The 72089-nt window shown below is 44.0% G+C and overlaps 3 protein-coding genes across 3 annotated transcripts; 2 read left to right on the top strand and 1 right to left on the bottom strand.

Annotated features, from left to right (window-relative positions):
* Positions 1-10081: 10081 nt before the first annotated feature.
* Positions 10082-13031, bottom strand: LOC119315932 (disease resistance protein RPM1-like). The gene has a single exon (XM_037590366.1). It carries the CDS (start codon positions 13029-13031, stop codon positions 10287-10289), a length of 2745 nt encoding a protein of 914 aa, XP_037446263.1. The 3' UTR covers positions 10082-10286.
* A 34305-nt stretch (positions 13032-47336) lies between these two features.
* Positions 47337-56351, top strand: LOC119349984 (LRR receptor-like serine/threonine-protein kinase ERECTA). The gene is made up of 2 exons (XM_037618052.1): positions 47337-47480; positions 55719-56351. The coding sequence occupies exons 1-2, from the start codon at positions 47337-47339 to the stop codon at positions 56349-56351; spliced, it is 777 nt and encodes a 258-aa protein (XP_037473949.1).
* Positions 56352-60313: 3962 nt separating this feature from the next.
* LOC119299444 (wall-associated receptor kinase 2-like) lies at positions 60314-63190 on the top strand. Its single transcript, XM_037576677.1, has 3 exons — positions 60314-61214; positions 61491-61652; positions 62132-63190. Exons 1-3 carry the CDS (start codon positions 60314-60316, stop codon positions 63115-63117), a joined length of 2049 nt encoding a protein of 682 aa, XP_037432574.1. The 3' UTR covers positions 63118-63190.
* The last annotated feature ends 8899 nt before the right edge of the window (positions 63191-72089 follow it).

Raw genomic sequence — 72089 nt, 5'->3', positions numbered from 1 at the left:
AAGAGGAACTAAAAGTTATATTAACAGAGAACAAATAGGACTCAGATTTGAGTCCACGAGGACTGAACACCGGGTGGGGGAAAGCACACATATCATGTTAATTTATCCTGAGTGGTGGAAAACATAACAAACATTAATACAAGAAAAAAATGAAACTGCATGATCACTTGTTTCATCCACCAATTAGTCTAAACCAAGCCCACTGGGAATGAAAGTACACTGATTAAGGAGGAGGTTCAATAGACAAAAGTTATGTACGCAAACCAATTAGTAGAAGAGACAAGAGTGATTATGTATTACTACCTTGTCAAACTCTGGAAGAAAAGTAGCACACTCCCTCAGAAATACATCTGCATCCTGGAGCAAACATTTCACATGTGAGTGGAAAGTGTGAGGCCCTGTTCAAATCATCACAGCCCTCTCTCTGCATCACACACAATTACTAACTACTCATCAACCACCCACTGCAGGGGCTTCAATGCCAACAACAGTCTGATTCACACAAGCAGAGGGAGGGACCAACTGCAGGTAATTAAGCTGGTTGGTTGGTTCTCAAGCATAGTTAGTAGTACCTGCAAAACAACCACATACAGTGCCCCAAAAATGAGATTTACTATTAATTACTAGGCGATGCAGATTGCAGATCAAAAAGGGAGTTCAGTACAACCTTTTTCAAGACTATTGTTTATAGTGGTCAGTAAGAATCAGGGTGTTCCGCTCATGTGTAAATATATTGCGCAACAAACTCAGTTTTTGTTTAATAACCAGTTTTCAGAGAGCCTTTGGCTAATGTAGATGCTCAAGAAGCAAGTACTTGGGTATTATGCCTGTCCACTAAACAGTAGACGAGGAGGAACATAGCATAGCAGTGAAGAGACTAGCTACCAACCATCCCCTGGTTGTTTTAGAGTTTGAACAAGAAATGATACAAGCAAGAATTACATCAGGAACTTGGCAGTGACAACTCGATCTTGAGCAGTATATTTACATCAGGAATTGAAACCCTTCAGCTCTGACCAATCGGTGAAACCCAGAAAAATAGTTGCATGCAGCACAGAAAATATTCACAACTCTCAGCACTGCAAACTCTTAATCAGTAGACCTGCATCAGGAATTGAAACTATTCAACTCTGAACAGCAATAAAGGATAAGTAATCCCACAAAATGTTCACCTCCGGTATGTACATATGCAGTTATCGGCCCAATTAAGATGAGGAAATGGGGATTTTACCCAACTGAACTGAACTGATCTCAAGGTACAGCACAGTCACAGAGAGAAGGGGCCTCACGCGCGGCCGCGATCAAGTTCTCCTCCAGCGGCAGCGGCAGCGGCAACGGGGGAGGAGGGCCAGACTGAGATTGAAGCGCCATAGTGAGGGGACAGCGCACGCCATGCCGCCAACGAGAGGAGATGTGACGATCCTCCGCTTGAATGCCTGGTGCAGAGATGGGCCTCGTGAATCGGGGTGGAGCGCCGGCGGGCGGTGGCGCCGTCACCATGCTCGGAGGGGAGGGGGATTGAAGGCAGGTGACTCGGAGTGGCTCTGCTATGCATGGTCATCAGATCAGGATCCCACAGACGAGATTAACCCGGAAATAATAAGCTTGAGAAAAAAATGGAAATCCTCCTTTTGAATCAACTATTTAAAACGCCCACAGCTCAAGGAAAAACTTTTAAAAAATGTGGACACCCAAAGGAATTTAGTGATGGAAAATCAAATATCTTTTTTTAGCGTGGTCAGAAAGATCTAATACATTACAATTTCAGCATCAACTACCGAGTATCAATACCGACTTCATTTTTTCTCCCAAATAGCAAACAAACAAAAGGGTTGGACCATCTTTGAAAAAAGGGGTGGACACCTATGACAGTGTGGACACATGATCCACTTTGCAATAGCCTCGCTGACACGACGGAGAATGACCTTGAGGAAAACATTGCGATTAGTTGGTTGCAGTAAGGATGATGGTGCCAAACCTCAGCATCAACCAGAACTTGTTTCACATGTGAGGAATTTTCTTTTTGAAATGAACCTCAATCAGAGAGGGTAGACAATCTAGCTACCTCCTAGGCTTCAGCTATTTCTCTTTTTTCTTTTTGCGCGTAGAGCTTCAACTATTTCAGCATAAGTGTCATCTCTCAGCATAACAACTACTACTATACTCATCATCCATTAGCTAAAGGGGAGTCGATGCCAACCACAGCCTGATTCATCTTCAAATATTGTTTGAGGACAATGTCGCAATGCGGATGATAGACCGTAGGATGGACTTGAGTACAACGTCTAAGCATCAACCAAAACAGTCATCCAGCCTTGTGTAGGAGTGTTGGCACGAGGACAGAGATGAGGCTATCAATGAAGCTTAGTGACCGGTTAACAATGTCACACATGATGTCATGAAGGAAAGCCACGAGAGTGGTATAGCGTGCACTTTGCCAACTCCTCGGGAGGGAAGGGACCTGCGATAGGAAACATGGAAGTATTTAAGCTTCAACTCGATCATGGTTGGCAGCGGCCTGAGATGGAGCTCCAACTCAGACATGGTTATCTTTTTTAAGAACAAAGGCGCAAGAAGCACCCGGCTTTAACTTAAAGTTCCGAACAGACGAGTGGACAGATGAAAGGTTCAAACAAGGGCAGCGCCCAAATATAAAAGGAACCAAACATGGATGTAGGCGGATAACGTATGTGAAGAGTCAAACAGAATATAAAAAGCTACCCGAGAGGCTCATCAATAGGAGATCTAACACGGATATTGATTTGTCTAAGCTTCTGAAGTGCAAACTCAAACATTTGAAAAGAAATGTTAATAAAGCATGTGAAAAATGCTAAATGCACGTAAAAAATATTGACCACGTATTAAAAAAAATTAGTCTTGTATTTTAAAAAAATTAATCAAACAATTAAAAACTGTTAAACATGTGAATAGAAAAACTGTTGATCATGTATTGAAAAAATGTTAACCAAGCATGTGTATAAAGAAAATGTTTCCCATGTATACCAAAAATATACAATGTGTGTAATAAAGTCGGTCATGTATTTAAATTTTTTAATAAATCATTTAAAAATGATAAACTTATACTTGGAATTTTTTAGTCAAGAATTTGAAAAATATTAAAATGCATAGAACAATGTTGATCATGTATTTAAAAATGTTAGTTTTGTATTATAAAAATGTTAACCAAGCATTTGATTTTTTTAAATGTGAATCAAACTGTTGATCATGTAGTAAAAAAATATTAATCGTCTTTTTGAAATATGTTAATTAAGCATTAACTTTTTTTAAATGTGTATAGAAAAAGGTTCATGATGCATTAAAAAATATTAAACTTTTATTTGAAAAAATGTTCAATGTGTATTAAAAAATATTCTTGACTTATACAAAAATGTAGAATTAAAACCGAAAAAACAAAGAAAAGCAAAAAAAATAATTAAATCGAAAAGGAAACAAAAACAAAGAAAAAAGAAAAACAAAAATACCATTGCAAACCAAGAAATAAACAAAAAATAGAAAACATACATAAGAAGGAAAACAAGAATGAAAAAAACCCAATGAAAAGCATAATAAAAACACATAAAAAAGAATCCAAAGAAAACTGGTGAAAAGAAATATAAATAAACAAATCAGAAAAAAATCAAGAAAGAAACAAAGTAAAGAAGAAAATATAAACTAGTGAAAAACTGAGAAAAACAAAGAAAACAAATAAAAAATAAAAAAACCTCATGAAACCAAGAAAAAACAAAGACAACTGATGTTACATCAAAGAATAAAGGAAATAAAAAAATCCAGTGAAAAAGCAAAAAGAATCAAAGAAAAAATAAAAAGCGAAAAAACTAAAAAAACCGGAACAAGAGCGAACATACATCGATTAAACGGCCGGCCTATTGGCGCTGGGCCTATAGTGCGCAGCACGCGCTGCGAAGGAAGCGGGCAAGCACCCCCCGCTACCCTTATGGCACGGCCTGTGTGGGGCCGGGATGCCGCCGGTTTTTTTTTTGCGGACGTTTCCTTTTTCTTCTTTTTTTTCGTTTCTTTTTTTCTTTTTCTCAATATTTCGGGATATCAAAAGGTACTTAATTTCAGACAAGTTGCTAATTTTGAATAAAACAACCATGATTTAAAAAAATCATGATATCCAAAAAAATGCTCAATAATTCAAAAATTGTTCATGAATTTGGCAAAAAATGTTCACAAATTTAAAAAATGTTCATGAATTTAAAACAATGTTCATGATTTCAAAAAAATGTTTCTGAAATTGAAAAATGGTCACAAAATAAGTAAATCATGATTATAGAAAAATGCTCTAGAATTTCAAAAACTGTTCACGAATTTATAAAAAAATGTTCACATAATTATAAAAGTTCATAATTTGAAACAAATGTTCACTAATTCGAAAAATTTTCACGAATTGGGAAAAAATATTCATGATTCTAAAATGTTCATGAATTTGGAAAAAATGTTCACGATCCAAAAAAATGTTCGCTAATTCTAAAAATGTTCATGAATTTGAAAACAGTGTTCATGATTTTGAAAAAGTAGTCTTTAATTTTCAAATGTTCATTATTTCAAAAAAATATTCATGATTTGTAAAACATGTTCATGACTAAAGAGAATGTTTACAAATTTCTAAAAAAATTGTTCATGATATCAAAAAAAAATGTTCGTGAGTTTTTAAAAAATTATCACAGTTTAAAAAATAAATGTTCATGATTTAAGAGTAACAATCTAGTAAAAATAAAACCACGATTTTGGAAAAAAGTTCATCATTCAAAAAAATACAATCTTAGAAACAAATCGCGAATTAATAGATTTTCGGAAATTGAAAAACAAGAATAAAAATGAAAACATAATATAAAAGAAAAAATGTAAAGAAAACAGAAAAACGAAAAGGAAAAACGAAAAAATAAAAAGAAAAAACGAAAGGAAAACATAAAAACCCGGTTCAGGGAAGGTTCTAGAACCTTCCCAAAACTGGTTGGGGTTAAACCCCGAAATGGGCCGGCCCATAGAAACAGCAGCGGACAAGGCGGGGGTACGCGCCACTGCGCTCGCGGGCGCGGTACGCGCCGTATAGGATCCCCGATACACAACACTCGCGGTTAGTATACACATACGCATACACATAATTATTGTCAACAAAATTGCCCGCCAGCCCATTGGCGGTACAAATAACCATTGGCGGCCGATTGTTCAAGCAAGATATTTTTTTAGAAACACATTGCATACACAAATGCTCAAATATATGCACATACTCACCCTATGAATGTGTACACGCCCTAACCTATGAGGACCTCAGAGAGACTCGGCCGACAAATCTTGACGGCACATTTTTTGCGTTGTCCATGTCGGTGTTTTTCCTTTTATATTTGCATTTCTGGTTTCCTACCATTTTTCAAAAAATCTGGTTTTCATTATTGTCTGATTTTTTATTCATTTTCAGTGTTTCTTTTTTTCGTTTACCGTTTCCTCTTTTGTTTCTTTACTTTTCCATTCTTTTTTCCTTCTCCATTGACTTTTCTCTATACATTTTTTTGTTTTAAGAGAAATGTAAATATTTTTATGAAAATCCAGAAATATTTTTGTAAATAGTTGAACACGTTTTGGAATTGCATGTGCACTTCTTTAAATAACAATAACATCCTTTTTAAATGCACCAACATCTTTTATTTCCATTAACTTTTTTTTAAATACACGAACACTTTTATAATAGTAGATAATTTTTTAAAAAGTTGTGACCACTTTATAAAAAGCACACTAACATTTTTCAATGTACATGAACATTGTTTTTAATTGCATTCAAAAAAGTACATGGACATTTATCTTTTTTTTTATTTTATACATCTATAGATTTTTTATAAGAGAAAATATTTTTAATCAGTTTTGTAGATTTTATTATAATTTTATTTTAAAAATCCAAATAATTAAATAAATGTACCTATTTGAATGGACCGCACTTACCTTGACCATAAGTCATGTTGTCGATTGTTTGCCTTCAATCGGTATAAGTGGGATCAACGGTTCTCCATGCTCACTGACATTGAATTTTTGATCGAACACACACATGTGCATCGCTATGAGCCCGGAAAACACTCTCGAGCGACGAGGTGGAGGTCAAGTGCTCCTTGGTGACTGACTGAAGGCGATGACGACAAGGTGGAGGTCGAGTGCTCCACGGTGACTGACCGGAGGCGAGGCGGTGGAGGGTGGATGACGGAGGCGAAAGACAGTCTGAGATTGAGTTGGCAGCGGGTTAGGTATAGGCAAGGACGAAAGTAGGCGGGCGGTGATGTCGACCACAAGTGGCGGGAGACAGCGGTTCGACCTGGGGATTATCTAGTTGGACGACCACACCGAAAATGGCAAGGGGAGGGGGGCAAAGGTGTGTGTGTTTCCTTGGCAATTTAACACCGGAAGCGTAAAATAATAAACACTTTAAAGAGAAGGGAGCAAAGTTGAGTTTTTTTAAAAGCAAAGTTTTTTTAGGGTAGAGAAAAGCAGTTGGATCACGGATTTTAAGCTTTGGTCATGGGCCGGGAAACGAGATGGGCTATAGCAAGTAGACCTAGTTTTTTTCAGGGGTTATTTTTATTTTTATTTTTGAAGTGAGCTAGTAGGTGTTGTTAGAAGTAGGTTTCACACAGGACAAAAGTAGCCATGATGGGCCAGGCACAAGGCCGCCCCCACAGCCTGCTGCTCGCCGGTTCTCCTCCCACCACCGTGATCGACGACGGCGGCCGCCGCGCCCCACGTCCTCCAACCGGCAGCAAGCACGTGTAAGTCACCCCAACGCAGCACCACCAGCGATCGCAACCGGCCGTCGCCCTCTACATCGGTGACTGAATAGGAAGCAAGTAGCAGCGGCCGCGCTTCGATTCCTCTCAAATAAATCCAAAACCAATAGGTGCTCCTGCGTGTGTCGTACCCTTCTTGGAGACGCCGCCTGGGGCGCTTGGGTGCTCGGTTTGAGGAACTGCAGACGGAGGGGACGGGACCAGTGGCAACAAGTGGTGTTTCGCCTCGGAGGAGCGGCGTGGCATCTGACACGTCAACAACGACGGGTCTAAGCGGCATGGAGCAGCGGGGTCGCGTCGGTGGGCGTGGGATGATGGACGAGTGCAGGATGGTGGCGTTGTCTGGCTTCGTGGTGGCGTCGATGGCAGCTAGACCGGGCAAGGTAGATGCAGCAGTACATCACTGAAGATGGGTTGGTGGTAGGTGGCTGCGGCGGCCTCATACCTGGCAGGCGTCCTGGTTGAGATGTGCGCCGGACTGGTGGGACCTCAGGTCATAGATGTTAGGTTTGGCTGCGAGGTCTATTTGGTAAACACTAAATCTCCTTAGATTGGGGGCGACGGCACTGCATGTGTTGTACCCTTCTTGGAGGCCCCGCCTGGGGCGTTTGGGTGCTCGGTTTGAGGAACTGCAGGCGGAGGGGACATGACCAATGGCAACAGGTGATGTTTCGCTTCAGAGGAGCGGCGTGGCATCTGACACGTCGACAACGATGGGTCTCAGCGGCATGGAGGAGCGGGTCTCGCCGGTGGGCGTGTGATGATGGACGAGCGTAGGATGGTGGCGTTGTGCGGCATCGCGGTGGCGTTGACGGCAGCTAAACCGGGCAAGGTAGATGAAGTAGTACAACACTGAAGATGAATTAGTGGTAGGTGACTGCGGCAGCCTCATACCCGACAGGCGTCCTGGTTGAGGAGTGCGCCGGACTGGTGCGTGCCTCATACCCGGCAGGTGTCATGGTTGGGACATTAGGTCTTAGATGTTAGGTTTGGCTGCGAGGTCTGTTTGGTAAACCCTAAATCTCCTCAGATTGGGCGGCGGCGGCACTGCGTGTGTTGTACCCTTCTTGGAGGCGCCGCCTGGGGTGTTTGGGTGCTCGGTTTGAGGAACTGCGGGTGGAGGGGACGGGACCAGTGGCAACAGGTGGTGTTTTGCGTCAGAGGAGCGGCCTGACACCTCGGCGACGACGGGTCTCAGCGGCATGGAGCAGCGGGGTCTCGCCGGTGGGCTTGTGATGATGGACGAGCACAGGATGGTGGCGTTGTCTGGCGTCGTGCTGGCGTCGTCGACAACTAGACCGGGCAAGGTAGATGCAGAAGTACAACACTTAAGATGGATTGGTGGCAGGTGGCTACGGCGGCCTCATACCCGACAGGCGTCCTGGTTGACGAGTGCGCCGGACTGGTGGGTGCCCCATACCCGGCAGGCGCCCTGGTTGGGACCACAGGTCTTAGATGTTAGGTTTGGCTGCAAGGTCTGTTTGGTAAACCCTAAATCTCCTTCGATTGGGTGGTAGCGGCACTGCGTGTGTCGTACCCTTCTTGGAGGCGCCGCCTGGGGCGTTTGGGTGCTCGGTTTGAGGAACTGTAGGCGGAGGGGATGGGACCAGTGGCAACAAGTGGTGTTCGTGTCGGAGGAGCGGCGTGGCATCTGACACGTCGACAACGACGGGTCTCAGCGGCATGGAGCAGCGGGGTCTCGCTGGTAGGCGTGTGATGATGGACGAGCGCAGGATGGTGGCGTTGTCTGGCGTCGATGGCAGCTAGACTGGGTAAGGTAGATGCAACAGTACAACACTGAAGATGGATTGATGGCAGGTGGCTGCAGCAGGCGTCCTAGTTGAGAGTGCGCCGGACTGGTGGGTGCCCCATACCCGGGAGGCGTCCTGGTTGGGACATGAGGTCTTAGATGTTAGGTTTGGCTGCGAGGTTTGTTTAGTATAAGGCCCAGACTATCAGCATCCCTACATCAACTGGATAGGAGTAGCGACAGATGTTGCCTAGACGGTGGCTTTAGTCTTACTGTTGTATGATTTTTGTAAGGTCTTGCGTGAATAATTAATAAAGTGGCCGCATGCATCGTCTAGATGCAGAGGCCGGGGGTTTCCTCCTTTTCTAAAAGAAAGATGCTCCTGCGCCACATCACTGCTTATATATTTTCGGTTCCTCTCACAGTTCGATAAAATGCCATCAATAATTGCAAGACCGCGAATGAAATCTGAAGAAATCCAGTGAGTTTTAGACTATCAGGCACACCATATAGGAATCACAGCAGATACGCTCTGAAGAAATCGTTGATAGACTAATATTGCTCGAACAGTCCAATCGACTGTCCAACATCCATTTTCAACCTCTTTATCAAAACTCAACATATGGAGAAAGGAAGTATGTAGACTAATTAATATCACCACCGAAAAGTGGGCACTATCACAATGATATGTCTAGGTTGTAGTCATATTGCTGTTGGGTTGTTTTGCAAGGATCTATCCGAGTTTTGCCTGGGAAGAAATGGCGTTACTATAAGGGGCTCAAATGGCTTCCATCAACATTTTGCACACAAACCACAACATATAGTAGGATGGGAAGCAGGCGACGCGAGGAGAGGGTGGCAATGGGCACGGAGAGAATGGGTGACGGCACCATGGTGTTGGCGTTGGCAGGCAGTACAACCTTGCCCCGCTAAAAAGTGGTCCGATGGGGAGTTGGATAGAGAATGGCTACATTTCTCTAGTTTTGAGAAGTTGGGATGTTTTGGGACTTTTCCTCATTTTTATAGGGAATTCAGAACTTACAGAAAGTGTTAATTGGGTGTAACTCCCCAAAATTTCAGTTTTTAGGTAGTTATTAGTGACTTTAGGGCAATCAATACATCGGTCGAAATTCTAATGTCAAAAATCTTATATGTTATAGAACTGGAAAATGCGCCTTGATATAAGCTACTTCTACATGCAGTAGACTCAATGTCCCAGCGCTGTGCACAGGAAATTACTGCTACACACTAATTTCTTCTATAAATCATACACGATAAAGATGTTGCGCACGTATTTCCATGGGCCACTTCTGTAACATTTGAACTAGAACGTATGCTCTCATGAGGCCAAGAGGGTACTAAACAAGTACTAATGCATAACTAAATAAGTAGTAATGCAATGCAATATCTAGGAAACAGAGAGATGGGCGTGTGCATGGTATATCAGTTGATGGAGTCAGTATGCATATGACGCCAAGCAAAACCAAGCAGTGATAAACTTATATAATGAAACAAACTCATTCAGTTTAGTTCCAGATGGCAAGGAATGCCTGTGTTTCAGGAATTATTACAGACACAACCAACAATGCATGACAATATACAGTCGGAAATAAATTAAGAGCTGTTGATACTATTACAGTACCGTAGGACTCATCACAAATAATTAAAAGCATGCACACTTAGAGTGCATAAGAAATTCTTATGATTCTTGATTACTGAAGGAGGTAGGTTGCCGTTCTTTGCTAGACACGGAGCTCAGGAACAGCCTTCATCTTGTTGTGCATCTGGTTTAGATTCCACTGAGCCTTGAAGTCCTTGTGCAGATCCAACATCCAGAGCTTCTTGAGGGTTCCAAGGGATTCAATGCCATGAGGGACCATGTTCAGCTTGGAGAGTGACACAATGTAGATCCCATCAATGTCCGGAATGGCGCCCTTTTCAATCTCCAGTTGCTTGACATTAGGCATGCGCTTCAAGACGAGTGTCTTCAGCTTAGGAAAGCACCCTGCAGAAAGAACCAATATACCTGCACTACTCACCCTGTTAAGACTGAGATAAGTGAGATCTGGAAGATGAGATGCCAACAACCGCAGCGGGTCTTCCATCCCAAGATCGCACCAACTTAGAGCCAAGTACTTGAGACTCTTCCCATGGCCCTGAAATATTGGGCAGTTGAGTGTACCATCAGCCCAGCCGCCTCTGATTATTAGCCTGTGGAGATATGTGGAAACTGGCTTGAGTGCTTGGAAACTAAGTGTCTCATTCTCATCACACGCAGAGAGAAGTAAGCTGGAAAGTAGGGGCATATCTGAGAGGGTTTTCAATAGGTCATCACAGTTAGATGCACTGATGTTATCAACCCAAACTGTCTGCAGCTTCATCATTTTCTGCAGCTGTAGTGACAAGTCTTTGCTGGCATGGACGGTCTCAAGAGTTTGCAGCTCTTGAAAGTTGGAAATCATGTGAGGCGCTTCGACTCCAACAAAGTATCGGAACTCCGTCTGCTTCTCATCAGCAAACCTGTCAGCTAAAAGGTGCCGTAGCTTCTCAATATTTACAATTCCTGGTGGTAGCTTTTCCACTTTTGTTTGCTTGATGTCCAGTGTCTCAAGGTTTGAGAGCTTATCAATGGTGTGTGGCAGCGACTGGATATTGGTACGCCTTAAGCCGATGTAGCGAAGATTGAACAAATCCCCGATGGATGCCGGCACTTGGGTTATTCCAGAGTCTTGAAGCTCGAGAACAGTAAGGTAGCTGGATCCAGACAAAACTGAGGAAAGCATGTTAGTACAGGGCGAAGCTGTCGCAAGTGACATGATGGTACGGAGTCGTGGAAATTTCACTCCCACTATTGCTTTACTGTCTATCCAACCACATGTCGAGAACCGACGAACTTCTTTATCCATGCGAATCAGTTCTTTGGGGCCATTTGCAGAGCCAAACCTCTCCTCTTTAGCCACAGCAAGAGCTAGGTCACGGACAAGGTCATGCATCTTACACGTACTAACCCTTAAGAGCTCATCCCTTTCCACGACTTCCAACATGTTCCTCCCAATGAGCTCCATAAGATTTCCCTCAGCCACTTCCTCCGGTGTGCTGTTTTCTCTCTTCACAGCAAACCCTTCGGCAACCCACAACCGCACAAGGCTCTCCCGTGAAATTGCATAGTCTTCAGGGAACAAGCTGCAGTACAGGAAGCAGTTCCTTAGATCACCTGGCAAGTCATGGTAGCTCAGATCAAGTATAGGTTGGACATGGTTATCCCCCCGCAACTCGCTGCGGAGATGATTGAACATGTGATTCCAGGCATGCTCTGTTGGTTGCTTCGTGGACAATAGGCTGCCAGAAGATACAATGGCTAATGGTAGGCCACGACACCTCTCAACAACTTTTGTAGCCACCGTCTTGAGCTCCAGAGGGCACTCGCGGTTCAGGTTGCTGTGGAAAGCCCTTGAGGAAAATAGCTTGAATGACTCTGTGCTACCCAATGGCTGGAGTACAAGGCGACGCTTTGGTTGAGCAAGAGCTGCAACATCTTCCATCCGTGTCGTGATCATAACACGGCTTCCATGGATACCCTGGAAAGCATTGCACATTTGATTATATGCATCTTTACTCCACACATCATCAAGCACAATCAAACACTTCTTGTCTTGTAGTATCTTGTTTATTGCTTCTGTTAAGTCATACACATCAGATTTGGCACCCACGCTAAGAGGAGGTGGTGACTCTTGTCTGTGTTGTATCTTGGTGAGCAATGTCCCCAGCAAATCAATTACATCATATTCCTTTGACACCACAATCCAAGCATGTGCATCAGGGAAGTTGACTTTCTCCCGATCATACACATTCTTGACAAGGGTTGTTTTCCCCAAGCCTCCCATACCAGAAACTGTTATCACTGTGCTTTCTTTATCCTTGCTGGCCAGCCATTCAATCAACTTGCTCCTATTTTCATCAATTCCCACAAGATCCTCGTCACTAAAAAGTTCTGGAAAGCAGCTTCCAGACCGTTGCTTATCAATCTTTGCATGGTCATTTTTGTTGGGTTGGTTTGTGTCTCTCCAATATTTAGGCAGTCCTTTGATTTGCACGATATCCTTTTCTATCTCTTCAACTTCCTCGGCAATTTTACTGAAAACCTTAACATGGCGTGAACCGGTGATGATGTAACGATGTAGGAAGCCTTCGTCCTTGAGCTTAAGAGCCTCATACGAGTACTTATCAATCACATCCTCAACACGGTAGGCCAGCTTCCTTACGTTTCCAATCCAACCCTTGATGACATTGTTGTTGAGATTTGTTGAACCCAAATCTTGGATTATATCATTCATTGTATTAAGTTCTATCTCGATTCTTTGGACCTTTGCTGGCAATTCCTTTAGAGCATCAAGCTTCCTCGATAGCTTCTGTACCACATCCGTGACTACTTCATTCAAAACGATTGTCCCAATCTTCGACACAGCAAGGAGTATGGCCTCCGCCATTTGCTTCTGAAGAAACACAAACACCCAACAAGTTATATATTCGTCATACATGAGTTAGACATCGAGTACAATAAGACTAGCTGATGCATGCGTGGTAATAGTACAATAGATAAATACGATCAGAATATGGCGTAGATGCATGATACTAGTACATATGAACACACATTAACTTGGCAAGAAAACATAAAGTAGATGCATGGTAATAGTACATATTCAATTCAAGCAGGCTTAGTACACTTTCTAGCCATTAGCTAATCAATTTTCTCTAAGCCTGGGCCCATGGGCGCGCGGCCCGGACGACGGTACAGGGCCCCAAATTTTCAGGGCCCCCGAGTTTCCTAGCAGTTTGTTGCAGGCCATAGGATGCATGCCTATTATTCTCGACTGGGCTGAATGATGTGAATGCCTGCAGCAGGCATACAGGTTTGAGTCTCTTACGACATGGTTCGCGCGCTTCCCGATTCCTTCGCTCATATATCCGGTCAGTTTCATTGTTGCCGAGACCGATGTGTCCTCGCCGTCGCTGGAGCCGACCGCATCATTGGAGCCTGAGATGCTACGCAACGAAGATAGGATATGAGGCAGCGCCTCCTTCGTCGTACGCATCTGAACCATTTTCTTGTGTTTGATTTTTTTATTTCATTGTACGCATCTGGACCATTTATTTTGGACTGGATGTCCGTAACGCGGGAGTTGGTTTGGTTCGCCGATTCCTAACACTCAAGTGGGATACCACGACACTGCTGGCAGCCCTTTTAGCTCACCCTCTAGTTTCATAGTGTTGTGAATTGCTATCCAGAAAGTAGCCGTTAACGGTCGGAAGTCTGCCGCGATGTTGCTAAAATTATGAACTCAAAGCCAATTGTTGCAACTGTATGTAAACAAATTAAATGAAAGAAGTGAAAGAATTATCCAAATACGGGTACATGTAATGTTAGTTGTAGTTATGAAAAATTCATGTCCGCAATGCAATCTCAGCAGATGGTAAAGTTAGTTTGGAGCACATATGTGTCAGTATTTCAATCTTTGCAGAATTAGAAGGATGCTTGCTACTTGGACCAAGTTCTTGTTCAGTCACACATTAGTCATTACAGCATCTTGCTAATCATGAAATCTAGCAGTGTTTAGAATGTGGGCTGCTGCTTCCTTTCCTGATCTGTCTAGGTGAATTATGTACATAATCTTTCTTATAGTGCCATAGAATATTTCTTACATACAGTAGTTTTTCTTTTGAGTTGTTACATATAGTAGTTGAAAACCACATGTACAGCCTAACGCAAATTCAGACCAAAATGCACTATTAGTCCAGCTGGTCATATGATCCAAATAAGTGAGCATTTAGATTTTTACCAAGTCATGTCTATTGATTGAGTGATTGACTAAATTCACACCGGAGCACTGATTACTAGAAATCTATGTAGTTGTTCTCAGTTCACAACAACTGGAATTAGAAAAGTTTGACGGCTCAAAATTAGTTCTTCAGTGTAATAAACTGATTTACTGACCACTTATGTTCAGCTGAGGCTTATGGTGGATCAGCTTCCTGCCAAAAACTCGTTGGGAACAACTAGAACCATGTATTGCAATGCTACTTCGCAAAAAAAAAAAGAACCATGTATTGCTAGCTCACATCATTTTCTGGATTTGAAATAATACGGGAACATATCACCAGTAATATAAAAACTTTTTGTTTGACCTGGGTGGGTAATGTTTTTACTGACTTTTCAGCATGATTGTGTTTCTTCAGTTGAGAGATAGGCATTCTTTGTCGTTTAAAAAATGTTATGGATAAATACGCTTTCAACACTGTTTAGATTCCTAACAAGCAAATTATTTCCAATGAATGATGTGCATGCTTGCAGCATCCAGAAAACAACATTCTGATGTGGAATATCATGGCTTCAGGTACGGATTGGCCATCAAGCGACATGCAAAACGACGAAATGGCTGAGGCTACAGATTCTGGAGCAGAAACATGACCATCCTTTTGGTGTTCTACCTGTGACATTAGGAGAATCATTTGTGCTAGCAATTGACATGAGTATATTTCCTAATTGTACTCCCTCTGTAAACTTTTATAAGACGTTTTAGATCACACAGAGGGAGTATTTGATGCATTTTAGGACTACAATATTTAGATGTAAGCACCTAGTCAGTACTGTACTGTAGTCCATGCCGGTGATTAGGAAAATTCATCATGCATGCTGGTGTGGGAAACCTAGAACACATGCTTCTTTTGAGGTGGCAAGATGCAAATGTTAAGGATGCATGCATAAATAGCAGAGTGAATTGATTCAGTCCATCCCTATAGATCCAACACCCCATGCAATCCAGGAACCCTCAACCCATAGCGGAATGAGCATCCAAGCAGCTACTTTCTCTGGTTCCCTGAATTTTTTTATGGCACCAGCTCGGCAATGGAGGACACCGGTGCCAAATGAACCAAAACTGGGTTTGGCATCACTTTTCGCCTCCATAATGGAGGGCCTAAGTTCCTCTACCCATGAGTTTGACCTTCGATTAATCTTTCTAGTTTGCTTGTCTCTAATCCTGTGAAGCATTCTGAGCTTGCAATTGGTCGGGTGTGCCAGTGGAATTCCCATTTCCCAGAGTACCCGTAGGATGACGAGTGTTTAGACTGATAGAGAATGAGTTATCCGACAATCCTGCACACACGCACACTCAACACTCAAGGTTAACTCATATGCATTCTCGGTAGGATTTTTGATAAGTTGTCTTGCCGTGTAAGACATTATGTTCTATATATTATTATAATTTTATTGTTTTAAAGGTAGGCCGATTTTATAGTTTGGCACTGGGTCATGGATTTTGTGGGGCCGGTCCTCGTTCAAGACTTCCTTTAAATAAAAGGATACCTCACTAATATGTGTGCAATTCGTTTCTACTAACCTCCGTTTCATAATATAGTCACTTTTGCTGTTTAACTCGAACTGTGAAAACGTCTTGTATAGGAACAGAGGGAGCACTAAACTGAGGCGCACGCCGAGACAGCCTCGCCGTTGCCGGCTTGCCGCAGGTCTGTTCCACAGGCCACTTAACTCAGCACCTAATCACAATTGTCTATGTATTATGACGAGGAAAGCCAGAACAAAAGAGCGCAGGGACCTAGATCGTCTGCTTATATTGAAGGAGAACTAAACATACCCTTTCTTTTATTTAAAGATTGTACAAATCTATCCTGAAGTACAGTCTTATATGTGTTGCAGCATTATTTGTTTTGTTTAGTAACTAAGTGTGTGCTTTTTTGGTGAAACTTATCTAGCAACATTTCTAGGACAGCATTTAAGAAAGACCATCCCAATCATCGTTCCTTCAAGGAAAATTAATATGCAGGTCTTCCATGGGAAGAAACCATGGCGAGTAAACAAAGGAAGGCCAGACATCTCAACAATTCACATTGACAAAAGGTGACTAATTATACTGGAAAATAGTGACTGAAGTTGCATGTATTTAACAAGATATTAAAGGCGTACCTACTGGAAATAACCCGCAACCCAGCCTGTAGATGTTCTGCAAACTACAAACTAGAACATCTACTGATCAATGTCCAGTGATGTGCTCAATCCCTGCATAAAAATATAATTATACGCAGGCTGCTTTAAGTTCTTTTTAACTAAATTTTGGTATATCTAACCATATAGTTAAAAAAATTCAAAAATTATGATGACCTATGAAAAAAAACAGTTCAACTCACTAGCAGGGACATACTCCAACCAATACAAAAATATATGTTGTATTTTAAGTAAGCATGGCAAAAAGAAAAAAACAGTTCAACTCACTAATGAACTTGCGAGTATTTAACAAGATATTAAAGGCGTACCTCCTGGAGACCTAAGCAGCAACCCTGCAGATGTTCTGCAAATTACAAACTAGTACATCTACTGATCGATGTCCAGTGATGTGCTCAAACCCTGCGTACAAAATAAATACTCAGGTTGCTTTAAGTTGTTGTTTCTAACTAAAGTTTGGTATATGTAACCATATAGTTAGATATATCATCGTAATGATGTACATGCCAGGGGTTTCAACCGCCTTTTTAAAAAGCTAACCAACCATCGGTTTAGTAAAAGTTTTTAAGAATTACGATGACCTAAAGATATTTTTGAATATGATTTTAAGTAATCGGACAAAAACAGAACAAGAAACAAGCAGTTCAACTCATTAGTGACATACTCCAACCAATACCAAAATGTATGTTGTATTTTGTTTCATACAGGCATGCCTGTCTTTGACCAACAATTGGTCTTTTAGCGTATATTTTCTGTTACCAAATTCATGCCATTAGATTTATTTTCAAAATCAACTGCTTGTAGTTATAATTTTGTATCTCAGGAAAAATATAGGGTAATTGCTGCTCAAAGTCTTGCCCCAACAACAAAGAACACCTTAATATATTTTAATTTTAGAAAGAGGACATGTATGAGTTCTACAATTTTTTCCATAATCACATAAAGTTGTATTATTAAAACCACTTTGTTGGAACATCTTATAGTATGTCATGTGATTCCAATAATGTTTTCATAATTTTAAAGAACTAATGTCATAGTTTAATTAGATATACACTCCTTGCCATCTAGAGCAATACTCCCTTCGTCCCAAAATTAGATATACACTTATTTTGGGACAGAGGGAGTACTATATAAACCATAGTTTTAAATAGTGGCGGACCTCTTCTAAACGCTATAGCATGCTATAGCGGTATTTTAGTGAGTTATTTAGAATGTTTGTTCATGTGTTTTGACCAAATCCCTTAGCACAACACCTCTTCTAAACACTATAGCATGTTATTTAAAACCATGATATATACATACTAAGAATGATAAAAGAGCAGAAGGACAACTTCCGAAACATCTTGGTATACCCATGGATTCGCTAATTCCTATTTTGAAGGTTGTACTTTCTTAACCGAAACAGTTTCTACCCATGCCAATAGTTTAGCACACTCTACGTTGCTACTATGGGGGCTGGAAGCGCAAGGAGATTTTACTTGTTGGTGTCAAATATCGGCTATGGACTTTTGTGGCTCTCCGCGGGGCTTTTGCACATGTTACACCAATTTTAACTTGCTCGGTCTATTCAATTCCGCCTCTTATAGGTTAGCGTTACTTCTTGGTGCTCCTCCCCATATGATGATTTGAAGGATAAGAAATGATATATTAGGATAATCTTTTGTGCTGACAAAGTGTGTAATCATTGCTGTGAATGGTAGTTGGTGGGTAATGGTAACCTAAAGTGAGCAAACCCCTAGCAAGTTGAGTGAGTGGTGGAGTGCTCGATGTTGCCAGCTTGTTGGCGCATCAAGGAAAACTTGTAAATTGAATGTTTCTCTATCTTAATACATACACAGTCCTCATGCGTATTCTCAAAAAAAATCTTTCGCGCTGAGTGAGTTGTGCTTCTTTCTTATGCCGAAACCGGATAAGTAAAAAATAATTGTTCTCGAATAAGTAAATAAGGAGAGGACAATCCATCATAGTATCTTATGCAAAGCAAGTGTTAATAGACGATGCCTGCATATTCATTCTCCGACGTATGCATCACAAAAGTAGTCATGGGTTTGAACTTTTCAGATATATATATCTAGTGAGAATGAGCACTTCATATTCAATCTATGTATATTTCAGTTCCGAAAAAAGAAGAAGATTATCACTCCCTCCATCCGGAAATACTTGTCAGAGAAATAGATATTTATAGTATTGATACTAGATACATTGCATGCATCATCCAGATGCAGAGGCCGGGGGTCCTCCTCCTTTTCTAAAAAAAAAACTAGATACATCCATTTATCTGACAAGTATTTCCGGATAGAGGGAGCCTAGATACATCCATTTCTCCGACAAGTATTTCCGGACGAAGGGAGTACATATTAATATTCCCTTAAGGTTAGTAGACTCAGTACACACAAAAATACGTGAATTCCGTAACTTTAAGATTGACAAAAAATCCATAAGTGGCCATGTGTGCATAAAAGAAGTAAACACACACAGAATATATATACATATATAGCTGGATAAACTCCGACGTGCAGAGCTGAGCAAAACTGGGACCGGAAGCAATATTAGAATAAATAAAAGTAGAAATTAGAAAGACAATCTATGTAGAACTCTAGCTACATAGACCAACTATTCACAGATGTTCAGAAGGGGTCGATGGATATTGGAACAATATTCATGGGGAGGAGCAGCAAGAAGAAACGCTAACCTGTAAGAGACGGAGTGCAAGCGCTCGCGAGGGAGAACAATTGGCCGATGTGAGACTTGCTCCATATATATGTGCATGTGCACAGTTGTGACCAATTCTTTCCTGTCGAACCCACCTTCTTTATTTTAGCTTTACTAGCATCTCCCATGTGTGAACTGCTCGACTGGTGTGCACGGTGCACTTGGTCTTGTCTCTTGTGAACTGGTTGATGTGCACCTTTGCTCTTCGATTTTAATCACCACTACTTTGCGCTTGATACCTAACAGCCAGAAATTAATTCTTTAGAATGCAAGTTGCAAATTACTTATGATCGCTTCCGTGTCTTTATATGTGTGTTAGAATTTGATTATACTCTATACTTCACTGTCGAGTAACAACTACTCGTAGGAATCAACTGATTAATTATAAGTAGGGTGTTCGGTAATATATACCTCTCTTTCGGCTAACAACTACTTGTAGAAATCAGTTAATTGTAAGTGCTAGTTGCACAGTAATTGTGGTCACTTCCCCGTCTTTACCTGTGCCTCTAATTAATATATGTCGGAACTGATTAATGTGCATTGTGTCTTTGATTATAATCCATATACCACCTTTGACTAGCATAATTGCTAGTTGCACATTAATTTCCATCGCTTCCTTGTCATTAGGTGTGCCGCTAATTATCCTCTGTGTGAACTGATTGATGCACATTAGGTATTCCATTATAATTTTTACTTTGCTTTCGACTAACAATTACTTGTTCAAATTAATTAATTATAACTGCTAGTTGCAAAATAACTTTGATCTCTTCTATGTCCTTAGGTGAGCCTCTAATAGTCCTATGTGCAAACTGATTGACATGCATTGGGCCTTCGATTGTAATCTATACTTCACATTCTACTAACTACTAATTGTTGACGCAAATAATTATAAGTGATAGTTGCACATTAGTTTTGATCGCTTCTGCGTCTTTAGGCGTGTCTCGAATTATCCTATGTGTGAACTGGTTGACGTGTTTTAGGTCTTTTCGATTATATTCTATGCTTCGCTTTCGACTAACAACTACTTCTAGAAACTAATTTCTTAATTATAAATGTGTGTTCGATTATAATTGGTACTTAAGCTTTGACTAACAACTTACTTGTAGAAACTAGTTAATTATAATTGCTAGTTGCACATTAATTTTGATCGCCTTCTCGTCTTTAGCTGTGCCTAAATATTTCACGTGTGAACTGATTGACGTGCAGTGGGTCTTCGGTTATAATTCGTACTTCGCTTTCGACCAACAACTAACTGTAGAAATTGCTTAATTATATGTGCTAGTTAAACTTTAAATTTGGTCATTTCCGCGTGTTAGGTGTGACTCTAGTTATTCTATGTGTGAACTGATTGACTGACGTGCATTGGGTCCTCTATTATAATTTATGCTTTGCTTTCGACTAACAACTAATTGTAGAAATTATATAATTATATGGGCTAGTTGCACATTAAATTTGGTCGCATCAGCATCTTTAGGTGTGCCTCTAATTATCCTATGTATGAACTGATTGACATGAATTGTGTCTTCAGTTATAATCTATACTTCACTCTCCACCAACAGCTACTTGTTAAAAGAAAATAACTATATGTGATAGTTACACATTAATTTTGTTCTTTAGGTGTGCCTCTAGCTATACTCCAGTTTCTAATAACAACTACTTGCAGAAATTTATTATTTAACTATAAGTGCAAGTCGCTCATTAGTTATGATTGCTTAACGTCTATTAGAAGTTCCTCATTTTCTATCTGGGTATCTTCAATGCTGAAATAAATGAAAAGGCTACTACATGCTATCTAATGTTAAGAAGGAAGACATGTCATTTGAAAATGTAACTTGCATCATGTGCGCAACAACCATAATATTTTGAGCAGTTAAGTGTGTGTGTGTGTGTGTGTGTACGTGTGTAATCACAATGAGCATTTATGTGCCATCTATGATATAATGGCTATTGGTTTTTCATGCAGATGGTGATGGCACATCCTATCCAACCACATACCTTAGCTTGATTCAGAAAATAGATCGTTTGTATTAATGGTGTTTGTGATTTATGAATGATGATGGATAAAAGGACATAACAACTCCTTGACAAGTGCACATGTTGATAAAGAGCTTGATCCAGACGTTGAATTTTTGGTGAGAGTAGCTTCAGAATTTAATTCTGAATAAATACTATGTCTTGAGCTTGTTGAACCTATTGGATGAGTGTTTCCAGCCACAACAAGCAATCTATAGATGGGCTGGTCGCGGTTGTCCCTGGCCAACGTGCAGGATGGCCATGCTATACCTACGTAGACAGATATGGCCTCGGGCAAGATGCATGTGACAAGTGAGGATACAATATGCATTCTACGCTCTCGCACACAATCTGGATCTGGCAGGTTCTTTCCACATTCTAAGGCCCTAGGGTGGGCGGCTAGAGAGGTGCTTGTCCGGCGGCTAGTGGCCCAGAGGAAGCTCGTTAGGATTTGGAATCTCTGGACGTGGGCTGAGGCGCGGATTCATGGGCAACAAGGGTTGATATAGGTTGTTGCGGGCCTGGTGTCGACCCTAGAACCAGTTCGCGTGATGGTTGAGATGCCAAGAACGTGCGGCCCGGAGGTGGTAAGACAGATGGTCTGGCTAGTTCATAGGCTTGGGTGGGTGAGGATGCCGACGAAAGTCATACTTGATTTATGGCTGGATTTGTCGATGGCTGGATCTATGGATGTCGTCCTTGTTGGAGACGTCGATGTAACTCTGTCACATTCCTTCCTAACATGCTTCAGGGTAAACCATAGATCTGGTCTCCCGGATCGGGTGAGGGCGGCTCTATAAGGTTTGTTGGTACCATGTTCCCTCTTGGGGGTATCGTCTTGCAGGTGGATCTGGTTAGTGGGACTCGTGGCTCGTGGAGGTGGTCGATAAGGGATTGTCTGGTGTCGGGGCTGGAGGGCAGCAGGAGCATACTTCACATGTGAGGAGTGTCAGATGGGCCATATTGGTCATTTCTCATACTATTGAAGCCGTATATGTCCGCCTCCTTTCATGTATGTCCCCCTTCTCCAATTTCACCGAGGTTATTCGAATATGGTCATGGCAGATCGAATTGATGTGTTGGATTTTGAGCATACTCTAGTAGCAGCGCACGCTCGAGCGTCCAACTGTGTGCGTCGCATGTTGTTGTCCTTTCGGATGTCTTGTATATCATGTGTGTTTTAGACCTCGTCTAGCTATGTGTGGCTTGACATTGTTTGGATTTTGGCTAGGTTGCCCTTCAATGAACCAAGCAGCTCATTTTCTTTCTTCTTCTATTTGCACTATCCTTTCTTGACCTGCTTTACTTCTTTGGGGTGTTCTTCTAATACACATTTCTAATCAATGTATTTGGAAGTTTTCAACATTAAATAAAAGTTATAAGTGAGGAGATGACTCTCTCCTGGGCCCCAACCCTGTTGCGCGTGATGTGTTTGCAGGGCTGCACTTCCCCAAGTATGATTGATGAGCCCATCATCGGGCATGTTGTGCCGGATCCTACGCGATGGAATTACTTTGACCTAGGGGTTGGGCACAACACGTGATCCCAACTATCAGTGGACCGCTCCGAAGAAACTACGAGGTTGGTTGTACCACATACTCTAAAACCACATTTGAGCCAACGGCTCCATGCATAGTAAAGACGCCCACCACAAAAAAGCTACGGTTCCTCCGTCTCCCGCCGCCGCCGCCAGTCTGCCTCATCTCCGGTGGCCTTAGGGCCATGGGGGGTGGAGTGGATCCAGTCCTTGCTGGTGGGAGTGCTCTGCTGTTAGATCTTTTTTCAAGTTTTGTTAGGGTTTGTGTTCTGCTCAGGAAGGTGAGAAGGTGGCGGCCCTCTGAAGAGGAATAAGGTTCTCCCTGCCTAGCCCTTGTTTCGATGGTACGTTTAGGATTGTCGGTAGGCGCGTGGAGGTGTGTCTCCGGCGGATCTGTCTTTGGTGGATTTGTTCGGATCTAGTCATCGTTCATCTCTGTTCGTGTGTCTTGAGGTTGTATCCTTCTGATCTACACTACTCTGCATCTATCGCGGTTACTGTTCTGGTGCATTGATCCTGTGGGTCCATAGCATAACGACTTCCCGAGAGTTTACTACAAGAAGTTTTGTCCGGCTGCGACGAAGAAGGGGCGATGGCAGTGGCGCGCCTTCGACTCGCTTCTGTGCTTGTAGTCTCACTAGGCATCGTTGTTATGTGTAGTATATACCCGGCTCACCTTTTCATGATGTCGCGAGTACCTTTTGTTATAAGTTTTTTGTGATGTGCATAACATATGCACATTAACGGAGGCGCATGCTAGAGGATCTAAGACCTTCTCCTTTTGGGTAGTGACCCTAAAATGTAATATGTTCCAAAACAAATTTGCAAGAAAGTTATGATTTAAGAAAAAACATCTGCTGGCCAATCCAAGTAAAAGAAATGGAGTGTTTCGATGAAGAATCGGGCAACAGCTGGAATGATGAATCATGCGATGATTAGGATTATTAGTCTAGGGGTTGTACCAACCTACAGGCAACACCGGCGAGACATGTGAAGGCAATAACAACATGAATATGATTGAAATAAATGAAGTATACTTAGAATAATTATACATGCTCCCAGGATCATAGCTACGCTTAGATAAGCACTTGATCAAATGAATCCAGAAGACAACTGTACTGTCCCAAGGACAAACTTATTACTCATGAAGAGAAGATATGTCTTGAGTAGCCGGGGCTTCCTCCTGACGCTTACTCTTCCCTCCAGAATATTTTATGCAACACAACTAAAACATAATTTCATCACCGCCTTGATATTACGGCGACACTTCACAAGACATTTTATTTTCAGAGACAGTGTCTCGAATAGTGAACCAAAATGGCAAAGAGGTTGGTACATGCCTGCTACCTCTTGAGCATGCCTTGGTTTTCCCTTGAAGAGGAAAGGGTGATGCAGCAAAGTAACGTAAGTATTTTCCTCAATTTTTGAGAACCAAGGTATCAATCTAGTAGGAGATAACACGTAAGTCACCTAGTACCTGCACAAACAATCAAGAACCTTGCAACCAACGTGATAAAGGGGTTGTCAATCCCTTCACAGTCACTCGCAAAAGTGAGATCTGATAAAGATAATAAGATAAATATTTTTGGTATTTTTGTTGTATAGATTGGAAAGTAAAGATTGCAAAATAAAATAAATAGGAAACTAGACTTGTAGATCGGAAACTTATATGATCGAAAATAGACCCCAGGGCCATAGGTTTCACTAGTGGATTCTCTCAATATAGCATAAATTACAGTGGATGAACAAATTACTGCCGAGCAATTGATAGAAAAGCACATAGTTACGAGAATATCTAGGCAATGATCATGAATATAGGCATCACGTCCGTGTCAAGTAGACCGAAACGATTCTGCATCTACTACTATTACTCCACACATCGACGACTATCTAGAATGCATCTAGAGTATTAAGTTCATAAGAACAAAGTAACACATTAAGTAAGATGACATGATTTAGAGGGATAAACTCAAGCAATATGATATAAACCCCATCTTTTTATCCTCGATGGCAACAATACAATACATGCCTTGCTGCCCTTGCTGTCACAGGGAAAAGACACCGCAAGATTGAACCCAAAGCTAAGCACTTCTTGTTGGAAATATGCCCTAGAGGCAATAATAAAATGGTTATTATTATATTTCTTTGTTCATGATAATTGTCTATTGTTCATGCTATAATTATGTAATCCGGAAATCGTAATACATGTGTGAATACATACACCACAACACATCCCTAGTGAGCCTCTAGTTGACTAGCTCGTTGATCAACAGATAGTCATGGTATGGACATTGGATGTCATTGATAAAGGGATCACATCATTAGGAGAATGATGTGATGGACAAGACCCAATCCTAAGCATAGCACAAGATCGTGTAGTTCGTTTTGCTAGAGCTTTTCCAAATGTCAAGTATCATTTCCTTAGACCATGAGATTGTGCAACTCCCGGATATCGTAGGAGTGCTTTGGGTGTGCCAAACATCACAACGTAACTGGGTGACTATAAAGGTGCACTACGGGTATCTCTGAAAGTGTCTGTTGGGTCGGCACGAATCAAGACTGGGATTTGTCACTCCATATGACGGAGAGGTATCTCTGGGCCCACTCGGTAATGCATCATCATAATGAGCTCAATGTGACCAAGTGTCTGGTCACGGGATCATGCATTATGGTATGAGTAAAGTGACTTGCCGGTAACGAGATTAAACGAGGTATTGGGATACCGACGATCGAATCTCGGGCAAGTAACGTACCGATTGACAAAGGGAATTGAATACGGGATTGATTGAATCCTCGACATTGTGGTCCATCCGATGAGATCATCGAGGAACATGTGGGAGCCAACATGGGTATCCAGATCCCGCTGTTGGTTATTGGCCGGAGAGGCGTCTTGGTCATGTCTGCATGTCTCCCGAACCCGTAGGGTCTACACGCTTAAGGTTCAGTGACGCTAGGGTTGTAGAGATATAAGTATGCGGTAACCCAAAAGTTGTTCGGAGTCCCGGATGAGATCCCGGACGTCACGAGGAGTTCCGATATGGTCCGGAGGTGAAGAATTATATATAGGAAGTCCAGTTTCGGCTATCGAGAAAGTTTCGAGGGTCACCGGTATTGTACCGGGACCACCGGAAGGGTCCCGGGGGTCCACCGGGTGGGGCCACCTATCCCGGAGGGCCCCATGGGCTGAAGTGGGAGGGGAACCAGACCCTGGTGGGCTGGTGCGCCCCCCTTGGGCCCCCCTGTGCCTAGGGTTGGAAACCCTAGGGGTGGGGGGCGCCCCACATGGCTTGGGGGGCAAGCCACCCCCTTGGCCGGTGCCCCCTTTGGAGATTGGATCTCCTAGGGCCGGCGCCCCCCTAGGGGCCCTATATAAAGAGGGGTGAGGGAGGGCAACCGCACCCAAGTCCCTGGCGCCTCCCTCTCCCCACGCACCACCTCTCCCTCTCGCTGAAGCTTGGCAAAGCCCTGCCGAGATCGCTGCTGCATCCACCACCACGCCGTCGTGCTGCTGGATCTCCATCAACCTCTCCTTCCCCCTTGCTGGATCAAGAAGGAGGAGACGTCTTCCCAACCGTACGTGTGTTGAACGTGGAGGTGCCGTCCGTTCGGCGCTAGGATCTCCGGTGATTTGGATCACGACGAGTACCACTCCCTCAACCCCGTTCTCTTGAACGCTTCCGCGTGCGATCTACAAGGGTATGTAGATGCACTCCTCTCTCTCGTTGCTATATGACTCCATAGATTGATCTTGGTGAAGCGTAGAATTTTTTTATTTTCTGCAACATTCCCCAACACTTCTCCCATTGCAAGAAAGATCAATCTAGTAGGCCAAACTAAACCGATAATTCGAAGAGACTTGCAAAGATATCAAATCATGCATATAAGAATTCAGAGAAGAACCAAATAGTATTCATAGATAAACTTGATCATAAATTCAAAATCCATCAGATATCGGCAAACACACCGCAAAAGAATATTACATCGAATAGATCTCCGAGAACATCGAGAAGAACTTTGTATTGAGAACCAAAGAGAGAGAAGAAGCCATCTAGCTAATATCTATGAACCCGAAGGTCTATGGTAAACTACTCACACATCATCGGAGAGGCTATGGTGTTGATGTAAAAGCCCTCCGTGATCGATTCCCCCTCCGGCAGAGTGCCGGAAAAGGCCCCAAGATGGGATCTCACGGGTATAGAAGGTTGTAGCGGTGGAAAAGTGGTTTCGTGGCTCCCCCTGATGTTTCTAGGGTATAAGAGTATATATAGGCGAAAGAAGTACGTCGGGGGAGTTCCATGGGGACCATGAGGGTGCGGGGTGCGCCTACCCCTCTGGGCGCGCCCTCCTGCCTCGTGGCTGCCTCGTGGAGTTCCAGACTTCAACTCCAAGTCTTCTGGATTGCGTTTGTTCCAAGAAAGATTATCGCGAAGGTTCCATTCCGTTTGGATTTTGTTTGGTATTCCTTTTCTGCAAAACACTAAAATAGGCAAAAAAAACAGGAATTAGCACTAGGCCTTCAGTTAGTAGGTTAGTCCCAAAAATAATATAAAAGAGCATATTAAGGCCCATTAAACATCCAAAATAGATAATATAATAGCATGGAACAATCAAAAATTATAGATACGTTCGAGACGTATCAAGCATCCCCAAGATTAATTCTTGCTCGTCCCCGAGTAGGTAAATGATAAAAACAGAATTTTTGATGTGGAATGCTACCTAACATAATTTTCAATGTAATTCTCTTTATTGTGGCATGAATGTTCAGATCCATAAGATTCAAAGTAAAAGTTTAATATTGACATAAAAATAATAATACTTCAAGCATACTAATTAAGCAATCATGTCTTCTCAAAATAACATGGCCAAAGAAAGTTATACCTACAATATCATATAGTCTGACTATGCTCTATCTTCATCACACAAAGTATTTAATCATGCACAACCCTGATGACAAGTCAAGCAATTGTTTCATACTTTTGATGTTCTCAAACTTTTTCAATCTTCACGCAATACATGAGCGTTAGCCATGGACGTAACACTATAGGTGGAATTGAATGGTGGTTGTGGAGAAGACAAAAAGGAGAAGATAGTCTCCCATCAACTAGGCGTATCAACGGGCTATCGAGATGCCCATCAATAGATATCAATGTGAGTGAGTAGGGATTGTCATGCAACGGATGCACTAGAGCTATAAGTGTATGAAAGCTCAACAAAAGAAACTAAGTGGGTGTGTGAGGGAGTCCTGGATTAGGGGGTGTCAGGATAGCCGAACTATCACCGTTGGCCGGACTCCTAGACTATGAAGATACATGATTGAAGACTTCGTCCCGTGTCCGGATGGGACTTTCCTTGGCGTGGAAGGCAAGCTTGGCAATACGGATATGTAGATCTCCTACCATTGTAACCGACTCTGTGTAACCCTAACCCTCTCCGGTGTCTACATAAACTGGAGGGTTTTAGTCCGTAGGACGAACAACAATCGTACCATAGTCTAGCTTCTAGGGTTTAGCCTCTTTGATCTCGTGGTAGATCTACTCTTTTACTACCCATATCATCAATATTAATCAAGCAGGAGTAGGGTTTTACCTCCATCGAGAGGGCCCAAACCTGGGTAAAAACATCGTGTCCCTTGTCTCCTGTTACCATCCGCCTAGACGCACAGTTCGGGAACCCCTACCCGAGATCCGCCGGTTTTGACACCGACATTGGTGCTTTCATTGAGAGTTCCTCTGTGTCGTCACCTTTAGGCCCGATGGCTCCTTCGATCATCAACAACGACGTGGTCCAGGGCGAGACTTTTCTCCCCGGACAGATCTTCGTACTCGGCGGCTTTGCACTACGAGCCAATTCACTTGGCCATCTAGAGCAGATCGAAAGCTACGCCCCTGGCCATCAGTTCAGATTTGGGAGTTTGAACTACACGGCTGACATCCGCGGAGACTTGATCTTCGACGGATTCGAGCCACAGCCAAGCGCGCCGCACTGTCTCGATGGGTATGATCTAGCTCTGCCGCCGAACAGTGCCCTGGAGGCCGCACCAGCGTCCGCTCCGACCCTTAGCTCGGAGCCAACTTCGCTGATCGAGGACAAGTGGCTAGACACCGCCTCGGGGGCTACGATCTCTACGGTGATTGAGCCGAACACCATCCCTGTCCTTTGCAAAGCCCGTGACTCCGAGGTACCGGACTCCTCTCCGGACTCCGAACCTCCCGCACCCCTGCCAATCAAATCCGATTGGGCGCCAGTTATGGAATTCACTGTCGCGGACATCTTTCAGCACTCGCCCTTGGGCGACATCCTGAATTCACTAAAGTCTCTCTCTTTATCAGGAGAGCCCTGGCCGGACTATGGTCAGGAAGGTTGGGATGCGGACGACGAAGAAATTCAACACCCACCCACCACCCACTTCATAGCCACTATCGAAAGTTTAAACGACGTGCTTAATTTCGACTCCGAAGACATCGACGGTATGGACGACGATGTAGGATATAACCACGAACCAGCACCTATAGGGTACTGGACAGCCACCCCATCTCACGATGTATACATGGTGGATACACCTAAAGGAAGTGACGACGAGGAACAATGAGACGCTATGAAGGATAAATCCCTCGAAAAGCAATCAAGACGGCGACAAAAGCGCCACACAAAATCCCGCCTCGACAAAGACGGCGGCCATACAGACCCAGCCATAGAGCAGGTCGAACCGGTGGACGACGAACATGCCATTGAACAACCGTCCGAACAGGACAACTTGGATAAGCAACCCGTCCCCGGCGAAGATAACAGTCCGGACGATCTCACACCGGACAAGTTGTTGGAGCAGAAGAACCTCCACAAAAGGCTCGTCGCCACTGCGCGTAGCCTGAAAAAGCAGAAGCGGAAGCTCAAAACAGCGGAAGATGCACTCAGAATCAGATGGAGCAAAGTACTCAACACCGCAGACAAATACGGCGACAGTTGCCAAACAAAGAGCTACCCGAAGCGCAAACTACTGCCCGAATTCGATGAGGAGGCCTTAGAGCCGCCACAATCAAAGAACAAAGAGGCTGCCCGGTCGGATAGACGACCACATGACAAGCATAGAGCGGCAAGCGGCCCCGCACATAAACTGGCACACGATCCGCATAAGGATTCGCATCAAAAAGATGGCCCAGTTAGATCCATCTACGGGCCAAGAAAGCAAGCTTTTCTAAGCAATGCAACACGCCAAATATCCGGATATCACGGCACACCCAAATACAGGGGAGCCGCACACCCCCTATGTTTCACCGATGAGGTGCTGGATCACGAATTCCCAGCGGGATTTAAACCCGTAAACATAGAGGCATACGATGGAACAACATACCCAGGAGTCTAGATAGAGGATTACATCCTCCACATACACATGGCTAGAGGAGATGATCTCCACGCCATAAATACTTACCCCTCAAGCTCAAAGGGCCAGCACGACACTGTCTTAAAAGCCTCCCTGAAAACACCATTGGAAGTTGGGAAGAGCTCGAGGATGCTTTTTGGGCAAATTTTCAAGGGACTTATGTCCGCCCTCCGGATGCAGACGATTTAAGTCACATAACTCAACAACCCGGAGAGTCACATCCAACTTGCTTGCTCACGAAGACCTGGGGCAATTTGAGGAAGCCCATCATTGGAATATACAAGCCAAGTTCTATGATGTAAAATTCCCACTAGTATATAAAGTGACAACATAGGAGACTCTCTATCATGAAGATCATGGTGCTACTTTGAAGCACAAGTGTGGTAAAAGGATAGTAACATTGTCCCTTCTCTCTTTTTCTCTCTCTTTTTTATTTGGGCCTTTCTCTTTTTTATGGCCTCTTTTTTATTTTAATTTTTTCGTCTGGAGTCTCATCTCGGCTTGTGGGGGAATCATAGTCTCCATCATCCTTTCCTCACTGGGACAATGCTCTAATAATGATGATCATCACACTTTTATTTACTTACAACTCAAGAATTACTACTCACTACTTAGAACAAAATATGACTCTATGTGAATTCCTCCGGCGGTGCACCGGGATGTGCAATGATTCAATAGTGACATGTATGAAAAATTATGAATGGTGGCTTTTCCACAAATACGATGTCAACTACATGATCATGCAAAGCAATATGACCATGATGGAGCGTGTCATAATAAATGGAACGGTGGAAAGTTGCATGGCAATATATTTCGGAATGGCTATGGAAATTCCATAATAGGTAGGTATGGTGGCTGTTTTGAGGAAGGTATATGATGGGTGTATGATACCGGCGAAAGGTGTGCGGTAATAGAGAGGATAGCAATAGTGGAAGTGTGAGAGCGCGTATAATCCATGGACTCAACATTAGTCATAAAGAACTCACATAATTATTGCAAAAATCTATTAGTTATCGAAACTAAGTACTACGTGCATGCTCCTAGGGGGATAGATTGGTAGGAAAATAACATCGCTCGTCCCCGACCGCCACTCATAAGGAAGACAATCAATAAATAAATCATGCTCCGACTTCATCACATAACGGTTCACCATACGTGCATGCTATGGGAATCACAAACTTTAACATAAGTATCTCTCAAATTAACAACTACTCAACTAGCATAACTCTAATATCACCATCTTCATATCTCAAAACAATCATAAGGAACCAAACTTCTCATAGTATTCAATGCACATTATATGATAGTTTTTTTATACCCATCTTGGATGCCCATTATATTAAGACTAGTTTCATAGCCAAAGCAAATTACCATGCTGTTCTAAAAGACTCTAAAAATAATATGAGTGAAGCATGAGAGATCAATAATTTCTATAAAATAAAACCACCACCGTGCTCTAAAAAGATATATGTGAAGCACTAGAGCAAAATTATCTAGCTCAAAAGATATAAGTGAAGCACATAGAGTATTCTAATAAATTCCAATTTATGTGTGTCTCTCCCAAAAGGTGTGTACATCAAGGATGATTGTAGTAAAATAAAAAGCAAAGACTCAAATCATACAAGACTCTTCAAGCAAAACACATATCATGTGGTGAATATAGCCTCAAGTAAAGTTACCGATAGACGAAGACGAAAGAGGGGATGCCTTTCGGGGCATACCCAAGCTTAGGCTTTTGGTTGTCCTTGAATTTTACCTTGGGGTGCCTTGGGAATCCCCAAGCTTAGTCTCTTTCCACTCCTTATTCCAAAATCCATCAAATCTTTACCCAAAAACTTGAAAACTTCACAACACAAAACTTCAACAGAAAATCTCATGAGCTCCGTTAGTATAAGAAAATAAACCACCACTTTAAGGTACTGTAATGAACTCATTATTTATTTATATTGGTGTTAAACCTACTGTATTCCAACTTCTCTATGGTTCATACCCCCGATACTACTCATGGATTCATCAAAATAAGCAAACAACACACGAAAAACAGAACAATATGTAGCAATCTGTAACTTTCGAATACTTCTGGAACTCCAAAAATTCTGAAATAAATTGGTGGAAGTGAGAAATTTGTCTATTAATCATCTGCAAAAATAATCAACCTAAGAAAACTCTCCAGTAAAGAATTACAGCTAATCTCGTGAGCGCAAAAGTTTCTGTTTTTTACAGCAAGATCGTAAAGACTTCACCCAAGTCTTCCCAAAGGTTCTACTTGGCACAAACACTAATTAAAACATAAAACCACATCTAAACAGAATCTAGATGAATTATTTATTATTAAACAGGAACAAAAATCAAGAACAAAAGTAAAATTGGGTTGCCTCCCAACAAGCGCTATCGTTTAACGCCCCTAGCTAGGCATGAAAACAAGCATAGATCTAGGTATTGCCATCTTAGGTATGAAATTCTTCAATTGAACACACATAACCCTTAGGAGGTTCTTTGGTTTTGTTAATGATCAAACTCCTAGGCAAAAATTCAAGAAATTCATTTGTAGCAAAAGGTTCCTTAATGATATCAAAAAAGTTGGGGTGAACACTTATTGATTTGAGGTCTTCATTTTCCATACTAGAAGATTCACCCTTATTTTTAGGAACATAGATAAACTTGGCAACTTTTGTAGGAGGAAGATTTGAGGTATTTTTAATGTTAGAAAAAGAGGACCCCAAGTTGGTAATGATATCTTTGAGTTTATCAATTCTAGTGGAATCTTGATCTATCTTCTCATTAACTATGGGTTCCTTCTCTCTAAGATTTTTCAGAGTAACTCCTACCTGAGATCCATATTGGGTAATTTTGTTGTGGATCTTTTTATCCAAATTTTCGATTAACTTTATAGTGGCAATTTTATTTTCAATAATATCAAGCCTTTGCATCACATGTTCCAAAGTTAAAATAGTTCCGTTGGACAAAAGAGGTGGTGGGCCTAACAAATCTATAATAGCATTATAAGAATCAAAAGTATGGCTTCCGAAGAAATTCCATCCGGTAATGGTGTCAAGAACATATCTATTCCAACGAGTGATGCCTACGTAAAAATTGTGAAGAAGAACAGAAGTGGATTGCTTCCTAGTAGATCTATTTTGAGCATTGCAAATTCTATACCAAGCATCTTTTAGATTTTATCCCTCCCTTTGTTTAAAATTGAGAACTTCATTATCGGGAGTATTAACAATGATAGGAGGACTAGCCATGAAGGCAAAACAAATGATCTAACACACGGACTCACAAGAAGCAAGCGAAAACAGGGCGAACAGAAGAGAGACAAAGAAAAGGCAAAGGTTTTCGAAAATCATTTTAGAAGTGGGGGAGAGAAAAACAAGAGGATAATGGAAAATAATGTAATGCGAGGAAGAAGAGTTTGCGATGGATACTTGGTATGTCTTGATTTGAGTGTAAATCTCCCCGGCAACGGCGCTAGAAATCCTTCTTGCTACCTCTTGAGCACATGTTGTGAAAGTGCTAGTTATCAACTAGAGGGGGGGGGGTGGTGAATAGGAGATTTTTGTGAAAGTATTCAAAACACGGGGGCTTTGAATACAAATCATAGAAATGAACCTATTAATATGCAGCAGAAGGTAGACTACACTAGACATCCATAGCCAAGTAAGCAATGAAGTGAAAGCACGAAGACTATCAGCAACTAGGTAGTATGGATCAGGATGGAAGATAGTATGAAGCCAAACAGTGAACAGTCTTCACACAGTGAAGACAATTAGATCATGCAAACAAGTAGTGACTTCACGAAGACATACTATAAGTAAATGGAAGTGAAAGGATAGAACCAGTTGCTCGGTGAAGACAAGGATGTGGTAGACCAGTTCCAGTTGTTGTGACAATTGTACGTCTGGTTGGAGCGACTGGGTATTTAAAGCCAAGGACACACAGTCGCAGACACACAGTCCTCACCGTATTCTCCTTGAGCTAAGGTCACACAGACCTCGCCCAATCACTCTGGTAAGTCTTCAAGGTAGACTTCTGAACCTTCATAGACTTTGTTCACTGGTGATCCACAAGGGCTCTTGGATGCTCAGAACGTGACGCCTAACCGGCTGGAGGATACACAATCCTCAAGTGTAACAAGTCTTCATATCACGCGGACAGAAAGACTTCAGTGATGCCTAACACTCTTTGGCTCTGGGTGTTTTGGGCTTTGTCCTCGCAAGGATCTCTCTCTCAAATGCTTCGGTGGTGGGTTGCCCTCAAACAACGAAAGCCGTGCACTAACACTCAGCAGCCATAAATTTATGGTGTAGGGGGTGGGATATTTATAGCTAGGAGGCAACCCGACCTGATTTGTCCAAAATGACCCTGGGTCACTAAGGAACTGACATGTGTCCAACGGTCAGATTTCAAACATACGCGGCAGCTTGACTTGGGCTACAAGTAAAGATGACTCATCCAACTCTGGATAAGATTTGCTCTCATTGTCTTTGCTCGAAGACATAGGATTTGGTTGAGCATCACATCAGTCACTCTGACTTTGTTCACATGGACCCCACTTAACAGTACGGTGGTTCCTATGACTCAACAAGGAAGAAAAGGAACTACGAAACAACTATGTCTTCGCACTCCATAGTCTTCACGCAATGTCTTCTCATGTCATATTCTTCAATGTTAATGTCTTCACAGACCACCATTGTCTTCACACATTTTTAGGGGTCATCTCTAGTAGGTAAACCGAATCAATGAGGGACTACTACCTGTGTTATCCTACAATTCTCGCAAACACATTAGTCCCTCAACCAAGTTTATCGTCAGTACTCCAAAACCAACAAGGGGTGGCACTAGATGCACTTACAATCTCCCCCTTTTTGGTGATTGATGAAAAACCGGTTGAAGTTTTCAACGGGGATAAAAGTATGTGAAAGTTCAGTGTTGTGAGTATTTTCTTCATACATATGACGAGGCTCCCCCTGAAGGTGTGCACATATGTGCTTTGCTTTTGAATGCAAATGCACATGGCGGTTTTTGCTTTGTGGAGGCCATCTTCAAAGTGTGAAGACAATACATTATGCATATAAGTAGATAATGAAGATAATGATATGCATAATGGAAAATGGACGTCTGCAGAATGACTTCATGCGGAATTTATCATCGCATCATGGAATAGCAGAAAGAGTAGCGGACGACCATCGAGTTTAAGTGTTACAACTCAAGGAACCAAATGTATCAGAAGACGAGAGTTGCAAGCACTTGGCAAAAATATAGCAACCACCCATAAGGGCACTACTAGGGAAAACCCTAGTAGTAGCGCGGGTTTAGTGCTCACTAGTAGCGCGGGCCACCGTGCTACTAATAAGGCGCTATAGCTATTACTTAGCAGTAGCGCGTGCGACACGCGCTACTGCTAAGACACATAGACATAGTGTTTGTTACCTCCCGCGCCGCTGCTAATCTAGCTAGTAGCAGCATGTTTACTTTCCATCGCTACTAGTATTCTTTTTTCATTTTTTTATTTTGAGTGTATTTATACGCCGTTATACAAATTTTGGTACAATACCAATTATCAGGTTTATATCATTATGTCCATAACAGTGTGTCAAATGAAGGTGGATTAGGTTCAAGTGGACGCAATAAGTGTTGCATGTCAAAAGTATACTACTAATCCAAACTTGATCTAGTTTGGACTAGTAGTACTTTCGATGTGCATCACATGTTGCCTCCACTTGAATCTAATCCGCTAGCACAAGCTATTTAATCATCATCATAGTCATTACCACCAACAGTAGTTATTTAATCATCATAGTCATAGTGTAGCACATCATCATCTTCAAACTCATTCAAGCTAGCTAATCACCACAAACACTAGCTGCGGTAGTTATCTAATCACCACCAACACTAGCTAATAATAATCATCATAGTCATTACCACCAACACTAGCTATTTAATCATCATAGTGATAGTGTAGCAAATCATCATCTTCAAACTCATTTCTAGCTAGCTAATCACTCCTGCTACTCTCTCTCAGGTAAAATAACGTAAAACATGTGTAGCACTCCTGCTTCATCAAGTTGGAGCGTGCAGATGAACCTGTCTCCTAATCGTGGGCTATGCTTCTGATTGCTGCCCCCTAGTACTTCTCTGCGATCGTTCACAATTTTGCTCTAGTCTTTCACTATTAAGCATTCCTCGCTATTAGAAATCTTGAATGCACTAAAGTGCATCGTAGGATATCTTGGTCGTAAGTTAATAATTCTCATGCGACCTTTAATCTCGATCCAATGAGGCACAACATTCATCGGGAGTCCCTGTTGAAGAACATCATATAGTAACATACTTAGCAATGAAGTTTAGCTTAAAAAATAATGTATGGAAAAGATGCACTGAGGACAAATAGTAAAAAACATACCATATTTCCTAAATAGATGTGACCGTAGCTCAGTAAGAACACTATTGGTCGCACATTTTGAGTACTAAGATTTTCAAGTTCAGGAAAATAATTTGTCTTGACAGTATGATGATCCTCAAGCCATGAAACATAATGACTTATCTCCTCGTAGTTTAGTTCAGCCCCGGTACAGTAGTAGGTCTTGTCTACCAAGCGCTGGACATGTTTGCTTGATTGGAAATAAGCTGTCAATAGAAATTAGTTGTCAACTATTTTGAATAAACAATATCAAAGACATAAATATGGTTGAGAAACTCACATAATGGTATAACTGAAGGCGTCTGCACATCGACCCAGATGTCGATATTACCTTCAAGATCATCTTCCGGATGAATATCAAAGGTGATAACCATATCAGGCTCAAATGCATAAGTCTTGCATTGGCTTGCCAAGTTTTGCATCCAAAATAGGTGTAGGTGTCTGTGTTGTATAATTTAGCGTGGAAAATACAACCATGCTCGGTCTTCAAGTAAACTCTCTTTACCTCCTCAGTAGTTTTCATAGGACTGAAACCTATCTTATCCAAGACAAAAACTCTTGCATGGCAGGGGATGCGCTAGTAGAATAGTAAAAAAAAAAATTATAAGTTGAAGCAAACGAAGCAGATGTCATGCTTAATTACGAAAAAAGACTTGTCGTTGTGACTTACTGTATCCACTTTGAAGTTCTCGTCCAGCTTGATGCTGAAGCACCTATCATCATCTAGGAAGATTCTTTCGCACAGGTCGCGCTCGTCTTCGCAGTATTTGCAAATACCAAAATCCTTTTCGTCCTCAGACATTTCCTATGTTCATAGTTGAAACAATAATTAGAAATCGATCGAAGACAACTACCATGATACTCAACACAGAAATCCGGGGCACTCGATATTTCCTACATATTGTGGCACAAGTCATGCCAAAATTCACAGAAAAATCTGGCATGACCTTTGCTAAAATAGGACATATTGAGCGCCTGAAATTTGCATGAACGGAAATGAATCAACACTCCGGCAAAACATAGGCCACTCGGAGGTGTACCCTGCAAACATGACCGGCCACTTGGGCAAGCACATATCCTATTTGAGCAACACAAGATATACATTTCAAAATATCTTATAGGACTCGTATTGACATGAGCTTTCAATAAGCAAAACCAAATCGTAAAATAAATAAGTATTCAAATTAGCATGCATTCAATAAGCAAAAGTAAATCATCTCTTGCATCTGTACATCGTCGAATATTATCACTAATACATCCCGAATAGTATCATACATATAACATCACTAATACAACTAAAACCCTAGCGAATGACGGGTATCGGCGCGGGCGGTGGACACCCAAAGAGAAGGAACCATCACAGGATCATAGCTCCAGTGAGATCCCTGGAGAACCTGCCAGGTACTGGAGAACCTGTGCTCTAGTGCAACCAAGTAGCCACGGACGTGCGCGTCCTCCTCGCCGACACGGTGACGTACCACCTCCGCGGGGTCCTCAAGCCTCTCGACCGTCACTGGCCCACGCGACCGCCACCAAAGAAGGTTCGGGTCAACGACGGCGTCCTCCACCAATTTCGATGCGGGAAAAATTGCTTTAACTAAGAAAATAACAACAAATGTGACATGTTCAACTAGTTCTATTAGTTCATACTAAAAATAACTTACTATAAATAAAAATAAACTAGTACCTAATTAGTACCTAGTTCTTACTAACTAATTAGTACCTAGGAACTACTGCCCTAATTACCATCTAATTTGATGAACCTAGGGATGGAAAGTGGTAGCGGATATTCCAATTATCCAACTTAAAAGTGAAATAAGTGGTCAAATTTTACTTGTTTTATGATTAATCTTAGAAATCATTATGCATTACAATAGTGTTTATTCATCATCTAAGAAAACATCCGAGACGCATCTGTATCTGATAACATCCGCATCCGATTTGTTTCCGCCCATACATGAACCCTAACTAATTTGATGCAACTAAAATTTGAAGAACCCTAGGCAGAGGTAAGGGAGGGGGAGGAGCAGGCGTGCTCACCTCGGGTGCCTGCAGCGAGGGAGGGTCAGGCGGCATCGAGGTCGGGGTCAGGAGTCGGGCGCGCGGCGGAGGGCGGCGTCGAGGTCAGGGTCGGGGTTGGCATCGAATCCGGGGTCGGGGGCGGCATCGAGGGTGTGCGGAGAGCGACGGGAGAGCGGGCGGAGGCCGACGGGAGACGGCGGCGACGATAGCGGTGGAGTTGGATTTGGGGGAAGTGGCCGTGGGGAAGAACGAAGTGGGCGGTTAAGTCAGAAGTAGCAGTAGCGAGTTCCTGAAAGTGCGCTACTGCTAAGTTAGCTATAGCGCATTCCTAGATACACGCTACTACTATTCCTTTCTCTTTCCCCCCTTTTTCATTTATTTTTCTTTACATTTTATTTTTTTTCTTTCACCATTTTCTATTTGTATCATTTTCATTTACTTTTCTATTTGCTTTCCATTTAATTTTATATCCTTTAGCAGTAGCGCCGCTGTGGCACCCTGGCTCAGAGAAACCGGAACGTCCCGTATTCTAGCCCATAGATCGAGGAGAAGTCTTCTGGAATACGGCACTGCTTAGCATAGAACAAACCAGCTTTCTATTATTACACAAATATGAATACAAGGTCTCCGATATTATAATGAATAACATCGGTACGGTGACACTACGCCATCCTGAGTTGCTCTATGCAAGCAGCAGAAACAACTCGAAGCAGCAGAATAACTCTAGCAGCGGAACAACAACGACGGTGGTGAACTCCACTCCGCAGGGACTCTGGCTGGAACGCTTATCCTAGATCGCAAACAAGGACTCCACGACAAACAAGCAATCAAATCCGGAATGACCTGCAAGCTGGCATGACATGCCAGGTCAGTACATTGAATGTACTTGCAAGCTCACAATAACCAGAAGCATTCAAGACAGACAACAGCATGGCAATTACAGGTTAAACAGGAATTATCGTGATATCATCAGAACAACATGGCATGACCAATATAAACACGATACAACTATCACAACACAAACATATTAATCCGACAATACTAGCATGCAACATGATGACACTACCTGCACCATTTATTATGCTCGGGTTATCTCATAACCAACACATGCATCACTTACCAACCTCGGACATCACACAATCATCTCAGGATCAAATCCAGCTTGGTATAACCAATATCGTAGTAATCAATAAGTGACCACAAGGAGCTTGATTTGTACCCACGACTTTCGTATCACATCACGAATATACAACAACTCGGTATCTTCAATACCACCGTGATCCTTACGGCGATCACAACCACGACCAACACTTGGTCCCAAACCGTGATCCTTACGGCGATCACAACCCGACCAATACATGGCCCGTGATCCTTACGGCGATCACCACTCGACCAACACTTGGCCAACTTATCTCACTGTTATTAAGCACATTATTCTTATTACTGTTGACTCATGGTGTGACCTTCTCTCGACCTGGGCCCTTATCCACGGGCGCGACCATCGATAGATTTAATACACACTCTGCAGAGGTTAGTACATTGTACCCACACTATAGAACCCATGGCCTCGCACTCCCATTCGGGTGGACCAACGGCGTTCCGACAAAACTGATCTACTGTCATGACACTCTCCCGGCCATTCCGACTCACTCCTCATTGAGCTAAGTCATGGGTGGCCCCGTGCCTACCTCCATACACAATGACCACCGTCGTGGCCCAAAACATAAACGATCCCACACGGGGATCCGCCAGCTATAACAACTACGGGCACACAATGTTATGCTCCGCCTACCTGATCAGGGTAGCGCGTGCCCATAACCTTCCCTCGTTGGAGGCACCGGCGAGAGGCACAGCAATAGACCCAGTTAGGACCGTCCCATACCGGTAAGCGTGGTTGCACTGGTCAGCATCCATTCAGCGGCACCATGACTCAGCCAACAATTGTTCAATTTCAATTTAATCCGGTTAACTTGAATGCAAATATGCTAGGCCATGGTAAAATGCATGAACATAATATCAACATCATCACGAGAGAATCACATAACTTTCCACCATATCAACAATAAATCATATCCACTGAGCATCACATACTGACTGGCACGACCATCTCCAACATCAACATGTACAACTAGAAACCATAAACATATGAAAGGTAATACTAGCAGGTGTAACATGATCACAGAGTACAAAACAACATATCACAGAAGTGAACATGCAACTCTAAACATCACAGGAACAACCAGAACCATCTTTTTAACAAGCAAACAATTAATAAAGATTCAAGTTGAAAACCATGACAACTGCATGGCTATCATGCAAGTGGGTATCGTGGCTTGCCTGGGGATGAAGAAGGCATCGGGGAGAAGTGCGGTGAAGCCGCAGAAAGATTCGCCGGAAAATTCACTAAGGAAGATTAGCTAGGCAAATAAATTTGAACATTTGCATGGGGCAATTATTTGGACATATAAACATGCCCAAAAAGGTTGGGAATCAATAGGAGAAATAGAAATGACACTTCCTTCACAAAGTGCCATTCAGGGCAGAATAGGAAAAGGAATATTGGGGAATTATTTTTGAACATGGCAACGAAAAGTGTTTCCATATTTGATCAAGATATGACCCAAACAATTTATGAGAATTATTTGGGAATTTTTGGAGTGAGGGAAATATAGTTTGCTTCACAACCTAGGGCAATTGAAGTTATTCCTTTAATAGAAAAGGAATATTCCCAATAAAAAGAATATTGGGATTTGGGCCAGGATGGAAATGACAGGGTTTAGGGAAAGATTTGGGAATGAAAAGCCACACTAGAAGCAAAGAAGAAGACATCGTCTTCAGTTTCCAGACCACAAAGCCACGAAAAAGAAAAACTCAGGCACAAACCTCGGAAAAACAAAAGAAAAAGAAAGGGCCAAAAATCAGGCTGTCACAAACCTTACCCCCTTAAAGAAATCTCGTCCTCGAGATTTGGTTGCTTAGGGAACAAGTATGAATATTCTGACTTAAGGAAACCGTTTCCAACTCGGGTATCCTTTTTCCTTTATTGTTGTTCCCATTAAATTTTTATCTGACTGGCCCTGGGTGGTTTGCTTTACTGTATCCTCATTCTGACAGATCTTACCTGCTTGTTCATGCTTATATAGGCTCCAATTTCTTTTTAGATCTGCTGACTAGCTGAGTGTGATTTAATTATCATGACTGAAATATATGTCCGTCTCACAAATCCAAAAGTGATTTCCGCTGGGTGTGCCACCAGGCACTGACAACCTTTCATGTAATGATGATCATAATTTTCTGATGAAAACTCAAGCTCTAACCCATTGCATCGGGTTTCTCCACTAAATACTGGTCCTTTGGGTTCCAAACAGTGAGTTAAAACATAACCGTTTACTGACAGATTCTGACTCATCGCAGAAGTTTCTGAATCATATTAACCGATTCCACTGTCGTGAGTATCATCTGTATCCAATATTTGGTTGTCTCCTATCACGGCCATCGTAAAGGGTTTGGTCTGTATGATAATATCTACAGACTCGACTGATGGTGATTCTGACGGGAAAATTTTGTTCACAACAGGCTATCCATGATGATTCATGTAGGCGAGGACTCAGGCTTCCAAACAGTTATTTCTCATGCCAATTACTCATGCTGTAGGAATATCCATGTGGATCAATACTATCTTAGACTGTCCGGGGGATCTGTACCATGGGGGTCGTGTACAATTTTCATATCTGCATCACTGGTCTTGCTCCTTCATCATTGTTTTCTTGGTCTGGATCTTTGGCTGAAAGAGCTGGGTCATATTGCTTCTTTGTATGACCATAGGTACTGTCGGTGCAATTTTTTGGCAATTGTAGCTTATCCTCATTTTTCTTGACTGGGTAACCTATTAAATGTCAGGTTCAACACCTCTCAAATTCTAATCGTTGGGAAATGATCATCCGAAACCCTTGCAAGAAATCGGCAAATAAATCAATAGCCACCAGAACAGTCTTTACCACTCAGATCTGGGACATTACTGAAATAACTCAACCATGGCTCAGGACAGCCGAAAAGCAGCTCAGAGCATGAGACCGGGTCGATAAGAAGGTGTCAGCTCCCTAAAATAGCCAAAAAGCAGCTATAGGGCTACTGTCACAAAGAGAAACTCACCATCTATACGAGACGGCTGAAAAGCAGCCCAGACTCGTGACAATAGTTGAAGAGAGAAACAAAAATTGGCATCCACACCGGATAGCTAGAAACAGCTCAGATCATAGGCGTGGTGACGTCATTGGAGAAAAGGGGACAAGGGCTCATCAGGATCATTTTCCAGGTTCACGGGTACTTGTATTGAGCTCATTGATGTCGTCAATCCTCATAATCCTTAGTCACACTGTGGTGTATATTGGCTTTATTCTCGTAACCATCCTCACGTGGTTATCAGATCCTCATCTGAGTGACTTGTAAGATCTTGATGGTATGCTCATTGCATATATATGAGGACCTGATTCCGAGACAAACGTTCATTCTGACTGATTCTTGATTCTGACCAAAATGTTGCGGATCTGATTCTTGGGATTCATTGCCATATGTTGTCAATTCACAGTGTACTACCTTGTACCAATGTCTTACTGAGGAATATTTGCTGGCTTGTGCTCGAAACTTTCATCGGACAGCTTGCTGAAGAAGACTGGGTATCGTGCTTCAGAAGCTTACCCCCTTTAAAGAGTTTGCCGGGGAAAGACTTAGTACCTTATGCTGGAAGCTTTTGCGGTTGCGTACTGAAGAAGACAGGGTACCTTGCACGGGGAATCATCCACGTATCATATTGAGAAGATAGATGAATCTTGCCTTGGAAACTTCTCTGGTATCTTGCAAGGGAAGACTGGGTTGCTTACACCCGAAACTTCTTATTGTGATATGCGGACCAATTTCCACATATATAACCATCTGAATATTTCTGATGTTGATTTCTTACATGAAACGGGGTTTTGCAGGACTATCCTCCTTTCTGAGTACATGCTATATTTTTTCTTGCTTCCAGGTACATCGAGTTCCAAAATCATCCTCAACGAAAAATTCAACTTGTATCTGAGCCATACCTTTGATAATATTCTGTCAACCTTGCACACAATTTATCTTCCTGCTGATTTAATAATTTTGTTGTAATGAGTGCATGCTCATGCAAACTTGATACTGATGGTCCATCCAGGATTTCTTTTGTATTCAGACGAGATATTCCAATTTTCACTATAGTCAGCTGATAATTCCATTCTGTTTAGCTGAGTTTACAAATATATGCATTTCTTGCTGACTCTTCGGGTCCAATGTCGGCTGATGAGCAACTTTAATAGGGGAAGACATTGTAACACCGAAGGCCCAAAGAAAGGAACAACAGAAACAACTATGACAAAAGCACACAAGCATACTACTAAGATAATTAATCAAGCAATCATCATATATTACTGGTACTCACACAATAATATTCATGCACACCTAAGCACACAAATCTCGCGGAAACTCCGGTATTGTGGTCTAATATGCTGTGACGATGTGCAAGAGGATGAATAAATGTGTGGAAGAATTGGTGTAAACAGCGCTACACCAAGTGCTAGCTTAGCCAGATAGCAACCTGGACTAGCTCGGAGGCGAGGACGTACTCGGTAATCATGTATTGGGACACGAAGGTCGCAACCACATCATTATCAAGCGGACGGAAAAAAGATCCGTACCCGTCCAAGAAATAGGATTGCGGGGAAAAACTGAGGCTGCTGACATTGCCCTTTCTTGATAACTAAGATCATTAAGGATTGCCAACATGACAAAATAAAGGAACGATCCGGGATAGAAGCATGTCCATCACCGAAACGATAGGCGGGACTGAAGGAAAGACATCGGTGCGATACCTGAGCACCATTTTTGCAAACAGTGTCGGGATCACTTGGCATCACTCCGCTGGGACAGAAACGACACCAAACACCGAAAGAGAAAGGAACTAGAGAAATGCAAAGGTTGAGCTGTAGTTGATCCGAACGGACGCCAGCTACACTCACTAGATAAACTGTTAGCGACTAAATCATAATCTATATGCATGCTATGCGACAAACAAATGCAACAATCAAGTGAAACAAACCAACTGGGGTCTATACTACCGCTTTCTAACGTTCGCACGGTCTAGGGCGTCCTACAGCCAGACCTGCTCTGATACCAAGCGCTGTGGCACCCCGGCTCAGAGAAACAGAAACGCCCCGTATTCCAGCCCAGAGATCGAGGAGAAGTCTTCTGGAATACGGCACTGCTTAGCATAGAACAAACCAGCTTTCTATTATTACACAAATATGAATCCAAGGTCTCCGAATTACAATGACTAACATCGGTACGGCGACACTACGCCATCCTCAGTTGCTCTATGCAAGAAGCAGAAACAACTCGAAGAAGTGGAATAACTCTAGAAGCGAACCAACGACGACAGTGGTGAACTCCACTCCGCAGGGACTCTGGCTGGAACGCTTATCCTAGCTTGCAAACAAGGACTCCACGACAAACAAGCAATCAAATCCGGAATGACCTGCAAGCTTGCATGACACGCCAGGTTAGTACATTGAATGTACTTGCAAGCTCACAATAACCAGAAGCATTCAAGACAGACAACAACATGGCAATTACAGGTTAAACAGGAATTATCATGATATCATCATAACAACATGCAATGACCAACATAAACACGATACAGCTATCATAACACGAACATATTAATCCGACAATACTAGCATGCAACATGATGACACTACCTGCACCATTTATTATGCTCGGGTTACCTCGTAACCAACACATGCATCACTTACCAACCTCGGACATCACACGATCATCTCAGGATCAAATCAAGCTTGGTATAACCAATACCGATCAATAAGTGACCACAAGGAGCTTGATTTTTACCCACGACTCTCGTATCACATCACGAATATACAACAACTCGGTATCTTCAATACCACCATGATCCTTACGGCGCTCACAACCATGACCAATACTTGGTCCCAAACTGTGATCCCTACGACGATCACAACCCGACCAATACATGGCCAGTGATCCTTACGGCGATCACCACCCGACCAACACTTGGCCAACTTATCTCACTGTTATTAAGCACATTATTCTTACTACTGTTAAGAACATTATTCTTATTACCCGCCGGCTATAACAACTACGGGCACACAAGGTTATGCTCCGCCTACCTGATCAGGGTAGCGCGCGCCCATAACCTTCCCTCGTTGGAGGCACCGGCGAGAGGCACAACAATAGACGCAGTTAGGACCATCCCATACCGGTAAGCGTGGTTGCACTGGTCAACATTGATTCAGCGGCACCATGACTCATCCAACAGTTGTTCAAGTTCAATTTAGTCCAGTTAACTTGAATGCAAATATGCTGAGCCATGGTAAAATGCATGAACATGATATCAACATCATCATGAGAGTATCACATAACTTTCCACCATATCAACAATAAATCATATCCACTGAGCATCGCATACTGATTGGCACGACCATCTCCAACATCAACATGTACTACTAGCAACCATAAACATATGAAAGGTAATACTAGCAGGTGTAACATGATCAGAGAGTACAAAACAACATATCACAGAAGTGAACATGCAACTCTAAACATCACCGGAACAACCATAACCATCTTTTTAACAAGCAAACAATTAATAAAGATTCAAGTTGAAAACCATGGCAACTGCATGACTATCATGCAAGTGGGTATTGTGGCTTGCCTGGGGATGAAGAAGGCACCGGGGAGAAGTGCGGTGAAGTCGCGAAAGGATTCGCCGGAAAATGTTCTCTCTCGGAGGGAGCAGATTGAGGGCAGGGGAAAAATGGTCATTTTAAGTATGCCAAAACATAATGAAAGTGACACCAGTAGAAAGGGCTTGACGAAACGAAGAAGTGAGTGTTGGTTTCACCTCAAACGGAGTTACGGTTAAAAAGATAGGGATGATTTTCTGCCAGGAACCTATCTATAAAAATTTATTTTACAGTCTGGGCCAAAACAGAAAACTGGAAAGCGTATTCTGTGGAATGCGTTTCCACTTAAATGACGTGGCAGGGGTGGGGCTGGGGCTGGTCAACGCCTGAGAGACTGACGGGTGGGTCCCACCTTATCCACTCCCTCTCTCTCCTTTCTTCTCTTCTTCCTCTCTCCTTCTCCCGACGTGCGCCTGCAGAGCAGAGGAGGCCGAGCGCTCCGGCGATGGCCGCCGGGGCTGCAGGGCACCTCCGGCGAGGCTCCACCCATGGATGAGCTCGTCGAGGAGAGCCGCTTCCAAAGGGACAGGTCCCGGCCGCCGGGACGGGTGGAGGCGATGGCGGTTTCGACTCCGGCGGAGGGGCTTCGGGAGGAGATGAGACTCAAGGCCATAGTGGCTCCAGCGAGGGGAAAAGGGCATGGGGAGGGTCGCCGGAGGGGTGGTGCTCTACTGGCGGTGCTGGGATGGAGAGAAAGAGGCTACACTGCCCGAATTTAGGAGGGGGCTGGCGTCAAGCACGACGGCCATGAGAGGGACAGAGAGCTCTTGGAGCCCGAACGAGAGGCTGGGGAGGGAGCTGGGAGTGAGGCGAGGCCATTTATAGGCGGGGCGAGGGAGGCCGAGCTGGCACCGCCGGCGACGCGTTTCCGGAGCCGCGGACGCGTGTGCTCACGCATGGACTCGGGGGAAGGCGACGGCGATGCACAAGGAGGAGCTCACGAGGCAGAGGAGGCCAAGGGGAGCAGGGAGGAAGATGACGACAATGAAGAGCGTGATGATGTCCACTGTGCTCTCGTGGGCGTGTGGCGCTTTGCATCGGTGAGGATGCTGCCGGAGGGGGAGAGGGGTCCATCGGAGCAGCGACGACGAGAGCTACCTACTGGACATCATCACAGGCGCGAACCCGACGAGAGGGAGCGGTGCCAAAGCACAAACAGTGCTCTGGACACGCAACAGTGCATAGAGCACGCGCACAGGCATGCCAGCTGGGCGGTCACCACACGACATGGAACATTAAACGCTCTACAATACCCAAAATGGTGTCTAGTGGTAAGTCCTTCGAAGATAGGTTTGAAATGAGGTGGTAACTAGGTGAAAGAGGCTCTGGTGAAAAAGAAATAACCCTCTGAAGTTTACTGCAGTAAACTTCATCAGCTCAATGAGGTCAGGGACAAGTTATGGGCCAAATAAGTTGTCTGGGGTGTTTAGGATAGGAAGGACTATGATCCTGGAGGTTGGGAGGGTCAAAAGATCAAGATTTACTGCAGTTGCTTCACAACTGCATACTTGGTCCGGAAATGAAGATCAGCAAGATGCACTCACATGGAGTGTCCACTTGAGCTCACATTGGGCAAGGCTTAGTCATTTGGTCATATTAAGATGCTGTAAAAAGCTCATGCCAAATGGACAAACCAAAATAGCACTTGCTTCACAAACATCTCTGCTGACCAGAAACTTTGAATAATTATGGTGGTCAAATGGATCAATGAAATGATGCCAATATTTGTGGAGAGATGTTTCATGGATATAAGAATGATCTGGTAATTTATCAGGATTTTTGAAGCAATATAAAATATACTTGCTTCACAACCTGAAAATTTTGCCAGAAACAAAGATTTGCTCCTATGCTCACATAGATAATTGGATGGGGCTGGAAATGGGTGGAGGGGGTTAATATGAGCACATTAGGAGTGTGCAAAAGTTCAACTCATTTGGGTACTCCTAGCTAGTACTTCCTTCACAAAGCCTTCTGTCAGACAGTAACTTTGAAAATTCACTAAGGAAGATTAGCTAGGCAAATAAATTTGAACTTGTGCATGGGGCAATTGTTTGGACATATAAACATGCCCAAAAAGGTTGGGAGTCAATAGGAGAAATAGAAATGACACTTCCTTCACAAAGTGCCATTCAGGGTAGAATAGGAAAAGGAATATTGGGGAATTATTTTTGAACATGCCAATGAAAAGTTTTGCTATATTTGATCAAGATATGACCCAAAAAATTTATGAGAATTATTTGGGAATTTTTGGAGTGAGGGAAATATAGGTTGCTTCACAACCTAGGGTAATTAGAGTTATTCCTTTAATAGAAAAGGAATATTCCTAATAAAAAGAATATTGGGATTTGGGCTAGGATGGAAATGACAGGGTCTAGGGAAAGATTTGGGAATGACAAGCCACACTGGAAGCAAAGAAGAAGGCATCTTCTTTAGTTTCCAGACCACAAAGCCACGAAAAAGAAAAAGTCAGGCAAAAACCTCGGAAAAACAAAAGAAAAAGAAAGGGCCAAAAATCAGGCTGTCACAGCCTTTCAGCATAAACGCGCAGCTACAAAGCAAGTAGCGGTAGCACGGTTCAACGTAGATCGCTACTACTATGTGTAGCCTGTCGGCTAAGCCGTGGGAATTTTAGTAGTAGCGCTTTTATCTTCAGGCGCGCTACTGGTACAACTGTATTTGTAGCGCCGTTTACACCAGCGCGCTAGTGCTACTTAGCAACAACATGCTTTTTTAACACGCGCTACTGCTGAAGTTCTGTGTATAAGGTTTTCCCTAGTAGTGGGACGCGCTTGAAGACTATCAACTCATATGCTTCTCCCCCTTTTGTTAGTAATGATCAAAAAGGTTTGAAGACATAGAGCATCTACTCGTTCCCAGAAGGAGCAGATGATGGCGCATGGTCGACGGTGGAGTTCGATGGTGCAGAAGGGCCTGGTGCAGCATCGAGATGCAGTGAAGCCATGGTTGGTGAAGTGGCATCATCTTCTTCATCGACGACTCTCGCAACAATAGTTGTTGCAGAAGATGAGTACTCAGAATCTTAAATTGAGGGAGTACGGCGCCAACTTGCATTTTGTGGAGGTCTAGAGTCAAATTTGAATCCTTCTGTGAAGCCATCTTCGTGAAGATCTTCCTCAGGGCATAGCAGGGTGAGACTCTTCCAAGACCGCCGACAGGCTTCATGGGCAACAAATGAGTTCTTGGTGGCTAAGTTGTGAATGTGATTGACATCCACCAAGAGGCTCTGCATCTGATGCTTGATCCAGTCATGATGCTTATCCTGCTTCTGATGTAAGGCCACAAGAAGCTCACGGTCAATGAGTACACGTGAACGCTTCCGAGGCCTTTGAGAAACTGTACTAGGAGTGGCTTCAGTGTTAGTTCGGTGTGGAAGGCGCATCTGACCAGCCAGTGGATATGCATGAGTTGCAGCATTGGGCACATGAATGCCTTCTATTGGTTGCGTGAAGCTTTGATGATCAACATTGTGAAGATACAGTGGCTCTTTGGCAGGCTCGGGGTAGATGGCTTCGACAGACAGATCAACCTCAGGTAGAAAGACCACGTGGTTGCGGGCTGAGGGCTGATAGTCAACAGAAGAGTGGAGTTTGATCAAGCGCATCACCCATGGAGCATAAAACTTCAAGCCAAATAGATCAATCCCAGATGCAGCTAGTTGTCTGATAAAGAAATCCTGGGTGTTGAATCTGATGCCATTGACAATATGGAATACCAATGTCTTCAGGGTCCCTTCAAGTTTGGCTTCAAAAGAATATCCCTTGATTGTATAAAATGCAGGAGTAATAGCTGCGCTGCTGATAGCTCCAGAAGAGATCAGAGGATATCTTTGGCTTCGTATAAGGATTCTTGGCGCTATCGAAGAATGTATTTTGTGCCCTGAAGCTAGTCACGCTGAAGGGACCGTGTGTGGTGGCAACACTTGGAAGCCTTCACTAATGCAGGATGCTGCTAACGCGACACTACGATCAGAGACCCTTCAAGAAACTCTGTGCGATGCCATAATCGCAAACGGTGTTGTATGAAAAGCGTCAAAAAAGGTGAAAACATTTGCGATGGAGGATGCAACAAACATGGTTCAGATTTTAGTTGCGTGTGCTTTCCAAGGCATATGGTTCAGTCCAATGAACTATTTGCGATGAGGCAGAACAAAACAAATGGGCAGCCTGATGAAGGCGTGTGTGATATAGAGCATACGGTTCACTCGGATGAACTGTTTGTGATTAGGCAACACAAAAGAAATGGGCAGCCAGATGAAGGTGTGTGCGATATACATCATACAGTTCACTCGGATGAACTGTTTGTGATTAGGAAACACATTAGAAATGGTCAGCCAGATCAAGGTGTGTGTGATTGAGGGCATACGCTTCAGAAGGATTAACTATTTGCGATTAGGCAACAGAGCAAAAACGGGTAAGCCAGATCAAAGTGTATGTAATTCATGGCATACACTTCACATGGATGAACTGTTTGCGATTAGCCACAACAAACTGAAACAGTTAGATATATCAACGTGTGTGTGCTAGACGGGCACACCTATTGTAATTAAAAGATGTGTGCTAACATTGCCTATTGCGGTTCACCCTATAGTGCAAACGCCACGTACGCGGCCGAGAAGTCGTACGTGCCCACGCTACGCCTTCCGGGAATAGTGCCGCACTTATAACCGTCAGTAAATTTTGAGCATGCGTCCCATCACATTCCAAATTGCAAACTTATTCACACCGATCAAAACCTAAATGGTTTCCCACTTAGGAGCGTATTACTACGCGGTTATAAATACTACTACTCCAAGATGACTGCACATTCCTCCTCAACTCCTCATCCACAAAAAGTCAAAAACAAACAAGTCATTCATCATCGTTCCCTTGCGTCCGCCATGGCCAGCATGAGTTTTGGGTCGAGAGATTGCCACCAGGGAGAGGCGAGCCTGCAAGCAGGAGCACGAGAGATGTCCCGCATTGCCGCGATAGCAGCCAACATGTCCCGCCGCACGGCCGTAGCAGCAGAGAGGTCCCGCCGCGCTGCCGAAGCAGCATGGAGGACCCGCCGCGCCGTCGATGTAGCAGACTGGTCCGGCCGCACCGTGGAAGCAGAAGATATGTCCCGCCATGCCGCGAAAGCAGCAGAGATGTCCTTCCTTGCCGCGACGGCCTGGGAAAATGTCTCGCGGGTAGGCGAGGACTCTTACACGTGCATGCGTGTCCTTGTCTATAGGCAGATAGCTCAGATCTCCAGGTGGGCGAGGTTGCAGGATGACTTGCAAGCCTTGTTTGAACTGTGTACCGATGTCATCCGGCAACTAAATGAGAGCAATGCGAAGCTCCGGGCCGAGCGCGACCTGCTGAGGGCGAAGATCGTCGGAAGTGCGAAGCACCAGGAGCAGACCACTGCCTTGTTGAAGAGGACCGGCGTCATTGTCGAGAAACTTATAGACGAGAATAACAAGCTGCGGATCAAGCGCACAAGGCTGGTGGAGGAATCCATGGATGCTCTCAAGCAGCATCTTGAGGACAAGAAAGAGCTCATTGCCGCTCGCCGTGGAGACTAGTTCCCGCGGCCTACAGCAACTCATCAAGAAAGTAGAGATCAGCGAGCCAGATCGTTGTCTTCCTTCTTCTTTTGCCCTTGTGTATTTCTGCGTTGCCGCATGTGGCTTTTTAAATTATGTTTCTAAATATGTAAGACAATTATTATCCACTGTCATCGTCCTTATATTCATCATGCTTGCTATAAGTCGCAGTCGATGCTATATAGGTCCGTCAGATCTACATCAAGATCCGTGCAAAACTTTCTTTTCAGATTTTCATTTTTCTGTCTTAAATCTCAGTCCAGTGAGACATAGAGCCACGCCGTAGGACAGATGCTCGGGCGCCATTAATGGAGAGGTCAGGAGGGAGGTGCGCGGTGGGTAGCGGTCAAAGGGCTCTCCTCCCGATGAGCAGGCGCAGGGGTCTGATCGCATGCCTTCCGTACTCAAATAGCTACCCCGCACAACACCTCCTAGCTAATAAAAAACAGGGGACGCATGGCCGCACGCAATTGGTAAGTCGAACGCCCACGGTTTCAATAATACTTGTGTTTCTGATTTGTAACGTGACAACACTTGTTCCAAAATTACTTTGTTGATTGTTAATGTGTGGGCCATCGCAAATCGGACAGAAAAATTACCACAATATGTTGGTGCCATGTCATGAGACCATGCCAAGTTTCATGATTTTCAGGCATGTTTTGGAATTACATGAATTAAAGAACCAAGTTTCTCAATCTTTCGGGCCGAGCCACGACGCCCAGATGTTTGAATTTCACTCCCATCTCTTGCATGAGACATATAAATTCACCCAAGGACACATATGTGATTTTTCAAACAACTTTGGTGCACTCGAGCATGTGCTTGTAGTTCAAATTTGAATTATCCACATTAAATGCCCAGAAACTCAATTAATGTATAAAAAGGCCAAACAAACCTGGAATAATTCCAAAATTTAGCATGGTACTTCTATTTGGTCTAATCTGGCTGTGTAAAAAAAATAAGGCGGGAGAAGGCAGTGTACGTATGTCGTTTCGCACACGGAGGTGACACATTCCCTCTCGGAACCACGAGCCTTCTTGAGGGAAGCTCCGGTTTACAAGAAGCTTACACCAAAGCTTGTCCAAATTCAGCCAAAAAAATTACCGCAGGATGTTGGTGCCATGTCATGACACCATGCCAAGTTTCATGATTTTCAGGCGTGTTTTAGAATTAAAGGAACTAAAACAACCAAGTTTTTCAATCTTCCGGCTGAGCCACGACGCCCAGATGTTTGAATTTCACTCCCATCTCTTGCATGGGACCTAGAAATTCACCCAACGACACACATGTGTTTTTCCAAACAAGTTTGGTGCACCGGAGCATGTGCTTGTAGTTCAAATTTGAATTATGCACATTAAATGCCCAAAATCTCATTTAATGTATAAAAAGGCCAAACGAGCCCGGAATAATTCCAAAATTTAGCACGGTACTTCTATTTGGTCTAACCTGGCTGTGTAAAAAAATAAGACGGGAGAAGGCAGTGTACGTATGTTGTTTCGTACATGGAGGTGACACGTTCCCTCTCGAAACCACGAGCCTTGTTGAGGGAAGCTCCGGTTTGCAAGAAGGTTACACCAAAGCTTGTCCCAATTCGGCCAAAAAAATTACGGCAACATGTTCATGCCATGTCATGAGACCATGCTAAGTTTCATGATTTTCAGGTGTGTTTTGGAATTACAGGAATAAAAAACCAAGTTTCTCAATCTTTGTGGCCGAGCCACGACGACCAGATGTTTGATTTTCACTTTGGGACATAGAAATTCACCCAAAGACACATATGTGATTTTTCAAACAACTTTGGTGCACTGGAGCATGTGCTTGTAGTTCAAATTTGAATTATGCACATTAAATGTCCAGAAACTCAATTAATGTATAAAAAAGACAAAACAAACCCGGAATAATTCCAAATTTTAGCATGGTACTTCTATTTGGTCTAATCTGGCTGTGTAAAAAAATAAGGCGGGAGAAGGCAGTGTACGTATGTCGTTTCGCACACGGAGGTGACACGTTCCCTCTCGGAACCACGAGCCTTCTTGAGGAAATCTTCGGTTTGCAAGAAGCTTACACCAAAGCTTGTCCCAATTCAGCCAAAAATATTACCGCAGGATGTTGGTGCCATGTCATGACACCATGCCAAGTTTCATGATTTTCAGGCGTGTTTTGGAACTACATGAATTAAAAAAAAACAAGTTTCTCCAGCTTCCGACCGAGCCACGACGCCCAGATGTTTGAATTTCACTCCCATCTCTTGCATGGGACCTAGAAATTCACCCAAGGACACACATGTGTTTTTTCAAAACAAGTTTGGTGCACTGGAGCATGTGCTTGTAGTTCAAATTTGAATTATGCACATTAAATACCCAGAAACTCATTTAATGTATAAAAAAGGCCAAACGAGCCCGGAATAATTCCAAAATTTAGCACAGTACTTCTATTTGGTCTAATCTAGCTGTGTAAAAAAAAATAAGGTGGGAGAAGGCAGTGTATGTATGTCGTTTCGCACACGGAGGTGACACGTTCCGTCTTGAAACCACGAGTCTTCTTGTGGGAAGCTCCGGTTTGCAAGAAGGTTACACCAAAGCTTGTCCCAATTCGGCCAAAAATATTACCGCAACATGTTCGTGCCATGTAATGAGACCATGCTAAATTTCATGATTTTCTGGCGTGTTTTGGAATTACAGGAATTAAAAAACCAAGTTTCTCAATCTTTCTGGCCGAGCCACGACACCCAGATGTTTGAATTTCAGTCTCATCTCTTGCATGAGACCTAGAAATTCACCCAAGGACACACATGCGATTTTTCAAACAACTATGGTGCACTGGAGCACGTGCTTGTAGTTTAAATTTGAATTATGCACATTAAATGCCCAGAAACTCAATTAATGTATAAAAAGGCCAAACGAACACGAAATAATTCCAAAATTTAGTATGATACTTCTATTTGGTCTAATCTGCCTGTGTGAAAAAATTAAGGCAAGAGAAGGCAGTGTACGTATGTCGTTTCGCACACGGAGGTGACATGTTCCCTCTTGGAACCAAGAGCCTTCTTGAGGGAAGCTCCGGTTTGCAAGAAGCTTACACCAAAGCTTGTCCCAATTCGGCCAAAAAATTTACTGCAGCAAGTTGGTGCCATGTCATGACACCATGCCAAGTTTCATGATTTTCAGCCCTGTTTTGGATTTACAGGAATTAAAAAACCAAGTTTCACAATCATTCCGGCTGAGCCACGACACCCAGATGTTTGAATTTTATTCCCATTTCTTGCATGGGACCTATAAATTCACCCAAAGACACACATGTGATTTTTTAGCAAACTTTGGTGCATTGGAGCATGTGCTTGTAGTTCAAATTTAAATTATGCACATTAAATGCCTAGAAACTCAATTAATGCATAAAAATGCCAAACGAACACGGAATAATTCCAAATTTAAACACGACACTCATGTATTAGTTGCATGTTCACTGTACGTAAATGTTCTAGCAACTCAAACACCATCCTTTCCCTCCGTAACACCATTTTGTCTTTCAAAAATAATGAAAAAAATCAGGTATACCACAAACAGTTTACTAGAAAGAATCGTGTGGGGTGTGATATAAAATATCTTGGCGCACCGTCTTGTCTGTCTTACGCAGGAAGATTCGTTGTCTACAGTCCACCGCTCCTGCTTGAACCACACTTGCGCGCCAGTTTCTGGGTGCCCCCATGCTAGTGTACGAATTCATTTCAAATAGAAGCTTGGAGGACATTCTTCACAACGATACAAACAAGCTTCTCAGCCTGGACGTACGTCTAAGTATTCTTCATCAATCAGCAACTGGCCTAAATTATATGCACTCGGAAACAAACAATAAAATTTTGCATGGTGATGTGAAACCAGCAAACATACTCTTGGGTGACAACCTTCAGCCGAAGATCTCAGATTTTGGCATATCTAGGTTGATTGCAAAAGTCAAGGAACACACTAAAAACATCATAGGCGGCATCACTTATATGGATCCAGTATACTTGAGAACTGGCAAATTGACCGACAGAAGCGATGTCTACAGTTTTGGACTTGTCATCTTAGAGGTCATTAGCAGGAAGAGGGCCACTCATTCTGAAAATAACAGCTTACTGAACAGCTTCCTGGATTGTCACCGGGAAGGAAAGAAAGCAACTGAGCTCTTTGATAAAGAAATTGCAACGACAGGAAATCTAGAAATTCTGGACAAACTAGAAGAAATTGCTATGCTGTGTCTTAGAATGGTTGTCGATCAAAGACCATCAATGAAAGAAGTTAAACGGCAGCTTGACCTACTGCAGGGATCGGATACGCCCTAGGTTGGTTTTGGGATCTGATTTGAGTTTGAATAGCAGGTACGTTACGTGTAATAAGATAGGTAACTATCAAGTGTCAACGTCTGTTGTATTTGCAGTTTCAAGGAAATTTGTGCTACTGTACTGTACTAAGTGATCGTGTGTTTGACTTCGGTGTGACCAAATGTATGGATTGATTAATTAATCTATTTTCTGCGGCAGCGATTTGCTCTTGCTCGTCAACGAGATCATTATGTAAGTTAATCTTGTTGTTTCTCCAGCTATTTTTCAGCTTGTTAGTTGTGGCCGTAGCTAGACTTAGTTGTAGCATGATAGTGCTCCTGTAACACGACCACCTGAGAACAAAGGAAAGAACAAAGGAAGAAGAAAAGCTGTAGGTCTTCATAGCACACCACAGTGCGGTGCAGCGATCGAAGTTCGTGTGCTTGTATAATTTTTATGATCTATATTAGCCCTACTATTTTTGTGTAAGTTTTAGGATTTGAATGCCAATATTTAAACCCCATTCCATTCCCTAGCTCAAAACTGATAGAAATAGAAAAATACCACTGTTCCTTTAGGCCAATAGAGCAACCTAACAGCGTGGCCCAGCTGGCCAGCCAGCTAAATTAGCCCCACAATAACCAGTTCAACCAACCGAACCGGTATGCAGTAACATTCAACAGCACCCGACATGCCTGCGCACCATCCCATTGACATGCCGGCCCCAGCTCAATTGTCCCTAACCTCTAGATCGAGCTACCCAAAGCACAACCTCATGCACATCGCCGTGCACGACCCCACGCCCAGCACAAACCCCAGCCCCGATAGGCACCTTGAATCTGCCATTAAATATCCCATGTCGCCCTCGTAAGAAGCGCCCACAGTATGCTCCCTCACCGCTACCAGGCTACTCACAATGGACCGACTATCGCCGCAATTGGTTCTCGATTTCAGTGCCCATGCCATGGTTTGGCCTGTACCACATAGAAGGATTCTCACGCTTAACACTCGAATACCCTCCATCTTCATAGCTCGTTGGGTTCCTTGACTCGCCGAATTCCTCTCTTGATATTCTAATATCCAGTATTATTGACATATATAAGGAACAAGCAATGGAGAAAATAGGACTTTTACCCTCATTGTGGGCCTAAACCTGGGCAGATCGCATGCCTCTGTCTTCTCTGTATTAGAGACCACTGGGCCTCCAGACATGATTCCACTCGACTACAAATTCTACATACCCCCCTTGTACCTCTCTTAGAATCAACGAGAAGTCCCTCGATAAGTGGTGATGTTCGACCATTGACTGCATGCCACTTCACCTTTATGGGCCTAGAAGAGAGCATTGTGTTATTATAAATCTAGGAGGGGGCAGAGTGGTAGAATAGTGCCCCCTAAATTTATAAGTTATAACATATTAACATGAGGTTTAAATATGGACCTCATAATTTAAAGTCATCGTTAGACTTTGTCTTAGTTATTCTTAGCAGATGCAGATGCTTGATCAGGCTATAATCATAATTATATAAGATTCTATTGTTTTACAGCTCATAAGTTTAGGGTTTTTTTCATGTGACACCAATCAAATAATAAGAATCAATAGAAACTATTATGAACTTCATAGCTAGGTGATATTCATGTCGTCCTCGAAAACGGTTTAGGCCATATAAGTAATACACCCAACTGGTCCTTCGAAAAATTAAGAATTGGTCCACTTGGTACTCTTTTACTTCCATCATTCTTCCAATACTTGCAACCATCCAATCAGTCAAAAAACATAACCATCAATTTTGTTAGCACTTGTAGTGATTTGTGCCTAAATTCCACGCACCGATACTCCTTGTTCGTTTCGACACTCTACATATCAAACTGATCAATAATTGATCTCCAACAGTTGTGGATATTGTTGAGAAACAAATGTTGGCGTATATTAGATATATGTGAATGGTGGTTGATAAAAGGACTTAGCAAGTCCTTGATAGTCACACCCCTTGTTAGAAAGTTTAATCTAGCGATTTGCCTTTTTTTTCTAGAGTTTCTTGTGAAAATTTTAATATGTTATTGTTTCTTGCAATTTGTAAGCAACAAAGGTATTGGGCTTCTTCCAACTCAAAAACAATTATTGATCTTGCTGAACCTTTTATGTTAAAGTTTACTCTGGGCTGAGTTTTCTGCAATAATTGTAACATTGACACAAAGCTTAGAATAGAAATATGTATTTTCTTTTCTTTTTGAAACGTGTCTCAATTAAACAATTTGAATTGTATCATAAGTGATAATTTAATATAGGATGGACGTTGGGAGAGGCATTGCTGCAATGGGGCCAAATCCAGACTTGTGTTGACAACGGAAGTGTTCGCACTCGTTTTTGGCGAACCTGCTGCCAAGGGAGGCATTCCTGCGGTAAAAGAGGACCTGAGTGAGGCACACTCAAGAAAGATGCTCAAGACATGGAGAAGATGCTAGGAAGTATATATGCACTATGGAGCAGGGAGCACACAAGGTCTATAGTGACCAATGATAGCTCACCGAAGGTGATACGAGTTTCCATGTCCCAATCGGCAAGTGCCTCACCGATTCAGCGTGCTCCATGTTCCTGTCGATAGACCAGTTGCTATGTAAAGAGTAGCTTGAAACCATGACAGTACCAATACGAGTTCAAATTTAAGTTTGGAGTTCACGTTTGAATTGCCCTATCTGAGAATATTAAAATGGATACAAAGATCCAAGACAGTGTTCGGTTGTGGAAATTATGACGATTTCATATATGTGCACGTTGACGCAATTATTTTATGGCATAAAACGTAATTAAGATGGCCTCAAATGAAGAAGTGGTTAACATAAAAATTCTTCGTCTCGTCAAACCGAGCAACTTACCATTTTGGATCATCTCCATCCGAGGCAGTATGAAATCTGTAGAGCAGAAAGAAGGTTAGAAACACGGTATGAGAAAATCCTGTTGGATAAATCTGACTGATGATACTCAAAATCCAGCTAATGATGGTCAAGACCGACCGCTGATGGTCAAAACTGAGTGGCAAAGATCAAATCCGACTGAATGATCAGTCGGGTAATCCGAGTGAACCATCAGTCAGGTAATCTGCATAGAAGCTGAAGATGGGTCCGTAAAGTCATCTAGATGGCCTCAGATTGAAAGGTGTTCAACACGGAAGTTGTGCGTATCATCGAGATGTACAACTTTGTTTTTGGAGTCATCACAATGCGACATACAAAGTCGCGACAAGCACTGAACAGCCCAGCTTGCCGCCTAACGGATTCCGATTGAAGTTGAAGATGGGTTCGTAGGGTCGTCAAGATGGTCTCAATCTCTCAGATGAAAAAGTGATCAACGCGAGAATTGTTCATCTCAAATTTGATGTTTTAGCCATCTCGATCCAAGTTCGTATACAGTCAGGAGAAGGAGCACCGGAGCAGAATAGAAGAATCGGGCGTCCTGAATCGACACGGTCAGAGCAAAAACTACCTTTGCCCGAAGATTTTGTAGCTACTCCAACACGACAGGAAGGTTGATCCGATTAGAATCTGATTCCTGTACGGGAGAGTCCTGCCTAATTTGTCTGGGTTGCAACTGAGGTCAAGTCATTTGAAAATGCAAGTTGTATATTATACGTACTACTATTAGACAACAACTGCAATAATTGAGAAGTTGAAAGTGTGTACGCATTATCATGACGAACATGTTTGTGTCATGTACGGTGTAATTGCTACCTTATCCTATTTTATGGGATATATTAGCTATGAAAATAGATAGTGTATATCAAGGAAATTTCTCATTTGTCGATGGTCTAGATTGCAATCGCACCCCTAGGTGAAGATGCAACTTGCGCCACAATCATTGATGACCACGTCTGTTGCTGACCTGGCCGGCCGTATGTTGGTTACATTATTAAATTTTGTTGCGCTAGTGACGGGCTTATAAAAAACTCGCTACTCTGCCAGAAACCAACATTCGGCCGGTCAGCATGCAGCAAATGTTGATGGCACTGACGACCATGCTGCTACTCCTTGCGGTAGGAGCAGCAGCGGCAGCTACCAGCACGACGACAACTCGTGGGTGTCGGCCGAGCTGCGGTGGCGTGGACATCCCCTACCCTTTCGGCATCGGCATTGGTTGCTTCCACAAGGGGTTCGAGATCGACTGCACCATGGACGGCCCAGTGCTCGCCGGCTCGTCCCTTCGGGTAAAGCACCTGTCGATCCATCCAGACGTGTCGCTGGTGATGCTCCCCATTGGATGGAAGTGCTACAACGCCTCCAGCACAACTGAAGCGGCGGACTCCAGCTACGGGGAGACGACGATGAACAAGGATGGCGTGTACCGCATCTCCAACACGCACAACATGCTCGTTGTCATCGGCTGCGACACCATGGGCTACACCGCAAGCATGAAAACCGACGGTGGCTTGGCCTCTCACGCCTACTACACCGGGTGCATGTCCTACTGCAACAACTCGGCCAGCGCGCAGGACGGTCTCTGTGCCGGCGTCGGCTGCTGCCACGTCGACATCCCGCCGGGGCTCACCCACAACTACTTCAAGTTCAACGCCTACGACCACTCCAGCATGATGGACTACAGCCCCTGCGACTACGCCTTCCTTGTCGACAGGAACAACTACACCTTCCACCGGTCCGACCTCAAGATGGACACAAACCGGACTTCGCCGGTGTGGCTGGACTGGGCCATTCGCGGCAACGGCTCCATCTCCGGCGATATATTGTCGTGCAACCAAGCTGCCAGGACCAGTGAGAACGCCTGTGTCAGTGATCACAGCGACTGCCTCGACTCCACCAATGGGCCTGGCTACAACTGCAGGTGCTCTGAAGGCTATCGGGGCGACGCTTACATTGTGGACGGATGCACCAGTAAGATTCCATGCTTAATTAATGCTGCTATGATTCGGTTTGGGAAGGCGCTGTGGATGGGATTTTGCCGTTTTGGACATCCAAAAACGGTGTTTCCTAGTGGCGTTGATCGAGAACAATCTCAATTTTTAGTGCAAATTGCAATTTGTATTTATCCCTGCTTGGTTGAAATTGCACTTTTTCCGAAACAGCCTCAGCAGAAAACATACAAACCTATTTCCTTTATTGATTATAATGTCCTAATTAACGTTCATTTTGTGAATTTGCGGAACACAGATATAGATGAATGCGCGAATCCGGCCGACTACCATTGCTACGGTGTATGCACGGACACCCAAGGATCATACGTATGCGAATGTCCTGCTGGTTATCGGAGCCATGACCCAAGAAAGGAACGATGTACTCAAAAGTTCCCATTTGCAGCACAGATTTCCATAGGTAATTAACATCATACCCCTACTACATACGCATGTATTAATTCCATTGCTTTTAGTAATTAAATTGTATAAATTCGCCTCTCTCATTCGCATCAAAATACATACACAAACTGTTTGTATAGTTCGAGACTATAGGTGAAGTGACATGAATTCAACGAAAATTCAAACATCTGGTGATGAACAGAAAGACTATCTCTCTATATATACCAAAATATTCCTATATACTACGTACACCTGATTGTATGAAAGTTTTGTCCTATTGGGAAAGTACGTCCTTCTACGCGTATATAAAGTTACACCGACATCAATTTGAGTGTTTATTTCCTATACACCCACATCAATTCAGGTTTTTACTATTTGTGGCTTTTTAAAGCGCTGCATGAACACCAAAATTAAGTTTATATCTTTTATGGCAAACTAATAAATAATCAAATAATATTTATTATTACATAGTTAAGGTTTTATTCTTTTCCCGTGTAGGTGCAATAAGTGGCATTCTCGTCTTGGCACTCTTGTCATTCATTTATGTACTTCGCAAAGAGAGGCGGGAGGCCAGGGACTTTTTCCGAAAGAATGGTGGTCTTACATTAAAGGATGCTACAAGTATTAAGACTTTCAAAATGGAGGAGCTCAAACCAATTCTAAAGAAACACAATTTAATTGGTAAAGGTGCCTTTGGTGAAGTTTACAAGGGTGATGTTGATGGATTTCTAGTCGCAATAAAGAAACCAATTGGTGATAATGCGTTAGAGAACAACCAATTTCCAAATGAAGTCATTATCCAGTCTCAAGTCATCCATAAGAACATTGTAAGGCTTAGAGGTTGTTGCCTAGAAGTGGATACCCCCATGCTAGTGTACGAATTCATCTCCAATGGAAGCTTGGAAGACATTCTTCACAAGGATAAAAGCAAGCTTCTCAACTTGGATGTACGTCTAAGTATTCTTCAAGAATCAGCACATGGTCTATCATATATGCACTCACAAACCCACACCACAATCTTGCATGGTGATGTTAAACCAACAAACATTCTCTGGGATGAAAATTTTACGCCGAAGATCTCAGATTTTGGCATATCAAGGTTGATTGCAAAAGGCAAGGAACAAACTGCAAACATCATAGGTGACATGACTTATATGGATCCAGTTTACCTAAAGACAGGACGATTGACCGACAGAAGTGATGTCTATAGTTATGGGGTTGTCATCCTGGAACTCATTAGCAGGAAGAAGGCCACTCACTCTGACAATAATAGCCTAGTTGGCAGCTTCCAAGAGTGTCACCAAAGAGGGGAGACAGCGCTGAAGTTGTTTGATCCAGAAATTGCAACAACAGGCAATTTCGAAATTCTTGACAAGATAGCAAAGATTGCTATGGAGTGTCTTCATCTTGATGTGGATCAAAGACCATCAATGACAGAGGTTGCAGAGCGCCTTCTCATACTGCATAGGTCCCGTAAGCTGTAGGTTGGTTTCCTGGTCGGATTTAAGTTTCAATAGCATGTATGTTAGTTCCGTCGAATAAGACACGTAACTATAGAAGTGCATCCTTTGTTGTATTTGCTGTTCAATGACAATTTGTACTACTGTGCTAGTGAGTATCTGTCTGTTTCATGTGACCAAATGTATGTATTAGTTCAAAACTCTTCCAATGAAAAACCCATCTTATTCCATGAAGATCTGACTATGTGTGTGTGTGTGGGTTCCGTGCTATCTTGTCCGTTGTCCTTGGGATAAGTTAGGTCTACACGAGGTAATACATACAAAACACCCTCTCCTCATCCGATTCACTGGAGCAAAGATGTCACTCGGAGGAGACGACGCCACACTTGGAATGATCATTCTTTGGCTCCTTCTGTCGACTTCTTATGTCGAGGTTGGTACGGCAACTATCGAGGAGTTATTAAGATGTGAGGCTATTAAGATGTGATGACAAAGAAGAGGTTACATAATTGTACCAGCAAAACCGCTGAGAAACTGACGCGGGCGGAAGATGGCTCCTCCTTCCTTTCTCCCTCCCCTCCCTTCCCCTTCGTCTCCTCCTCGCCTCGGCAGATCTGCCCCCCGCCCTTCCCCGGTGGCCGGCGTCCGGTCGCCCTCACCTTCATGCGTAGCTCCCCTCCCCCTATCCTCTCCTGTTTCCCCGCCGGTGGATCTCTCCCCTTCCCTCTCTTCGCTGCCGGTTCTTGGATCTCGTTTTTGGGCGCTGCTGTCGGATGAGGAGGATTCGCGGTCTCTACCTTCCTCTCCCGGTGGTGCGGTGACCTGCTCTGGGGAGGTGGGGGTCACCTGCGCCGCCCCTCGCCATCGTAAGTTTGCCCCCGGGGGTCGGGGCCGGCAGTTGGGGGTGCCTCCGTCGGCCGACGGCTGGCTCCAGGTCTCGCGACGTCGGCGTAGATCTGGTAAGCTTGCGTTCGCGTCCCCTGCGCCTGGTGTCTTGGGTCGTGCTCCTGATGGGGAGCTTGGAGGCTCTCCATCTCCCTTTCCGTCTCCGGCGGCGGGGGCTCCGTCGCCGGCGGCGGCGGCGGTGGGGCCGCTGGTCGCTACGTGTACCCTAGATCCAGATCCCTGTGTAGTGGCCGCCGGTTCGCGGGCCTTCTCCCCGTGTGGGCCTGCTGGGCCTGTTGGGACGGTGCTGGCTAGTGGGCCTCCCCCTCCCCCCTTCCTCTCTTCGGTTATCGATTTCCCCCCGCTTGTTTCTCTTGGCCCAGTTGGGTCCCCCGCCCGGTTACCGGCTCCCCGTCCCTCTCCGGCCCATTTGGCGAGTCGGGCCCAGGGGGGCACGGCTCGCTTGGGCTATATGTGGATCCCTCGCGGCTCGGTATCCCTCCTGCTAGGGTTTCCTGCTTCTGCCGCCGACTTGCGCCGCTATCGTCTTCCCATCCGCCGCATCATCAGATCCCCCCCACCTCCACCCCTCCTTCTTCCTTTTGCTGCGGTGATCTCCATGGACAAGTCTAGGGGTTCCTCTTGCGAGGCACTTTCTGGTAGCAAGCGGCGCCGTGAGGACTCCCCCGCCTCCGCGTTGGATTTGGAGCTTGAGGCCTCGCTACGCTCCAGGCTGGAGTCGGAGCATGCGGCACGCGAGCAGGCGGTTCGTGCCCGCGAGGCCTGGGCTTCGGGTCCGGAGCGGGAGCAGCACCCGGTGAAGGAGGGGGTGACTGGATCTGGCCTGCAAGGCTCTGGGTCTGGTCCCTCTCCTTCCCCGGTGTTGGATCCGTGGGAGGCGGCGGTGGCTTCTGGCGGTGGGGTGTCTTCGTCCTCGGCTTCCCTCCCGGCTCCGGGTGTTGGGCGTGGCCCGTCGGCCCCGTCCCGGCCCCTACCTCCCCCTCCTCCTCGCTCTTTTGGGGCCGGACCTGGCTTTCGTCCGCCGCCTCGATCCTTCGCGGGGCCGGCGCGTCGGTCGCCTGGTCCGGCTCCTGGGGATGGGATCCTTCCTCCTCCCCCGTCGCAGCAACAATCCCTTCCCTCCTCCTCCTCCCACAGCAACCCCTCAGCGCTTACTTGCTTCGCTTGCCATAGACCGGGCCACTTTCAGTCTCGATGCACCAATCCACCATTCTGCTTGATTTGTCGCTCTGATGGTCACCTCACGGTTAACTGCATGGATAGGCAGAAACCTCCCGCGGTCATCCAGTTTGGTCTGGGTCTTCCTGGCTGCTCCTTCTTCGCCTTCGATGGTGACCTACCTGTTCGGGAGGTGGCTCCTACGCTGTCCAACGCGGCTATTGTCTCTGTCAAAGACCAAAAGATCTCCCCCCAAACTCTGCTGGAAGGGCTTCGCATCTGGGATGTGGCTGGTTGGGACTGGCAAGTTGTGCAACTGTCAGATTTTGACTTCTCTGTGGTGTTCCCCTCCAAAGATTGCCTGCGAATGATCGCTTCCTGCACCAGCTTCACCTTACCTCTTAATCAACTGGTGGTTTCTGTCAAAGCGGCTGCATCCAACGGCACTGCAGTTGGTCCTCTGTCTCAAGTATGGGTGTTGATTGATGATTTACCTGCTAGTCTGCGCTCGTCTGCTTTCCTCATGTCCTTTGGGGTTTTGATTGGGAAACCCATTGAGGTGGATGAGGAGTCTTTGAACAAGGTTGGTCCTGCTCGGATGAAGGTCTGGTGTGTTGTTCCTGATCGGGTGCATGGCTTCATTGATGTCTATCCCTCTCCCAATGGCATCAGGTTGCGGGTGCGGGTGGAGGGGGCGGCGGCGGCTTTCCATGCTCCACCTCCCCACCTACTCCTGCTAATCCTTCGGATAAACATGACAAGGATGGGGATGGTTCTTTTGGTGGCCCCAATCAAAGTTTTGGGTCTAATCTCCGCTTCACTCAATCTGAATGGGACGGCTTGGCAGACTCAGAACGTGAGCTATTTCACTCTCAAGCGCCTGTTGGTGATGCTCCTCGTGAAGATGTAGTGATTCCCCCTTCTTCCCAGATGGCCCCCTCTGCTGCTGCTGATCTGTCTAAGGCTCCGCCCTGCTCGGCTACTCCTGTGTCTGCTGCATGCTCCAACCTTCCGGCCCGCCCTATCTCCCCCACACGTTCGGGTATTGAAGATCTCCCTGGCTCTCCTGCTCGAGACATGGTGGAATCCCAACACCCCTCGAAGAAGAAATCCTCAGTTCGCAAGTACTCGGCTAAGAGCCGGGCCTCTTCGGGCTCGAAGCAATCCATGACGGGGATCTGCCGGCGTCTTGATCATGATCTGGGCTCCATGTCCCGCTCGGGCCCCCACGCTGGCTCTCCTGCTGCGCGGTCGCCTGCTATCCGCTCCCCGGTGTCCACGGCCCGCAAAGGTAGGCGGGTGTCCCATTCTGGTGGCTCTATTCTGGAAAGGGCGGAGAAGCGGGCAGCGGCGAAGGACCTCCCTCCCCCAGGTACCTCCCCATCCCCATCTGTCGCTGTTTCTCCGGTTCGGGTGGTTTTACCTTCGATGTCTGATGATCATCTTTTAAATATTATGTCGGACGTGGGTTTGGTGGTTGACACTTCTGTTGGCTCTCCCAGTTCGCTTCTTGCTATTATTCGGGCTAATGAATTGGCCCAAGCGGCCATTGCAAAAGCCAACGAGGCCGTTGCCTCGCGGGTCGCAGATGTTGGTTGTGGTGTGGGGGAGGCTTCGGGTGCTGGTAGTGGCCAGCCCTCATCCTGCCTTGCTAAGAGGGGCACTAATAAATGATCTAAACCCTGTGTGGCCCCCAGCAGGTCGAGCCTCCGTATCAAGAACCTTTCGTATAAATGAGGGCCTTATTCTGGAATATTAGAGGGTTCGGTGCTAGGGGGCGCCGTGACCAACTGAAAGATTTGGTCCGTTCTAATTCTATTGACTTTGTGGTGCTGGTTGAAACATTTAAGGATTCCTTTTCCCCCAGTGAGCTTTCTGCTATCGTGGGTATGGATAGATTTCATTGGCAATCTGTACCGGCTTCGGGCCACTCTGGAGGGATTCTGATCGGTTCTAATAAGGACATTTTTGACTTTGTTGCTTTTGATCATGGGTTTTATTGGGCTAGTGTGGTTCTCTCGCACAGATCTATGAATACCCTCTGTGAATTTATAGTTGTTTATGGGCCCGCGGATCACTCCTTTTCGCATCTTTTCCTTGATGAACTTTCGATCAAGATTGAGTCCTGTACTCTTCCGATGGTTATTGGGGGAGACCTTAATCTTCTGCGATGCCCTCTTGACAAGAATAATGATAATTTTTCCTGGTCTTTAGCCAATGCTTTTAACGACTTTATTAGTGCCAACGCTATTCGGGAGCTTCCTCGGGGGGGAGCCCGCTTTACTTGGTCTAATCATCAGGTGAACCCTATCAGATCCGTGCTTGATCGTGTCTTCCTGTGTCCCAGTTGGGATGCCTTGTTTCCTAGGTCCTCTCTTTTCGCTAAGTGCACCGTGGGGTCAGACCACACCCCCTTGATTCTTGATGATGGTTCCATTCACAATAGACCTCCGGCTAGATTTCAGTTTGATGCTTCTTGGCTGTCTGTTGAGGGCTTTGTTGACATGGTTGCGGCGAAGATCTCCCAATCCCTTTCCCACAACTCCCGCTCTTTTGGCCCTCTGGATGATTGGCAGTCATGTGCTTATGCCTTACGAAAATTTCTTAGAGGCTGGTCGCGTAATCGTGCGGCGGAGGATCGCCGCACCAAAGCCTTCCTTGAAAATCAGATCCTGGAGCTGGACCGTACTGCTGACTCTATTGGGCTCTCTGGGGATGGTTGGGCTGTTCGCTATAATCTGGAGGCTGCTCTTCTGCAGCTGCACCATCAGGCTAAGATCTATTGGCGCCAGAGGGGCACCCTTAATTGGACTCTCAAAGGGGACGCTCCTACTGCTTACTTCTTTGCGATCGCAAACGGTAGGCGTAGGCGTTGCGAGATTAATAGACTGTTGATTAATGGTATGCGCTCTTCTGATCAATCCGTGATTATGGCTCACGTTGTGGACTTCTTTTCATCTCTGTTAAGAGCTAAACCTCCATCGGGCCTGTCCATCTCCCCCCACCTCTGGAGTTCTGGTCTTAAAATTTCTCCTGAGGAGAATGCATCCTTGATGATTCCGCTCTCCGATCAGGAAATCTGGGATGTGGTTAATTCTGCCAATCTTAATGCTGCTTCCGGGCCTGATGGCTTCTCCATCCCTTTCTTTCGGAAATTTTGGCCCCAGTTGAAACAGTTGGTGTGTAACGTTATTCAGGGTTTTTGTCTTGGTACTGTCGACATCTCCCGCCTGAACTATGCTGTTATATCCCTGATCCCTAAGGTAAAGGGTGGTGATGTCATTTCCCAATTCCGGCCTATAGCGTTGATTAACAATTTTGCCAAGTTCCCTTCCAAAGGCTTTGCGAACCGGTTGTCTCCGGTAGCTCACAGAGTTATTAGTCCCTTCCAGTCTGCTTTTATCAAAGGGCGTTTTATTTTAGATGGTATTCTCTCCCTTCATGAGATTGTTCATGACCTTCATGTGCGGAAATCCAAAGCCATTATCCTCAAGCTAGACTTCGAAAAAGCGTATGACTCGGTTAGCTGGCCTTTTCTCAGGCAGATTCTTCTTGCCAAAGGGTTCGACGGTGCTTATGTTCACCGTATCATGCAGTTGGTCTCGGGTGGCCACACTGCAGTTGCCGTAAATGGTGCTATTAGCAACTTCTTTGCGAATGGGAGGGGCCTCCGCCAAGGGGATCCGGCCTCCCCTGTTCTTTTTCAACTTTGTGGCTGACGCCTTCTCCTGTATGCTCTCCAAAGCGGCTCGATGTGGTCATATTATCCCTGTGGTTTCTCACCTACTTCCGGAAGGGGTCTCTCATCTACAATATGCGGATGATACAATCATCCTGGTAGAGTTGGACAATGCCTGTATTGCCAATCTGAAATTTATTCTGTTGTGTTTCGAAGCTGTTTTTGGTCTTAAGATTAATTGCGCCAAGAGTGAGGTTATGGTGACGGGGGTTGACCGGGCGGAGGCCTTGCGGGTGGCCAGGCTCCTCAACTGCTCCTTAGGTTCCTTTCCTTTCAAATATTTAGGTCTGCCTATCTCTCCTGGTCTGCTTCACGCGAAAGACTTCGCTCCGGTGGTTGCTAAAGTGGGGAATAGGGTGCTTCCTTGGAGGGGTAGGTATAATACCAATGCTGGCAAAGTGGATCTAATCAACTCTTGCTTATCCTCTCTCCCGATGTTCCTTATGGGTTTTTATCGTCTCACGGATGGAGTGCATGCTGGCTTCGACAAACATAGGGGTGGCTTTTATTGGAATTCTGCTGATAACAAAAGAAAGTATAGGTTGGTCAAGTGGCAGTTGATGTGCAAGCCTAAAAATCTTGGGGGGTTAGGCATTATTAATACTCGGGTGATGAATATTTGTCTGCTCGTTAAGTGGTGGTGGAAAATTATGACGGTTGGGGCCGATGTGCTGTGGTCTTCGATTCTTAAGGCTAAATATTATCCTAACTCCAACTCTATGTTTGCCCCCGCGCGGCGCGGTTCGCAGTTTTGGAAAGCCCTTGTTAAAGTTCGGCCGATTTTTCTGGAGCACGTTAAGTTTTGTGTGGGTAATGGGTCCGTTGTTCGTTTTTGGTTAGATTGGTGGTCTGGGGATGCTCCCCTGGCTGTTAGCTTTCCGGTTCTGTTCTCTTATTGCCCCAATCCGCAAATCTCCATCGCGGAGGTGGCTGCTAATAATTGGGATTTGGCTTTTCGTCGGGCCCTGTCTCCTGAAGAGTTGGAAGAATGGCAAAGTCTTTCTGCCCTCTTCCCTGTGCTCTCGGAGGAGGCCGACTCGGTGGTTTGGCCGCTTACGGCCTCTGGTATATTCTCGGTCAAATCGCTGTACTCTAGACTGATTGGTGGTACTACTTCGGCTAGATTCTCTTGTGTTTGGAAATCTAAGGTCCCTCCTAAGATTAAGATTTTCCTCTGGCAAGCCTTCCGTGGTCGCCTCCCTTCTGCTGATCAGATCAAAAAACGCAACGGGCCGGGCTCGGAATTCTGTAACTTGTGTGGGGCTTTGGAAAACTCTAATCACATCTTTTTCAACTGTGTCCTCGCCAAATTAGTTTGGGCTTGCGTCAGATCCTGGCTTCGGGTCTCCTGGAATCCCTCCTCTTTCTCAGATATTAGAACCCTAGCCAAATCTCTGGTAGGGGTCACCAGGAGGGTATTCTGGGTTGGCTTGGGAGCCTTATGTTGGGCACTATGGACCATTAGAAACAAATTTACTATTGAGCTTACCTTCCCATCTAAGCCTGCTGATGTTCTTTTCAAATCATGTATATTCTTGCAGCAGTGGAGATCATTGACTAAGGAGCCAGATCGGGACGCCCTGGACCTGCTCATCGCCAAAATTCGGGCTTCAGCCTCTCAGATCTCCGGGACGAATCTTGGTGTATAATTTTGGTGCTGTAGTTTGCGGGATTAGGTCTTCTTCTCTTCCCGGCCTGCGTGCCGTGTTTGGCAGCTGCCTGTATCGCTACTACTTTGGGTCTATTTACCTTTCTCTGTGGCTCTGTGTTCGTGTGAGCATTGGGTATTCGTGACGCTGCCGTGTGGCTTTATCTATAAAGTCGGGCCTTGGCCTTTTCTCTAATAAAAAAAATGACAAAGAAGAGAAAAGCTGAACATGCTTGCTAGTACAATGAGGTCCGGTACGTCTTAACCTGGCTTAAGAGCTTGGAGCGACAAGAAGATGTGGGCAACTGCACCAATGACAGAGATCACGGCCATGATTTTGTTCTATTATACCTTAATTAGCGGGCTCCTGGCCGAGACATGACGACAAACAGGCTGGTTGGTAGTTCCGATATTAACTTCTTTACGGTCAGTCTTCACATGTTCAACTCAAGTAAGCTTAATGAACCACAATATGGCAGCATCTCTGGTCAAGGCAATATCAGAGACCAACCTCATTCGATGCTACTCAGTCTTTCCCATAATGTAAGACATTTTCTGACATTACACTAATGTCAAAAAATGTCTTACATTGGGACGGAGGGAGTACTATATAATATGGTTACATGATTGAACAGGCATGTGATGGCGAGCTATGGATCTAAATTATGTTGCATTTTCAAGAGATGCAGTTTAGATGCTATTATTACTCAGAAGAAACAACTAATAGTGCATCCGGTTGGTGTGACTTTTCTGGAAACCAGCCAAATTTGAAGCTCTAGATCAGCAGAGGTTCCATATGGTATGGTTGTTGGATCGATGAAATATATACTCCTATATGGTATGAATGGCTGCCATATGATATACTCCCTCCGTTCTAAAATAGATGACCCAACTTTATACTAAGGTCAGTACAAAGTTGGGTCATCTATTTTGGAACGGAGGGAGTAACTTGCAAGAGCGAGCTGTTCTTTTGTCACTCATGGCCAGTAATTAATTATATTTCAAGCAATCGACAATTAGATGCCGGCCGTTTTCATTTTCAAAGGCATCCTGCCGACTGGTGGCATTTGTTGAACAGTCGCATCTACCTTTTTTGGCCAGTTATACACTCATGATTTTATTTTATTTCCTTTTTCGGAATTTATTTTTGTTTATATGTACCAGATATGCTACTTATTACAATATTTTTTGAAAGTTGGAATTTTTTAATTTTTATTGCCTATGGGATTTAAGCCATAAAATTACTTGGCCCATCACCAATATATGGAATATGACTGCCATCTAACATTGCACAATCGAACTAAGTTTATCACCTTGATCATTTATACGTTGGCCCGGATGCATGCAGGTTCAATTCCTTGTACTAGCTAGGTACTTGTCTGTCACTCACGACAGGAGTTAATATAACACCAACTATATTATATCCTATTAACCCCTTAGATTATTCTATGTACTAAGTGGTTGTTTAATTAGGACATGGCAGTTAATTAATGCTCGAGTACTGACATATCATACATCTACTGACTTGCAAATAATTCATGCAAA

This window comes from Triticum dicoccoides, chromosome 1B (genome assembly GCF_002162155.2).
Source record: "Triticum dicoccoides isolate Atlit2015 ecotype Zavitan chromosome 1B, WEW_v2.0, whole genome shotgun sequence".
NCBI lineage: Eukaryota > Viridiplantae > Streptophyta > Magnoliopsida > Poales > Poaceae > Triticum > Triticum dicoccoides.
This window is presented reverse-complemented; position numbering and strand designations above follow the sequence as displayed.

What these genes read in the sequence shown, in the direction of transcription:
- LOC119349984 (XM_037618052.1), top strand. Translation starts at nt 47,337, where the DNA reads ATGGACTCGGGGGAAGGCGACGGCGATGCACAAGGAGGAGCTCACGAG. An exon ending in GCGTGTGGCGCTTTGCATCG is followed by an intron (nt 47,481 to 55,718) that starts GTGAGGATGCTG and finishes CTTGCGCGCCAG; the next exon opens with TTTCTGGGTGCCCCCATGCT.
- LOC119315932 (XM_037590366.1), bottom strand. Translation starts at nt 13,031, where the DNA reads ATGGCGGAGGCCATACTCCTTGCTGTGTCGAAGATTGGGACAATCGTT.
- LOC119299444 (XM_037576677.1), top strand. Translation starts at nt 60,314, where the DNA reads ATGCAGCAAATGTTGATGGCACTGACGACCATGCTGCTACTCCTTGCG. An exon ending in CATTGTGGACGGATGCACCA is followed by an intron (nt 61,215 to 61,490) that starts GTAAGATTCCAT and finishes TGCGGAACACAG; the next exon opens with ATATAGATGAATGCGCGAAT. An exon ending in TGCAGCACAGATTTCCATAG is followed by an intron (nt 61,653 to 62,131) that starts GTAATTAACATC and finishes TTTCCCGTGTAG; the next exon opens with GTGCAATAAGTGGCATTCTC.